Source organism: Antechinus flavipes, chromosome 1 (genome assembly GCF_016432865.1).
Source record: "Antechinus flavipes isolate AdamAnt ecotype Samford, QLD, Australia chromosome 1, AdamAnt_v2, whole genome shotgun sequence".
Taxonomy (NCBI): Eukaryota; Metazoa; Chordata; class Mammalia; order Dasyuromorphia; family Dasyuridae; genus Antechinus; species Antechinus flavipes.
The window spans coordinates 40,005,085-40,077,173 of NC_067398.1; positions in this window are offsets into that span (position 1 = coordinate 40,005,085).

Below are 72,089 nucleotides of genomic sequence, written 5' to 3' on the forward strand. Positions count from 1 at the left end.
GGTTGCTTTTGCCAAAACCTCTGAAGGAATATGCTGTACCATCTTATACAAACTTGGTAGCTTTTATGACTGTGGTACCATATTATAGAGAAAAGGAAAAATGGGAAAAAAGATTGAATTTAATGCTTTTGGTAAGTCATTTTCATATTTATATTCAGATCATCAATTTGGACTTTGGGATGTAATAATGAGAATCCTAATTCATGCTTTTGTAATATTAAATATATATATATATATATATATATATATATATATATATATATATATATATATATGTTATTTCAAAAGCTAGAAAGTTAGATCACTTTGCTGGAAATATTCTTAGGACTTTTAAATAATGTTTAGGGGACAGTGCTGCATAGGACAAATTCTCATTCATGTGATCCTCACTGCAATGGGATTTCTGATACTTGGTTTGGAGCTAGAAAAACTCAGAAGAAAGGAATGCTGAAATCAGTTGATAATAGAAAAAACAAATAAATTGTATATTGAAAAGAGGAAATGTGAACTTATTAATGAATTAACTTTTTATGCATTAGAATGGTAAGAGAATAGATTTAGAGACACAATGCATAAGACCCTGGACCCTGAGTCAGGAAAAGTTCAAAACTAGCATTAGATACTCAGTAGCCATGTGATACTGAGAAAGTCCCTTAACCTCTTTCAGTCTCAATTTATTCAACTGTAAAATGGGCATAATAATAGTACCTACCTTGTACAGTTGTTGTAAGAAATGAGATGATATTTGTAAAGTACTTAGTACTGTGCCTAATGCAATATAACATATATCATATATTGTTAAATGCTAGCTATTGTTTTTTATTATATTGATGTCTTCAGAGATCTTTGTGATGATGATGATGATGATTCATAAAAGAGTTAAAAGGCCTTCTATCCCAAACATCTCATTTTACAGATGAAAAAACTAAGGCCAGAAAAAATAACTCCAAAAATACCCTCAGTGATTGACAGGGTTAAAAAAAGTTTTTTAGTCACTGGAACTGATTCTCCACTGTATTCTTCTAACATAAAGAACAGTATCAGAATTTGATCCCAGGTTTTTTTTTTAATTTCAAGTCCATCATCAACTAATATTAATTGTATATTAGGGGATATTTCTGATACCTCTAAAATTGGCCATCATGGATATCTCTTTCTCCCATCATAGGGATAACAATATGGACTAAGTCTCTGATTACATAGGTAGAGAAATTCCAATAAAGAAATTCTTTCGGTTTGGGCAGATGAAGCCTTGATTCAAAACGAATGGTCACATTGTCCAAAAAATTGGGAAATGATTGAATAAATTAAGGTATATGAATGTGATATATTATTGCTCTATAAGAAGTGATGAGCAGGATGATTTCAATAAAGTTTGGAAAAACTTACATGAACTGGCACTAAGTGAAGTGAGCAGAGCCAGGAGAACATTGTACAAAGCAATAGCAATATTGTACAATGATCAGCTGTGATAGACTTAACTTTTCTCAGTGATACAATAATGCAAGATAATTACATTAGACTTGGGATACAAAATGCCATGCACATCTAGAGAGAGAACAATAAAGACTGAATGAAGATTGAGGTATACTATGCATTGTATTTTATTTGTTTCCTTTTTTATTATGATTTTCCCTTTTGTTTTGATTTTTCCTTCACAACATAATTAAGATGGAAATGTGTTTCAAATGATTACAGATATATAACCTATATTAGATTTCTTGTTGTCTTGGAGAGGAGAGAGGTAAGGAACAGAGGGAGAAAAAAATGGAACTCAAAATCTTACTGAAAGAAATGTTGAAAATGATCTTTACATTTAATTGAAAAAATAAAATGTTATTGATAGTTAAAAAATAACAGTCATAGATAGATAGATATGATAAGACATAAATGTGTTATCAGAGATAAGACATGAACTTGTATATTCCTGGTTTTCAGGCTACCAGTGTATCCACTACCACCAACAAACAGCTTTTAAAGTATACTGTGAGTAGGCTCAGTTTCCCTTGGAGTATTATTATATTGGATGAATGCATGAATAGATAAATGTGTGGATAGATGAATGAATGGATGAATTAGGGTCAAAGAGCAGAGTTTGCAAAGAGGCAAGTGCAGATATTATATAAGGAAAAAGTACTAAATAATTAGAGTTTTTCAAAATAATTACAGCCATTCAGAACTAGAAAGATTTATTTCAACAAGTTCTAAATATCTTGTCATTTCAAGTTTTCAAAGACTCCTTGTGTAGAATGTCATAGAATATTTTTCCAGGTAATGGGGATTCCGTTACTGTCTAACAGTTCTTTTAAAACATCTCTTCTATCTCAAGGGAATTAATGAAAAAAAATCAAATGAAGGTTGCCTAGCTGTACCTGATCTAAAATTATATTATAAAGCAGCAGTCACCAAAACCATTTGATATTGGCTAAGAAATAGATTAGTTGACCAGTGGAAAAGGTTAGGTTCACAAGACAGAATAGTCAACTATAGCAATCTAGTGTTTGACAAACCCAAAGATCCTAACTTTTGGGATAAGAATTCATTATTTGATAAAAATTGCTGGGATAACTGGAAATTAGTATGGCAGAAATTAGGCATGGACTCACACTTAACACCATATACAAGATAAGATCAAAATGGGTCCATGACCTAGGCATAAAGAACGAGATTATAAATAAATTAGAGGAACATAGAATAGTTTATCTCTCAGACTTGTGGAGGAGAAAGAAATTTGTGACCAAAGATGAACTAGAGACCATTACTGATCACAAAATAGACAATTTTGATTACATCAAATTAAAAAGCCTTTGTACAAATAAAACTAATGCAAACAAGATTAGAAGGGAAGCAACAAACTGGGAAAACATTTTCACAGTTAAAGGTTCTGATAAAGGCCTCATCTCCAAAATATAGAGAGAACTGACTCAAATTTATAAGAAATCAAGCCATTCTCCAATTGATAAATGGTCAAAGGATATGAACAGACAATTTTCAGAGGATGAAATTGAAACTATTACCACTCATATGAAAGAGTGTTCCAAATCATTATTGATCAGAGAAATGCAAATTAAGACAACTCTGAGATACCACTACACACCTGTCAGATTGGCTAAGATGACAGGAAAAAATAATGATGAATGTTGGAGGGGATGCGGGAAAACTGGGACACTGATGCATTGTTGGTGGAGTTGTGAACGAATCCAACCATTCTGGAGAGCAATCTGGAATTATGCCCAAAAAATTATCAAATTGTGCATACCCTTTGATCCAGCAGTGTTTCTATTGGGCTTATATCCCAAAGAAATACTAAAGAAGGGAAAGGGACCTGTATGTGCCAAAATGTTTGTAGCAGCCTTGTTTGTAGTGGCTAGAAACTGGAAAATGAATGGATGCCCATCAATTGGAGAATGGCTGGGTAAATTGTGGTATATGAATGTTATGGAATATTATTGTTCTGTAAGAAATGACCAGCAGGATGAATACAGAGAGGACTGGCGAGACTTACATGAACTGATGCTAAGTGAAATGAGCAGAACCAGGAGATCATTATACACTTCGACAACGATATTGTATGAGGACATATTTTGATGGAAGTGGATTTCTTTGACAAAGAGACCTGAGTTTCAATTGATAAATGACGGACAAAAGCAGCTACACCCAAAGAAAGAACACTGGGAAACCAATGTGAACTATTTGCATTTTTGTTTTTCTTCCCGGATTATTTTTACCTTCTGAATCCAATTCTCCCTGTGCAACAAGAGAACTGTTCTATTCTACAAACATATATTGTATCTAGGATATACTGCAATATATCTAACATATATAGGACTGCTTGCCATCTAGGGGAGGAGGTGGAGGGAAGGAGGGGAAAAATCAGAATAGAAGCGAGTGCAAGGGATAATGTTGTAAAAAATTACCCTGGCATGGATTCTGTCAATATAAAGTTATTATAAAATAAAATAAAATATTAAAAAAAAATAAAAAAATAAAACATCTCTTCTTATTCTTCAAAGTCTAATCTGGCTATGGCTCAAGAGATTCATCAACATTTTAGACATACTACCAAATATTTTTGCCCTGTGGTAATTCTGTTTTCAAGCTATTTGTGATCTGCATTGATCAAGGAGATCCTCAAACTGACAAAATGATAGCTGCTTGAAGGAAGACACTAGTACATCTAGAACAGATGAATAGTACATAGTATGCTCTTAGTGAATAATAATGAATGGTTAATTTAAAAATTTTTTAAAGAGAAGTTACAATAATAATAACATTCTCCAGGTAAAGTACATCAATTCTGTTCTAGATTATGCATATATGTTGCGAAATTAACTTTAAAAAAATCACATGGGAGACAAAAGGGAAAGGAAATAAATAATTTTAATTAAAAACATTAATTAAAAAATTACACTTTAAAATAAATAGATTAACATTGTATTTTACTCCCATTTCAACAATTAAGTTTAGTGTCTTGAGATCAGATCTGAGTTAAAGTCCACTCGAGACTAGCTATATGATCATGAACAACTCATTCAAATCACATTGTTCCACTTATCTTTTGAAGTTGACAGGTTGCAGAATAGTCACTGATCCACTGATCCATATTAATGGAGGGAATTTACACACTGGGTATTCTATTAAAGAAACCAAAGATTTAGAATGAAATGAAATCAAGGCAACCACCTAAAAGTATAATATTTCACTTGTGGTATATGAACTTTCATTTTAATTTTTTTGATAAGTTGGATTCCAAAATAAATTCCAAAATGCATTCAGATGTAAAATTCTTCTGCAACCTCTGTGTATTATTTTGTGTATTTAAAATCACCAATATGGGATGAATAGGCTTTATTAGGCTGCTAAAGTGGTCCATGACCCAGAATTCACCACAGAAATCTGATTTTTTCAGAGCAAAATTATAATTTACCAGATTGTGCCCGATACAAATTCTTTGAATTTGTTTCAAGCAATAGCTCTGCACTACTTGCATGGAGGGAAAGGCTGCTTGAAAAAAAACATATAAATTAGAAGGAAAGAAGAAAGGGAGGGAAGAAGGAAGGACACAACAAAAAATGAAAGAAGGAAGAACAAATGTAAGAAAAAAGAAAAAGAAGAAATAAAAGATTGAAGAAAATAAAAAAAAAATGAAGGAAATAAAGTAATCGAGGCAACTGTATGGGGAACAGCTAAATTGAGAGTAGTCTAGAGAACAGGACTGGTGTATGAGCTTTATAACCAAGGCAGGTCATTCTCTACCTTGTTACTTCTTTTCTCATTTGTTAAAAAAGGTAGAATTGTGTTTGCTTTGTCTACCTCAAGGGATTGTGATACACAAAAGCTTTTTACATTTTAAGTCCTTTAATACATGTAAGGTCTTATTAGTAGGACATCAACAAATTAACTTTTTTTTTTTAGGTTGGATTAACAGCATTATACAAAAATCAGTAAAAACATGCAATCAGCAGCCCATTTGGCATCTATCCATTAAAAAAGATTTTACATTTTAGCAGGTGTCTTAAAGTCACAAATCACAAAATCCCAGAAATGAAAGCTGCGTAAGGATGTAGGTTCAGAGAAGCAGAACTTGAAAGGGCCTTTGAAGTCATCCAGTTCAACCCTTTCATTTTAAAGATGAAGATCTAAGTCCCAGACAGTTTAAACGACTTCCCCAGAATCAAATAGCTAGTAAATATATGAGATAGAATTAAAATTTGTATCTTCCTGACCTCAAACTAGCCCTTTATCCTTTATGCAATATAACTTCTCCCTCAATGGTCATCTAGGAAATTTCATAACCGAATCAATCTCCTTTGTGATTTCTCTACAAAGTGGCTGTCTAGAGTCATTGGAGTATCTCCATTGAAAAGGAACCCATTCCTTTCCAAGTTGTCCATTCAGCTTCAGGATAGTTTTAATTGTAAGAATGTGTTTGTGTATTTCAGCATGTGGGTATTTCTGTTTTCCTTTCCCATAACAGGTAAAAAGCAGTGTGACATAGTGGAAAGTGTCAGGCTTGGAGACTATAGGACCTGGATTCATATTATACTATTAATAAATTGCATAAGTAGAAGACTTTAGGTTAGTCATTCCTACTCTCTATGTCCCAATGATTTTTCTGAGATTATAAAGCAGAGGAAAGTGGGAAATCAAAACTGGTAAAGAGTTTTGTTGTTTTTTTTTTTTAAGCAGAGAGTTCTCCAAATCAGGTAAATCACAGAGCCAGTACATAACCCTAAATAAAATGGAATGAACATGGGATAGAACAGCAGTAATCAAATAATTAAAACTTAATACTTTGAAGTTTTTAATGAGCATGCTTGACCCCCAAGGAAGTGATAGGAAAACATATCTCCTTTCACTTCTTTGCAAAGACAGGCGGATATGGGTATTGAATATAATCTAACAACATTGGATATAATATCCTGCTTTATTAAAATTTTTTTAAAAATTACATTTTTCTTACAGCATATTTTAGCCAGACCCCAGACATCAATAGGTTCATCCTTTTGTTTTTCATTCTCTTATCCCACAAAGAGTAGCACTATAAATTTGGGTGGATTTTTGGAACTTTTTTTTTTTAATCCTTCACTTCTTTAGGGCATATGTCAAGTAGTGGGATCTCTAGGCCAAAGGACATGGACAGGTTAGTCACTTTTCTTACATTTTTAAAATAGAAATCCAGAAGATTTGGTGAACATCATAACTCTAATAATTGTACACATTCAGAAGAAAGATGGAATGGGTCATCATTAGGAGACTCAAAAGCAGCTCCTAGAGGTGACAATTTTTATTTATTTATTTGTTTGGTTTTTGCTGAGGTAATTAGAGTTAAGTGACTTGCCCAGGGTCACACAGCTAGGAAGTATTAAGTGTCAAATTTGAACTCGGGTCCTCCTGACTTCAGTGTCTAGAAGACACAGTCTACCTACTGTGTCACCTAGCTGCCCCTTAGAGGTGACAATTTTAAAGAAAACGGAAATAAAGAGTCTTAAAACAATAAGGCTCACTGAGCTATTAGATTTGTCTTCAAATGTTTGGTAGAATTTTTTAGACTCAGCTTTAGATTTGTCCTATGTCATTCTAGAAGGCAAATCTAGGAACAATCAGATATCAGTTTCAGCTCAGTGTAATGAAGAGAATTCTAATAATTAGAATTGAAAGAAAACTGAATGGTTGGTCTGGTGAAGTCATGAGTTCTATAATTGTAGATGTGTTCAAACAGAAGCTACGTGATCACTTGTCAGTAACATTGGAGAAGAGATTCATTCTTCAATTGAGTCTTGGCTATGGTATCTTTGAGATTACTGATGATTGTAGGAACCTTATAATGAATAATAATAATCTCTAGGCTCACATCCTACCTTTTCCACAAAACCTTCCATGACCACTCCAGCATGAAATGATTGTTTTTCTTTCTAAGTTCCCAGCACATTTATTGCCTGTATCATTAATTTGGCAATTAATTGTAACCTGCCTTGTGACATCTATTGTTTTCTTGAACTGCTACTTTAATATTTTAGTTCCATTTCATGTTTTCTTAAATTTGTTTCCAATTTGTAGCTTTTTCCTACTTCTTTATTTCCACTTAAAACAATTAGAACCCAAGCTTTGTAAATAGTAGATGTCCTATATGTATATTTTGATTTCTGATAGTAAATTTATCACTTAACTTGGGAGTAGGGGGAAGATTTTAAGTTTGATTTTCCAGATCTTTATTTGTAGCAAATATATATATATATATATAAAGATACTATAGATTAAAAGAATTTCTGTAAGGGACTTAATAAACAGATTGGAACAGAACAACAATAGTCCAATAAATCTCAATTCAAATCCAGTAGAACACTTATTTTCCATGTAAACACGGGCAGAAATACCTTAACTGTCTAGACTGGAGTTCTTTAGCGAGAAAATGTATATATTACACTAGATGACTTCAAAAGCCTGTAACTAAATATAGGAGCCTAAGATACTAAATTGAGTGAGGTCAAGAGTAGCTAGTTTTCTTTATTTAATAAATAGAACTTTTTTGGCTTTTTAATCTCTTCAAAACTTGGTTCCAACTTCCTATTCTAACTTTATATATTATTATATTTATCCTTATGTTATTTGCATTACATCATTTGTTATTAATGTCATTATATTTATTATGTTATACCTCTTTCAAAGTTTAAAATTCAGCCAAATTGGATTTCTTGTTATTTTCACACAATGTTATTTCTATCACTGAACTATATGGTGGCTATGGCTCATTCCAGAGATAAACTCCTCATCTCCGCCTCTTAGAATCCCTTGTTTCTTTCACACTTCCTCAACAACCTTATTTTTCCTGAAGTCTTTCCAATTTCCTTCCCCCAAAAAAATACATAAATGAATGAACAAATGAACGAATGAATTCATCTGGTGTGAATTCTGGAAGATTTGTGTTCATGACTTTTCACATTCTGCCCATTTAAGGTAGACTTTGTGTCACTTTGACTATTTTGTATCCCTAGTGCCCAGCTGTGCCTGGCACATCACAGATACTTAATACATACTTCTTAATTGACTGATTATACAAATGAGAGGCAACAGGAGTATACAGAGATTCAAGTGTCATTTAAACAGTACCAGCTCTGAAATCCACTTGTGTGATTTGATTTTGAGTAAATTATTTTAGTTCTCGGTGCCTGTTACCTTTTTTTTTTTAATTAAAAGAGTTAAACTAAATCATGGAGAGAGAGAGAAAGAGCTGAAAGTAATTTTCAGAGGTCAATGAGTCCAATCCTTTCCTCTATAGATGAGAAGGCTAAAGTCTGGCTATGAAAATTGACTGGTCCAGACTTATGTAGACAGTAAACATGGGAGATAGAATTGCATCCTAGGACTTTCCCACTCCAATACCATATTTAATTTAGCAGTCTGGCTCTTAGAGGATCTCTAAGGTCTCTTTTAGCTCTTTCCTACTCAAATTTCATGACAAAGATTACAAAAGTAGGTAAAGCTGATTTGCATTTGGAATTTGCTCTTTGGGGTCAGAGATCCCACCTTTAATGATGAAAAATCATCACTCAAAGTGACAAAACAAGGATCCAAGGCTAAGGCTCTAATTGTGACTATTTCATATGGCCCCTTCCCCATTTGGGACCACAATAGAAACATGTTTCTGGCAACAGATCAATGAGCTCAGTGGTGAACAGAAAGAAAATCATTGAACAAAATGCCTCTTGTCTCTGTTTGTGAATATTAAGGGGATGTGTGATAAAGTAAAATCCAGTGATCAACTTCTGCATTGTCCCATCTGTTCCTCTCTTTTGGATATTTTCTCTGAAGCGGAAGCAATTGGAAAACACTGAAAGGGCTTGAGGATGCCTGCCAGCAGGCTCAATCTGAATATTGTAAAACATTCTTTCCTTCGCACCCTTCCAGCACCCTCCAGCTCTCAATTGTCTATTTTCTATCCCTCCACTCCTTGCCAATGGACACAGCTGGATGGTATTGTACACCTTTCAGGGACTTTATTTTGAATATTTGTATAGAGAGCAGCTAAATTCATAATTATTCATCTCCCCTTCCCAAGTCCCAACCTAGTCTCTCCTGTTAACAGTATTCTCCTTAAAGCTAGCATAGACAGTTCCTAGTTCCCTCCTCCCCTTGGTTTTTCCCTTTCTCACTTGGCAAATATCGATCTTTCTCCAGTGTAGGTAAGATGCACCTCCATGGTTCATTTCTTCTGGCTTCCTTGTTGTGGGAGACTCAGTGAGTTCAGCACAAGGCTACTTATTGAATTTATCTGTCAATTTCTCCTGCCTTGCATGGCTAACACTGAGGAATCAGTACAATCCTGGAGGCTCATGGGATAATGACTAAAAAAATCAACAGAAAATTGTAAATCAGAGATTTCATTTTTGAAAGTTAATCCCTTCAGAACAAACTTTTTTTAGAGTTGCTTATAACTGTCACTAACCAAAACCATAAATGTAAAGATATTTAAAGTGGCAACAGTAACATAATTTAATTAAACATTTGCATAATGATTTAATATTTGCAAAGCATTTTACAAAGATTCTCTCATTTTATCCTCATAGTTCTGTAAGAGAGAGAGCATTATCAAACCCCCTTTTTATCAGATGAGAAAAATGAGTCTGAAAGAAGTTGTCTTGCCCAAGATCACATGGTCAATTAGTGTCAGAGACAAGAATCACATCTTCCTGTATCCAACTCCTATACTCACTCCAATGCAACACCAAGCTTCCCTTAATAGTCATTTATATACAACTTTAATTTTTGTAAAACATTTTACATATATTAGCTCAATTAAGATGAAAAATAGTCTTGAGAAGTAGACACAATTTTTTTTCTGTTTTATACTGAGTAGACTGATTCAGACAGATTAGTGATATGCTTACTGTCATATAGCCACTACTGAGTGTGGGCAGGTAAATAGTGGGGAAAATAGATGGAAAGTGATCCAAATCTCTCTTTATTGGAAACTCAGAATACTTTCTAATAATATACCATTCTAATTGAAATCAGTATTAAAATTCAGGAACATAAAGAAGTACAAATTTGTGTGAATATTCCTAGAGTCTCCTATATGTTAATTTCTTTTTCCTCTTCCATGGCAGCCTTTCCTGTCCCTGCAAAATCTGCTTATAGGAAACAACCAGAGAAAGCAATTCCTACTATTATATAGAGACAAGGATGGCTGATCACAGAGTCAATTTGCATCCCATCTTAGACATTTATTATTTCTGTGACCCTAGGCAAATCATTTAGCAGCTTTGAACTTCAGTTTCCTTGTCTTAGAAGTGGTCATGACATCCTCTAATGCTTCATGGTATTACTGTGAGGATCTAATAAAATAATGTATATAAAAGCCTTAAATAATTCTTCTTCTTACCAATCCATACATATATAAACACCCAAAAATTAGCTGCCATGATTCTAGGTACTTTGTGAATCATACTTTTTTGCAAACCATAGCTTATAACCCCTTCTGACCAGCCTGATGTGTTTGTTTTTGCTAGTTAGCCAGATATATGTGATGATTCACAAAAAAACACATTTAATAAAATAGTAATGTAGTAAAAGAGCAAAATGTTCTCCCTACCAGAAACTTTGGATTTATTCTCCAACAAATAAACACAAACTTAGTAGGAAGAGTGAATTTACATAGGAGCCATGCGTCAGAATATATGTATGATCTACAAGGGAAAGCTCATGTGGCCAGAATATGTGCCCACATGAATGGTTATACACATGGAATATATGTGTAGGATACTTGCCCTGAGAGCCTTTTCAACTCTAGGTTTTTAAATCTATACTCCTGTAGGTGGAAATCAAGCTCATTCTACAAAGCAACCATTGTCTTCTAGATAGACCTGTTCCACTATGATTTATTATGGCTTTTCTCTACTGGTTGTCTTAACTACTCTGAGTAAAGTGTCATGTCTGCTCTTTAACTGATCTTCAGCAATATAGCTACTTTCAATCTTATTTTAAACCCTGGTCATGAGGGATGCTGTAGCTAAGAAAATTATGTCTTGTCAGCAAGCCTTGACTAGTTTTTCACATGCATCTCCATTAACTAATGAGGAGTTTTCTATTTAATAAGAACTATAATACTTACAGCCTACTCTTTCCTTGACTGGTTTTTCACATGCATCTCCATTAACTACTGAGGGGATTTCTATTTAATAAGAACTATAATACTTACAGCCTACTCTTTCAGTAACCTACTATTACTACTCTGTATTATGTATCTAATCTATTCCACTGATTCACCACTCTATTTTTTAGCCTTTACTAGATTGTTTTGATGACTAACACTTTGCAGTATGGTTTGAAATATGGGTTGCTTTCCTTCACAAATTTTTTCCATTGATTCCCTTGATATTCTTGATTTTTTTGTTTTTCCACATGAATTGTTATTATTTTTCCTAGCTTGGTTCTTTTATAGTTTGATTGGCATGACATTGAATAAGTAAAGTACCTTCAGTAGAATTTTTTATTATGATGGCTTATATATTACTATGATGATTCATATAATTATGAACAATTAATATTTCTCTAATTGTTTAGATATGTCTTTGTATGAAAAGTGTTTTGTGATTGTGTTCATATAATTACTGGGTTTGTCTTCGCAGATAGTCTCCCAAGTATTTTATATAGTCTGCCAACTATAGTTTGCCATCTTGCCTTGAGAAATACAAATTGTAAAAAAAGATCGTGATCTATTGATTCAATTTGATTTCTAGATTTAGGCTCTAAGCTTTCAGTTTCTATCTTTCCCCACTATATATCCATTAAGAATTTTATATTTAATAAATCCAAAAGACTTTTTGGCATCAGTGGAGAAAATTTTCATGGCAAACAAAAGCTATTTAATGTGTGTGTGTGTGTGTGTGTGTGTGTGTGTGTGTGTGTGGTTTATGGGAGGGAGAGAAGCAGGTATAAATTGAGACTTACATTGATGTCTTATTTATATATCATATAATTGATATATCATATAATTATTTTTGTGTAATTTTTGGAAACTATGCTTAGTTCTTTTCAGGAGAGTGTAAGGTTAGACAGAATGATAAAGGCTTTAGCAATCTTTCTGAGGGATGCTATATTTTCTTTCAGCTGTTTTGACATCACTGTGCTGGTGTCTTTTAAATAGAAAACCATTTTCTCCATGAGTATGAGCTCTTTTAGTGTCTTAGTTCCTTTTTCTCTCTTCTCTCACTTACCCCCTTTGTGCCCTATCTACCCCTTCTTTTCTCTATCTTCTTCTAAAAATAAATAAATACAATTTTTAATTGTGCAATTTTAGCCAGCAGCTAATTGGATTGGGATAGAGTAAAGGAAACTTTCTGCTAAACAGAAAATTATACTTTTTTGGTTGTCATCGAGTGGTGTATCTGTTCTTATGAGTTAACTATATTAAATCACACAAACTTGGCAGCCCCTTCTCAAAATGACAGAATGTCATGGTAGAAAGAAACTCAGAGGCCATTAAGTTCCACTTGTATCTAAGTAATAATTTCTTCTATAATATAGCTAACAGCTGGTTTCCTTGCCTTTATCTGAAAATTTCAAATAAGAGAAAAAATACAACTTTCTGACATGATTCATTCTATTTTTGAATAGCTCTCTTTGTTAGAAGGTTTTTCTTTTTATCATCTTGCATTTTCCTTCCACCCTGCCCAACTTCCAAATATTTGCCCTAGTTCTTTTCTTTTGGGTCAAACAGAACAGATCTGTTAACATTGTAACATGTCAGCCCTTTTGGCATTTCAAGAATGCTCTCATCTCCCCTCTAAGATTTGTCATTTCATAATGATCAATTCTGATGGATGTGGCTTTTTTCAACAATAACATGATTGAGGTCAGTTGCAATGATCTTGTGATGAAGAGAGCCATCTGCATACAAAGACATGACTGTAGAAACTGAGAATGGATCAAAACAGAATTTTCACTCTTTTTGTTGTTGTTTGCTTATATTTTATTTTCTTTTTCATTTTTTTTCCTTTTTGATCTGATTTTTCTTGTGCAGCAAGATAATTGTATGGATATGTATACATATATTGGATTTAACATATATTTAACATGATTAACATATATTGGATTACTTGCCATCTAAGGGAGGGGGTGAGGAGAAGGGGAGAAATTGGAACAAAAGATTTTACAAGAGTTAATGTTGAAAAATTATCCATGCATATGTTTTGAATATCAAAAAGCTTTAATAAAAATAAATAAATAACAAGAAAAAATAAGGCCATTCATTTCCAGATTAAACATTCATGGTTTCTTCAGATTATTTTGCTCTGGCAAAAATTTGAATTTTACCAGTTGTTTTCCTTTATGAATAGTTTTATAAATATTAGTCAAAATGGACACAATGCTAAAAGGAAAGAAGACAACCAAGACAATGCAGTAATTATAATCTCATTAATCCTAAACATTATAATTCTTCTTTTAGTTTGTTTAATTTATTTAGTTATTTTTTAATATACATTGTTTTATGAATCATATTGCAAGAGAAAAATCAGAATAAAAGGGAAAAACTATGGAAGAGAGAAAAAAAACAATAAAGAAGTGAACATAGCATGTGTTGATTTATATTAAGAATTCTTAGTTCTTTTTCTGGATACAGATGATGTTTTCTATCCAAAGTTTATTGGGATTTCCTTGGATTGCTGAACCACTCAGAAGAACTAAGTCTGTCATAGTTGATCATCACACATTCTTGCTGTTATTGTGTACAATGTATTCCTGGTTCTGCTTATTTCATTCAGCGACAGTTCAAGTAAATCTTTCCAGGCTTTTTCTAAAATGAGCTTGTTCATCATTTTTAATAGAACATTAATAGTCCATTACCTTCACATAGGACAACTTATTCACCAGTTCCCCAATTCATGAACTCATTTTCCAATTCTTTGTTACCACAAAAAGAGCTGCTACAAACACATGGGTCCTTTCCTCTCCTTTATGATTTTCTTGAGATACAGACCCAGTAGTGGCACTGTTGGGTCAAAGAATGCACAGTTTGGTAGCCTTTTGGCCATAGTTCCAAAGTGGTCTTCAGAATGTTTGGATCATTTCACAACTCCACCAGCAAGGGCATTATAATTCTTAAATGTAAATTGCACATTGCATCAACCTCTTTGTCCTTCATATTGTCTATTACCAGCCAATGCGCCCATCCATCTTGTTTTACTTTTTTTCTTCACACTGCTGTCTGACCATTTTTCTCATCTTTAATCACAAAATTGACTTTTAAATGCAAAATGAGACATCATATTTATCTTTTATTTATATCTTACATTTGATTTCATTATGTTAATCCCAAAGTTCTATTCAAGATCATTTGTATACTATTTTTGCTACCTAATATTTTTTACCATTCCTAATTTATATCAGGAGCAGATGTGACAAGCAAGACATCTTCTTTGCTCTTTTTCCAGTTCCTGACAAAAAGTATTAAATAGTGTAAGATCAAGCAGAGAAACCTGGGGTATCCAGGTTTCTGATATCTCCTTTTATCTAATACCAAGCAATGAATGACTACACTTTGGGCCTAGTTATCTAACTACTTTTGATTCTACATATTTATATCACTATCTAACTCATATCCCTCTATTTTTTTCCCCAAGAATAGAATGAGAGATTTTGCTGTTTGTTCTTATAATCTAGGGAATTATAATTAGATCATTTTTCTAATCATGCTGCTATTTCCAAAGTCGATTTGCATATTATAAGCTCCTATTAAATTTGTGAAATGCAGTGTTTGCTTTGGAGGCCAAAATCTATTATTTGGAGCAGGTAGGTAGATCATACACTGGACAGAACACCTGCCTTGTGGGACAGGAGGACCTGAATCCAAATCCAACCTTAGAAAATTATTAGTTGTGGGAAGTCACGTAAGCCGAGTTGACTAAAAAAAGAAAGAAAGAAAGAAAGGGAAAGAGAAAGGGAAAAAGAAAAAGGAGATTTTTTTTTTATTCAATAAGATAGGAAATTCTTAGTGTGTAATGTCTATCTACCAATATGAATCACCAGTTTGTCTGAGTGCTATGTAGAAGTCTAAGCATCTAATGACTTGTCTATCATCAAACAGCTAATATATGTCAAAGTGGTGTTGGGGGGGGGGGAACTTTATTGAATCTGAGCCTGGTTCTCTGCAAAATACTTTCAGATTAAAGTTCAACAATTCATGTAGAGTCTCAGCAAACATCTACATGAATATTCTAAAAGAAATTAGACAACAAATTAAACCACATAAGCCCACAATTCTGATCTAAAGAGATTTGGATGTTTTTTTTTTTCAAATTAACTTTATAATCAAATCTGAATGTTTGTTTAATTTTTTTGTTGTTTTATAATGAATTAGACAGTGGGCTTTCAAAGGAACACAATTTATAACAATGTAGTGTATTGAATATATATGATAACTAAAGCAGTTTTAAAATGTTTATACTACTCATTCTAATTTTTCTTGGCCCACCAAACTGCTATATATGCTGCCCTGGGCCAAACCATTTGTCTACTTAGTAACTCTGTTTATAAATGAGGCCATCCCAGAGGTGTTACTTTTAGGCTATAAGAAATACATTGAGTTTCCATTGATTTATGCATAGATAAAAAGAGGTAGAATGTAACTCTCCCCTCTAGATATTCCTGGGTTACCTGATAAGACTTCTCTGAGGATAAGATCAGGAGACAGAGATGAAAAGTATCTGTATATTGTTTGACTTGTTTCAGTATTGATGTACTTACTGATGATTCAATTGTATGTGTCTATGTATTTAATTGTGTTTAAGTATGTGCTTATGTTTAGTTTCAGGTCTAGCCTAGTTTTACTTGTAATTTAGTCTTTCTTTCGCATCTGGCTCTCTGTGACCCCATTTGGGATTTTCTTAGCAAAGATAGTGAAGTAGTTTGCCATTTCTTTCTCCATCTCGTTTTACAGATGAGAAATTGAGGCAAATGTCCGTAGTCACACAACTAGTAAGGTTTCAGACACTTGAACTGAACTCAGGAAAATAAGTGGTCCTGTCTCCGGCCGAAGTATTCTATGCACTATGGCATCACCTGGCTACCCTAGCTTTATTACTTTTCATTTAAAGTAATTGTGAGGATTATTTATTGCTGAAACTGATGGCAATAATAACTGGTTATGATTTTAAGAAAACGTGATTGTTTGAGAGAACAAGCCTGTCTTGATCTATTCTGACTCTTATGTTTTCCTCCAGGGTAAGACCACAAAAAGTCATTAGAAAGATGGACTCTGGGAATGTTAGCTATTTTCATGTGAAAAAAGAGAAAAAATCATGACTATATTTTGAATATACTCAATGGCAGACCAAGCCTATGTGTAAGATCTTCCTGTTGGATTTGTATCCTTTTTGTATTGTCAAAGTTTATAATTTACTTGTGTTGCTGATCTTGTCTTCATTATTTCTATTATTAGTACCACCATCCCTCCTCTCTCCCAGATTTATAATGCTGGCATTTTCTATGGCTCCTTATTCTCTTTCACCCCATATATCCAAATCAGTTGACAACATCTCTCTTAACTGACCCTGTCTCTCAACTCACATTTCTACAGCCTTAATTTAGCCCCTTATTACTTCTCATCTAGACTATGCCAACAATTCCCTAATTGGTCATCTTGCCTCAATTTTCTCATCACTACAATCTATTCTTCAAAAAGCTGTCAAAATGATTTTCTCCAACAAAGATCTGACCATGTCACAATTCCACTCAGCAATTCTCTGCTTTCTCAAAGATAAAATATAAATGCATTTGTTTAGCCTTTAAGGCCCTTTACAACCTGATCCCCAACAAGCCTATTAATTTGTCTCCATTGGACATGAATCCTACCATATTGGACAATCAAACCAAGCAGACCCTTTTCATATTACTCCCAAATATTAACATTCCATCTGCTTCATTATATTTTTGCACTGTCTCAACACCTGTAATAGTTTCCTTATCATAGAATCATGTAACCCCTCTCTTCTTTCAAGATATAAACTTAAACACTATCTTTTATATGAAACTTTTCTGATTCCTCCACTCTTTAAACACTAGTATCCTCCTTCCCTGACTACTTTATACAGAATATCCCAAATTTCTTAATTGAGTTTTAATTTTCATAGCTTAAAACTGAATTGACTTTCAGAACAATTTATATATAACTTTGCATTCATTTTGATTTATTACATATATGCATACATACAAAGAATATATACATTTTCTATAAGTGCTTAAATATGTACATGCTAACCCCCAATAAAATATAAGGACTCGATAAGTCAAGAGTTTTTGTACCTGAAATGAAGTAAGTGCTTAATAATTACTTCTTGGTTGATTGATTGATTGACTGATTAAATGTGTGACCATGGCCATAGAGGAAACTCTTATTGTCTGACATAAATAAGAGCAACAAAACTCAATTTTATTTTATTAAGGATAAATTTAGAATATTTATACATAGAAAAATGGAAACTCCTTCTACCTGCTTTAACTCTGCAACTTGAATAAATTGTATTCTTTGGGAGCTGTCCAGAGTACTGAAAGGTTATGTAACTTACTCTCAGATTATAGAATAATTGATAAAGAGTTGAAAAAAGATTTTAGAGACTACCCAGTTCAACTCCCCTTGTTTTTCAAATAAGGAAACTGAGACATGAAAAGAATGTGTGTTTAAAGACATACAGATTAACACACACTACACACAGAGACACACACAGACACACACACACCCACACACACACACATATACACAGACACACACACACTTCTAAGCCTTCCTGATTCCATCTACTAAGGGCATCGTTACAACATGCCATGACACCTCTCTCCTACTAAATATCTAGCATCTATTTCTCCTTGAAATTGCAATGTAAAGGCAGAGGAGTTAAATTCCAACTCTAACTAACCTATTCTAAAAGCTCCAAGCTTACCCATGAGTCTAAGATAGTGTATTGACAGATATAATCTGGAAGTACTTCAGAAATGCCATATGTAAGGTTCTTTTTTTGGAATCCCCAGGAGAAGGCAGGGTACAATGGCATCAACCACCCTCTGATTCTTGGAGTGACAGTGGATATATTCCAGAGGTGGCACCTTTGAGCTTTGTGAGTGAACAGCTGAGATCTTTTGGTGCATTTTCCATGCTTCTGACAGCCATCAAAATGCTGATGGAAATGAAAGAGAAAAGCAGAATTTGCAAAGTTTGCAATGACCTAATGAGCAAAGTTAGAGAAGTCATTCACTTTTGGTGACTTTGCAAATTTCAGGGCCATAGTTTTTAAAATCTTCTTTTTGATAATTTCTAATGATCTTGGTAATGCATCATTCAGACTTGTCATGAATTTTGTCTATTTTATCTTAAAGTTCTTTTCTTCATACTCATCATAATAACATGGGCCTTCCTTTGGTCTTAACTCTTCTTCCTTACAGGGCACTTCCATCTATTCTTTTCAGGCCACTCTCCTAAACACTTGCTCACTTTTCTGAAAAGAAAAATAATTCCTATTTCTCAATGGGCCTACTTATGAACTTCACTTCTCTCTAGCTAGCTAGTTATCATTTAACAGCATCAGATGGCAGCCAAGAAATCTAATGCATGTAGACCCTGTTAAGAGAGGGAAAGTGTCCAGGAATAAATAACATGATATAATTCTACAGAACTCTTCACTGATCTAATCACACAGAGGGATTTTTTTTTCTGTTTTGACCACTGTTTTAGAAAGTGTTTATCTTGGTATAGGGAATAAACATCCATTCAGATCCCAAAAGTCTAAGAAGTCTGCTTTTGATACTTGATAGCTAGATGACCCTGAACAAATAATGTATTAATCATTAAATAAATGCAGTTATAAAATAACTGAAGTTCTTACTGTACTAGGCAAATCTCTGATACTATAAGTAGCAGGAAATGTGTCAATCTGAACTTTGTTCATTATGAAAGCCTTTCACTAATGAAATTTCAAGTCCAGTTCCCTATCTTTAGCCCAATGAAAAGTTTGTAGGATATTCAGAGGAGTGAAACCATAAATTAATCCATAAATGTTTATACAGTCCTAGACTCAGTCTATGTTTTCCAGGGGTACAAAAAAGAGGCAAAAGATACCCTCTTTCCTCAAGGAGTTTTCAATATAATATATGCCAATTGGGAATCTTTTGAAGGAAATCTGGGTATTTAATCTGGATAATAGATTAGGCCAAAGGGAATGGGGAGGACAGGAATAGTCGTTTTCTATAAGTATTATAAGGAAGGGGGATTGTTCTTATTTCTCTTGGGCCCAGAAGGCAGAACTAGAAACAATAGATAGGAGACAAAAGGGAACAATTTTAGGTTTCAAGTCACTTGGCAAGTAGAGATAAGAGTAGATTTTGCTGCTTTATGAAGTAGTGAATTCTATATCTATCTTGGAGAGGCAGCATAGAATGATGAACAGAATATCAGATCTGGTTCAGGTCCTGGTTCAAGTCCTCACTCAGATGTTAACATTTCTGTGCTCATGAACATAAGACATTCTCTCTCCCTGCCTTTATTTTTTTCAGCTGCAAAAAGAGGAGAGAATTAGATTCCAAAATCCTTTGTATCCCACAACCAACTGGTTTAACAATGAATTCTGGAGAGTGGGGAGTGAATGTATGTACAATAACACTATTAAATCTAATCTGCACGAATAACATCTACATAATCAACAAAATAATAAAGCCTTTTATTTGTAGCATTTGCTGATTTCTAAGATATACATACTCACATCAAAAATTTAGCAATGAAAATTTAACTATGGGCTCTCACTCCTTTTGCCACTTGCTTTAGATCTAGAATTACCATTGTAAATGGCCACTAAGGCTAAGTGAACACTTGTTAGATATACAGTAGAAGAAATTCTCTTTCACGAACAAGTTGAATTAAACAGTCCCTGAGGTCCATTCCAATACCCGCAATAGTACTGGTACCATTGGCAACTTCCCACAGAACAGAGATATGGGGATGGATGCTATCTATATTAGTTTCTTCTGCAGGTAGGGTGTGCATTAGTTCTGGACCTCGAGTCACGAAGATCTAAGTCAAATCTGACCTCAGATATTAACTTTCTGAGTGGACTGGTCACTTAATCTATTTGCCTCAGTTTCTTCATCTGAAAAATGAACTGGAGAAGGAAATGGCAAAGCTCTCCAGTCTCTTTGACAAGAAAATCCTAAATGAGGTCATGGAGAGTCGGACATGACTGAAATGTGGAGCATCCAGCTTAGTTGTCATATGACACTTCATATTTGGTTAGTTCTCTGAAGCTAACAAAAGTACTTAAGTGGGAAATTGCACAATGATACTTGACAAGTGAATACTAGTCCATCCAGATGGGAGCTTTTTGCCTGGTTGGTCAGTCTATATGTAACCCTTTTTTGCTTATTTGTTCATTCTCTATTGTTATAGTGCTTTATCATTAGCCTTTACATGTTACACCACTTTTCTGCTTATCCAGTACTATCTTGTTTATAATGAAAATTTATAATGAAAAAATTAAAAGCCAATTGGCATCAAATTATAAACTGGTACCTTGATTTCAAAGTTTCCTTATTTGTGCTTGTGTGTGTGTGTGTGTGTGTGTGTGTGTGTGTTTCTCTGTTTTGGTCTTTCTTTCTCATTTTCTGTTTCTTTTTGTCTTTCTTTCTTTCTCTCTGTATGTCTCTGCCTCTGTCTCATCATTTTCTCTCTATCTCTCTGTCTCTGTTTTTGTCTCTCTCTCTGTTTCCATATCTGTGTATCTCTCTCTATCCATCTATCTATATGCTCTTCATGTCTTCATGAATTTTGTGATTTCCAAATCTTATATTTCATTTCACCAAAAATAGATACTCTTTTTCACATCTTTCCCTTTTATTCTAGGTAATATCATTGATCTTTTCCCCTTTTGGACATTTTAATATTTTCCGGGAGCTACCCATTAATAAATATTGATAACAAAAATGAGAATTCATATTGGTACTTGGAACTTGCTTTGCCTTAAAAAATCTATCTTTTAGTGTATTAGTTAATTTATTGTTTCAAGAGCTCAACCAATATATTTTAAATGTTAAAGTTATGAAGGCATTTTCCTAGGATCATAGATTTAGTATTGGAATTGATTTTAGAGATTACTTAGTTCAAACCTATCATATTATAGTGTGTGGGGAGTGTGGACTGACTAGTCTATGGTCAGAAAGCTAGAAAAAGTGAAAGAGTCAGGATTTGAACCTTAGGCTTCTTCCGCCTTTTTCACTGTTTTATATTTATCCAGCCTTTTGCTTGAGCTTTAGAAAAGGTTGAACTTAGGTCAGTGGTCATATGACACTTATTTGGTTAGTTCCCTTAAGCCAAAAAAAAAAGTCGTTAAATGGGAGATTACTCTTAATAGAAAGTCAACTACGTTTGCTATTCAATCAACTGGCAAATCATTTTAGGTTATGCACCTACTATGTGAGAGGCACTATCTTTGGCACTGGAAGTCTAAGTACACAGAATGAAACCAGCCCTATTCATAAATGAGTTTATAATCTTAAGAGAAGAAAAAATTGGTACATATGTAATTATATCAAGAACAAATAAAAAGTGCAAATATGTACAAAGTAGTTAAATATGAGATAATGTAGAATACAAACAAAGCTATTTGGTTAATATAGTTTAATTCTATCCCAAAACAATCATTACCATGTTATAATTCTGTTTAAAGGACATTATTCAAATATTTTTTTTATCTATTCAATGCCTCATTTCTCCTTATTTTTTTTGCTTTACTGACCTGGAAGCTACCTATTAAGTTCTCCAGCTCCTGCCATTTGCAGATACAACTGCCAGAAGGAAAACATGGGGATAGGGGGGAGAAGATAAGGCCACATTTACATACAACAGGAAGAAAGAATAAAAGCCCTCAAAAATAGGAAAAAGGTAAAATGGTGATAGATTGCTATTTGAAGATCAGATAGAAAGAATGAGGAGAAAATGAGGAAAGAGGTAGAAAGAAATTAGAATTATGACATTTGGCTGAAAGGAGAAAGAGCATCTCTGAGAGCAAAAGAAAAAAATAATTAAACATCCATCCTTTGTGTAATATGTTAACCTCTACATAAAGGGTAAGAAAGACTTTCATAGCTGCATTCAAATAAATCTTGTGCTTTTTAAAGGAGACTATAACTAAGTACATGTACTGTTGGGTACATATAAAGTGTTTTATTTTTTTCAAACCATTTTGCAATTGTGGTGTTTAAGAGTTTCAAGAGAAAGAATGTCTGGGTAATTTAATCATGTTCTTAATGATGCCAGAATGTTTATTAATAAAAAGATTGTCATTTGGCCATCTCTCTCTTACACCAAAGACAATCATGGTATTGGACTCATAGCTTATATGTCCATTGGAATCAACTCTGACTTGTTTACAGTTAATAAGAAGTGGGTTATACAAGGAGAAATGAGCTCATTCCAATGAGGGGCAGAGAGTGACATCATTTCACTCTTAGAAGAGACTATCCATTTACCCAGACTAAACAAGATGTTCTATCTCTATCCAAAGTTCATTTAATGGAATTCATCTTAGACTAGATATTTTACTCTTAAAGTTGGATGAGATTAGATAGAGGAGCAGGTTACCTTAACCTTCAGAAACTTAGGGCTTGAAATAAGGATAAAAGAAAAAGGGATAAATCAGATTCTTTCCAAATCATTGGTTATTATTAATCATTTTTCTCAATATTCATTAATGATCTATTTAATTCTCTTAAGTTCTCTGCCAAAAAGCCAGGATAAATCTTATCTTTATTGATCACATGAGGAGATTTGGCTACAATTAATCATTCAAAAAGAATTTATTATCCACCATAAACTAAACATATTTTAATTCATATCTCTACTTATTGATATCACCTTGGACTAGTTAATTCATTTATTCTCTAATTCATTATTGTCATATGACCATTAGTATTTTTGCCACAAAATACCAAGTAGTTGACTTGGTAAATTGAAAATATCCATTCTTTAAAAAAAAAAAATCTATTCCTAGCAATCTATAGACACACTGTTGGTAGACATGTAGATGGGTCTAATTAATTAATCTGGAAAAGAACAAGAAATAATACTAGAAAAGACATTAAATTGTTTATAAGGAATTTCAGGAAGTAGCAGAGAATTTGAAACAAAGCAGGTGTCAACTGATTTGAAGAAAGTATGAAAAAAAATTGTGGTCTGTAAACATAATGGAATATTATAGTCATCTAATAAGAAATGATGGGACTAAAGAATTTAGAGAAACACCAAAACAGTTTGCATTAATTGATGCAAGATAGAATAAAAAGAATCAGAGATACACATTGCACAATTACTATAGCAATTAAAAAAGAAAAAAAGATAAATCCCTTTCCCCTCAGTAGAGAGATAAGGGAGTGAGGAATACATTTTTTTAAGAGTATGCTTCAATCTCAATTCAGACACAATAAGTTTCTTCTCTAGATATGGATGGGATTTTTCACCATAAGTCTTCACAGTAGGAATGGATCATTGTATTCTTGAGAATAGCAGTCATTTACAGTTACTCATCCCAGAACATTGCTATTGCTTTATATACAATACATTTTACTTGGCTTTAGTTTATGGAGGAGTGTCCAGGTTTTGTTCTGAGAGAATTCTCCCTGTCATTTCCCACAGAACATTAATATTTCATGATAGTCACATATTACAATTTATTCAGCCATTCCCTAATTTATGGGTATCCCCTCAATCTTTAATTCTTTGCCCTGGGAAAAAAGCTACTACAAATATCCTGTACATATAAATCTCCTCCCCTACCTTTTAACAAAAATCTCTTTTGAGTATTACTGCCTACTATTGCTAGGTGAAAGGATATGCATGAATATATAGCCATTTGAGCAAAGTTTATGTCTTTTGATCATTTATCAAGTGGGAAATGACTTTTTGTATAAATTTAACTCAGTTCCCTCTATGTTTGCTAACCATATACCCCCCATTTATTCTATCCTCTCTCCTCTCACCCTATCCCTTCTTAAAAGTATTTTGCTACTGACCACTCCCTCCCCCAATATATGCCCTCTCTTTTATCCCTTCACCCCTTCTAATATCCCATTTCCCTCCTTTTTTTCTGCAGGTTAAGATTAATTTCTATATCCATAATGGGTGTGTATGTTATTTTCTCTTTGAATATGTTCTCATGAGAATAAGGTTCACTCACTCACTCACTTATTATTCCCTCATTTTCTTCTCCTCTGTAAAGACTTCTTCTTGTCTCTTTTTTAATGGCAGACAATTTACACCATTCCATTTCTCCCTTTCTCTTTCTTCTCTTATGTTTCTCTCTCACCCCTTAATTTCATTATTTTTTTTTAAAAAAAGTTATTCATATTCAACTCATACCTGTACCCTCTGTCTTTATATATCCTTTCAAACTGCCATAAGAAAAAGAAAGTCCAAAAGAGTGATACATTTTATCCTTCTATAATGGAATGTATACAGATAAATCTCATTAAGTCCCTTAAGATTTCACTTTCCTGATTACCTCCTTATGCTTCTCCTAAGCACTATATTTGAAAATAAGATTTTCTGTTCAGCTGTGGTCTTTTCATCACAAATACTTGAAAATCCTCTATTTCACTGAATGCTTACTTTTTCTTTGAAGGATTATACTCAGTTTTGCTGGGTAAGTAATTCTTGTTTGTAATCCTAACTCTACTGCTCTCTGGAATATCATTCACACACACACACACACACACACACACACACACACACACACACATTCCAAGCTCTCTGGTCCTTTAATAAGAAGCTGCTAAAACCTGACTATGGCTCCATTATACTTGGATTGTTTCTGGATGCTTGCAATATTTTCTCCTTGACCTGTGAGTTCCAGAATTTGGCTATAATATTCCTAAGAGTTTTCATTTGGGGATTTTTTTTCAGAAAGTGATTAGTGTCTTCTTTTTAAACCTCTGATTCTAGATTATCAGGACAGTTTTCTTTGATAATTTTTTGAAATATGATGTCCAATGTTCTTTTTGATCCTGACTTTCAGGTAGATCAATAATTGTTAAATTATCTCTCTTTGACCTATTTTCCAGATTTTTTTCCCATTGAGACATTTCACATTACTTTTTATTTTAGTCTTTTTTTTGGGGGGGGAGGGTGTTTTATTGTCTCTTGATTTATCCTAGTCATTAGTTTCCATTTGCTCAACTCTAATTTTTAAGGAATTATTTTCCTCAGTGAGCTTTTGTACCTCCTTTCCCAGTTTTTCAAGACATTCTTCTCATTAGCTTTTTCTATTTCCTTTTACACCACTCCCAATATTCTTTTGCTAATTTTTTCCTCTATTTCTCTTATTTGATTTCCAAAGTCTCTTTTGAACACTTCCATGGTCTGAGCCCACTTCCTATTTTTCCTATTTTTCTTGGAAGCTTTTTGGATATTTTTCTTTGGAAGCTTGTCACCATAAAAATTTTCTATGTTCAGACTCTTTTTCTGTTGTCTGCTCATCTGTCTACCTCTTTTTAAGTCTTTATTGAATTAGGGCTCTGTTTCCAGCATAGAGGGTGCACTGTCTCAAGCTTCAGGATTTTGTGCAGCTATTTTCAGAGATCCTTCTAGATACCTGCCCACCAGCACTATTTTCTTCCCTGGAGCTCTAAGGAGTAAACCTATCCCACTGTAGCTGTAAAATCTAGTGTGCTAAAGTAAGGGAATCCTGCTTTGCTATTGCTGGGGTCAAAGCTATGCTGGTGTGGTCTATGCTTAGATTGTGTGCTGGTCTCCCACCCTATTGCTATTGACCTTTTCTTCTGACTTAGGTCCTTTTTGTTGTCTCTGACTGGGAAGTCTGGAAGCCAGCAGTACCGCCACATTTAGAGGTCCTGTTTTGCCAAAGTTGGGACCAGGGCTGGGGCTGGGGTTCGAATGCACTTTTGTGGTCTGCACGGGGGCTGTATGTTGGGCTTCCACCTTTTCTGCTAATCTAAGTTATCTTCAGCTGGGAAATATTCTACTCAGTCTTTGGGGTGTTTGGATGCTCTAAAATTTGTTTAGCATCATTAAAGAAATTTGGAGTTGTATGTGGGAAAGTTTGGGTGAGTTATTGCCTTTACTCTGCCATCTTAAAGAATACACTCTTGGACAGTGACTAACTGTGCTTTTTTTTCATAATTTTTCTTTATAAGAAGAAAACATTAAATTCTCCTTATTCTTGAGGTAAGTGAGGGAAAAATAAATTCTTATGCAGAAATGATTCCATATAGTTGGTCTAGTGGCTAGAACATTGAATATACAGTCAGAAATATCTGAGCTCAAATGTAGTCTTAGATACTTACCAGCTGCATAACACTGGCAACTCACTAAACCTCTACCTGTCTCAATTTCCTCATCTGTTAAATGAAAATAATAACATCTATCTTGCAGGGTTGTTGTAAAGATAAAATGAAACAGTACTTGTAAAGTGCTTTGCAAATCTTAAAAAGCAATATTTAAATGCTGGTTATTATTAGTATTAAACATCAATAAAAACATTTTAAGGAAAAAATGGAAAAATAGCCTAAGCCACTATTTTCTTTAACGTATTTATTATGTAGAGTGGAATGATCTGTTTGTTTAAATAATGGTTGACATCTATTGAAAGTTTTGGTTTAATATATATATATATATATATATATATATACATATATACATATATATAAATCACACACCACACACACACACACACACACACACACACACACACACACACACACAATATCCTTTGAGACTGACAACAACCCCATGATGTAGGCAGTGCAAGTATTATCTGTATGTTACAGAGAACAAAACTGAGAAAAAGGTTAAATGGACTGTTAGTTACATAGCAAATAAACACTTGAGGTGGGAATCAAATCCAGGTTTCTTTACTCTTCATATTCAACATTCTTCTCATACAGTGTTTTGCCAAGTTGCTCTTCATGTTGTTACTAAAGTGAGTGTTGCCTTCAGTTTATGAATCAAAAATATTCAGTTCCGTTCCAACTGTATATACATACATAAAGCAACATAAATCATAGTATCTTTCCTCAAGAATTTTATTATCTAATATTGGGTGAGCTCAACAAGTTCTCTGTAACTTTCTCTCAGAGATGCTGGGGCTTGTTAAATGACTTTCCCATAGTCCCTGACCTCTGACCCTCTAGCAACCATACGATTCTTCCTCTAATTACATTAATATATAAAACTAGATGGAGCTATATATCTCTCATATATGTGTATATATACATATATGTGAATGTTTGTGAAACTTAGCTGCTCAGGGTTCCAAATAGTTTTTTTTTTAAGATTTCATTTTACTGACATTTAATTTTACAGGAAATAATGAACTTCTTGAAGAAAGGGGCTGTGATTTTATATTGCTTTCTGCATATTAGGCACTGAGATATATTTGTTAATTAATTGATCAATTATATGTGTACATTTATATATGACTACCAACATTGAATATATTAACTACATATATTGCATAATGTATATACATATACACATATAAATATATATAAACATATGTATTTATTCCTATATATGTGTGTATGGATTTGTGTGTGTATATGAATATATACACACACAAATCCATACACACATATATATAAAGTAAATATATATATTTATTTTATTTTAAATCATAAGAAGGACAGAAATACAGAACTATGAGGCAGCTTTGGAGAAGGAAAGGCCCCACTACACACAGTTAAAGGCAGGCTCATTGCTGGGAGTGTATGAATAGTGCCATAAGAACTAGAGAAAATATTAGGTGATGGAAAACTATGCACTGACTTAACTACACATAATTAAGGAGTTCTGAATCTACTAAAATTTTGAATGGGACCTGATTTGATAGATATGCTAGGTGACCCAAATGGTTTTTATTTGCTACAATTACTGTTGATAAATATGCTTAAATGGCATTACTACTGCTTATTACTCAGTCACACAGTAATTTTGTTACTGACACACATTTAAATTATTGATGTGAAAACACTTAGGGAAGTGTAGGAAAGATCTCTGTACTTCATAATATCCCATCTTTACTCTTTCTTCTTTTAGTTCTATTTTTTTAATTCACTACTATATAAAAATATTAGCTAACACAGGTAATCCTAAATCCTAGGGACAAAAACAACAACAAAACCTCCTTCATTCATTTCCTAAGTAAAAGGGGATGAAATAGGAACCCTGACTAATAATTCAGTCTCATTAATGAGATGCCATTTATCTGTAGGCAGAGACTGAAATGCTGAGAAACTGTGTCCTGTAGTACTTAAAGAGTCAGATTTGGCCTAGAAGCTTATGACACCTGAGTTCTGACCTTACCTTGGGTATATTCTGACTAATTCTGGGGAAGTCACTAAGTTTTCAGCGTTCCTGACAACTCTAATACCATTAGGAGGGGAAGTTTTCACTCCATGAATTCTCCACATTGATGATTCTATGGCATAGGAGGCAACTAGTGCTTTTCAAAGAATGAGTATTTCCGTGTAATAAGGCCATACTTTTTCAGTATTGGACCTGACTTTAAAAAGCTTTCCTGGTATCAGTTGTGTAGGACTAGCATAACTTACTGCAAACAAATTTTGACTTAAATGACTGATTAGGCTTTGGAAACATTGCTAGAGAGTTGGACTTGGAGACTGGATACTATGATTCCACTTCATCAAGTAGTTGTTTTAAGGTGAATTGAAGATTGTTAGAGTTCAAATGTTGGAGTTTGTTCTTCTCAATGCACAGCCGGTTTAGAGGCTTAGAGCCCTTCGGATGTCTCTAAATCCAAAGGTTCTGTCCTTCAGCCTCTGCCTCTGCTTTCTTCTGCCTCCAACCAAGACAGAGATGGAAGGTCTCTCTTATCTCCTTCTGGGGAGCCCAGCCACCAACTTGCTGCGGAGAGAGGGCTTCTGGCGTAGCTCCACTGAAATCCGTCAAAGTGTTCTCTGCACCAGAGTCGTTCCTCTCGAGTCCAGCGCGATCAGCCAGCCAAGAGGAAAAAATGTATTCTGCCATAGATCCCTCATCGCTGGCCTTTTATCTGCCTCTTCTGAGAGAATGGGATTATGGGTTTTCTCCCATAGTGCTCTCTGGCCCAATGAGCTTTTTAAGGGAGGTGTGGACTCCCTTGAAGTTAGAAAGTGTACTTTGTGAAGCTAGCATACTTGTGGACTCCAATGAGTAAAGGTGGGAACACAAGCCTTGTATTGATTAGTTCTACTTAGTACCTTGTTTCAGGTTCTGGCCAAAACATCTTCTTGTAAGATTAGATCAACTCTAATTAGTTAGCAGTTAGTAAGGATTCCAACAGAAGATAGGAAAGTCTATTTTTGTTTTTGGCAAGAAGAAGTGGAACACATCATTTTGATAGGGCAGTCTGGGGATGACTGAAAAATTGGGACAATTAAAGAGAATGTGAAAATGGGTTAAATTAAAAATCTAGACACTTTTATATGACTTATGCTGAATTGATACAGAGGAGCAGAGTACCTTCTAGAGACTAGAAAGGTTATAGATACTGAAGACAACCTAGATGACTTGATGGGGATTACATAGAGTGTGATGTTTGTCCCAAAGACATTTATCTATTAATATTGGCTTTGGAAAAAAGAAATCTAACAATAACTAGCAAAATGTAATAAAATGTAGAATTAATAACCATTTTTAATAAAAGATAGCTTTGTTACACAGCCTATTGATGTGCTATGTGTGTAAATGTGCTACTGTGCTCACTGAGCAAAGTTAATATGAGATCCACTGTGATTTCAGAGACAATTTCAATTATGTAGACAGGACAGTTTTGATAGCAGATAAATAAAAAGGGAAGATTCCAGAGGGTCTCTGAGAGAAAATAATTGGTCATCAGTATTAATAGAATAAAGGTCTTTTTCTTTTTTTTTCTTTTTAATTAAAGCATTCTATTTTCAAAATATGTGCATGGATAATTTTAAAAACATTCACTCTTGCAAAATCTTGTGATCCAATTTTTTCCCTCCCTTCCTTCATCACCTCCCTCAAATAGCAAGTAATCCAATATATGTTAAATATGTGCTATTCTTCTAAACTTATTTCCACTATTATACTGCTGCACAAGAAAAATCAGACCAAAAAGGAAGAAAAAAATGAGAAAGGAAACAAAAAGCAATCAAAAACAAAAAGAAAAATACACTATATTATGATTCAAACTCATTTTCCACAGTCCTTCTTTGGGTATAGATGGCTCTCTTCATCACTAAACAATTGGAAGTGACTTGAATCATCTCATTGTTGAAGAGAGCCACGTCCATCAGAATTGATTTTCATATAGTCTTGTTGTTGCTGTGTATAAAGATCTCCTGGTTCTGCTCATTGCACTTAGCATCAGTTCATGTAAGTCTCTCCAGCCTCTCTGAAATCAAACAATCTTTTCTTAAACACCTCCTATATGCCAGCCACAATGATGGGCACTAGGGATACAGAGGCATAAGTACAAATCCTTGGCCTCTAGAAATGTGTGTTCTACTTGAAGAAACAAAATATAGAGATAATTAACATGAAATATTTACAAAATAAATAAAAACTAATTTTTAAGTAGTGCTGTGGTTAGATCACCAAGTCTAACATCAGAAACACCTGAGTACAAATCCAGCCTCAGACACCAACTAGCTGTGTGACCTTCTGCATTTTTGTTTTTCTTCCCGGGTTATTTATACCTTCTGAATCCAATTCTCCCTATGCAACAAGAGAACTGTTTGGTTCTGCAAACATATATTGTATCTAGGATATACTGCAACATATCCAACATATAAAGGACTGCTTGCCATTTAGGGGAGGGGATGGAGGGAGGGAGGGAAAAAAAATCGGAACAGAAACGAGTGTCAATATAAAGTAATTATTAAATTAAAAATATATATATATATATATATAAAAGAAAGTATGTATATATGAAAAAAAATAAATAAAGTCTATTATTCTCTAAAAAACAAAAAAAAAAACAAAAAAAAAAACAAATCACTTAGCCCAGTTTTCCTCAGTTTCCTTATCTGCAAAATGAGTCAGTGGAGGAAATAACAAATCACTTCGGTATTTTTGTCAAGAAAATCCCAAAGGGTCACAAAGTGTGGAAATGTGACTGAAATGATCAAACAATCACAAACATCAGTGGCTGAGGGAAGGGACACAATTTATTTAGCAATCATTTTTCTCACTTGTAAAAGGAAGAGATTGGACACAGAAGCTGGCCTGGCCCAAATCCTTTGTTCTGTGATTCTCCAATCTCCAAAAGCTCTTCCGGCCCTAAACACCATGATCCTATAAAATCTTACTCAGGTAAAGTGAAAAGAAAGTGAAAAAATCTCTTGCCTATGATAATGAGAATTCTAAAAAGGCAAAACAAACAAACAAATAAGGCCATAATCTGTCACTGTGGATAAAGAGTATCTATTAGGAAGAAATGAGTCCAAGTCATTTCTGCTAATATTTATTGCATAATATGTCGCTTAATGCCTCATTTCTCTAAGGCAATCTTCTGGGCTTATCAGTTAAAGAAAAGTCACCATCTGCAGAAATGAAATAATATTTACACAGAGAATCCAACACAGATGAACTTTTAGATCAGGATCAAAAGACTTGCAGGATAGGATGGAAAAGAAAGAAATGTAAAGAATAGCATTTATTTTGTATGGACAAATTAATTAAATGACTTTTAATCCATAATGCCTATTCTCCTGTTTTTGCATCTACTTATATAAAATGGATACTTCTCCATTTCTTTTGAAATTATTTATTTTAGCTAATCTGAGAGGTATAAGGTGGTATCTCAGAATTGTTTTAATTTGCATTTCTCTAATCAATAGTGACAACTTTTTTTTTTTCATATAACTATAGATTGCTTTAATTTCATCTGAAAATTGTCTATTCATATTTTTTGACCATTTATCAATTGGGGAATGACTTGTATTCTTATAAATTTGACACAATTTATATATTTTAGAATGAGACCTTTATCAGAAACACTACTTATAAAGATTTTCCCCAGCTTTGTATATTGTTTCTGTGGGATTTGTTTGTGGAAAACATTTACAATTTAATGTAATCAAAGTTGTCCTTTTTGCCTTTCATAATATTCTCTAGTTCTTCTTTGATCTTAAATTCCTTCCTTCTCCAAAGATCTGAAGATAAATTATCTCTTGCTTTCCTATTTGCTTATGGTGTCATCCTTTATGCCCAAATCACATATCCCTTTTGATCTTATTTTGGTATTGAGTGTGAGATGTGCTGAGTTTCTGATATATTATTTTCCAGTGTTCCCAGCAACTTTTGTCAAATCCTGAGTCCTTATTCCAAAAGCTGGAGTTTGAGGGTTTATCAAATACTAGATTACCACAGGCTTTGATTATTGTGTCATGTGTATCTAATCTATTCCACTGATCCACTACTCTATTTTTTTTAGTGAGTATCAAATAGTTTTGATGATTGGACCTGAAATTTTAAAAGAATAATTTAAACATGTGTGTGTATGTGTGTGTGTGTGTGTGTGTGTGTGTGTGTGTGTGTGTGTATGTATTGAAAATAACACCAAATAGGTAGGAATGAAAATGGCAATGAACCTGTTATGATCTGAATACAATTATTATAACTCCCCACACACACACTTTTTCCTTGCCATCAAGACTGGGAGAATTGAGTCAGAAAAGAAGCCCTAAAATACCATTGAGTCATAAAACTCCAGCTGCCTTATCTCAGTTCTTGCTGGGACAATTCCCCCTCCTTTTGAGTATTGTCCCTCACTTTGCTGTCCCTTGCCCTCAACCTTCTTATCTTCATCCTTATCCTGTCAGGACTAAATTACATTCTTCTCCTGGAATTATCACTTGTCTACTCATCCAGTCTCCTCGCCCCCCTTTTCTTCCTTGTTTCCTTACAGAAATGTATACTCAGGTTATATATCCTGTTTAGCTAAAAACCCTATAAAAGGTCCCTGTCTCGGTTGCTCAGAGGCAGGAATGATTTTTGCAGATAAGTCCCATCCTCGTCCGCTAGCCTAAAGTCTCCACAATTAAAAGATTAAAGACCAATTTCTGTCTTGCCTCAGTTTCTCTGGCATTACAAACCAATCCCTACCTCTAAAAACAAAACAAAACACAAGAAGAACAAAAGAAAACAAACAAATGAACAACAAAAACAGGGAACTTAATGAAGAACATTGGGCTAAAATTCTAGTTATAATTTAACTAGTATTCTAGATTTAGATCTCTAAGGAGAACCCAGAAGTCACATAGTCAGTAGTGTCACATTCAAATAGAAACAAATCTCTGCAAGCCACATATTGATTTAGACAACTTAACATCTATTTCATATTGCATTTCATTTATTTTGCTAAACACTTCTCAATTATTCTTTTATCTGGTTCTGGCTACAAACTAGGCTGAGAGTTGGTCATCTCTGATTATTGTTTACCCTAATTATTGGTTTGTCAATGACTAAATTGAGTTAACTAACTTCTCTAAGGTGACAGAGGTAATAAATGGAAGAGTCAGGATTGCAGGGTAGATTTCTTGACTAATCCATCAGTCCTCCAACTATTTTAGGTATATTCTTAATTCTTGTCTTACTTTCTAAATGTCCCTTGAATTTCCAGTAGTTACTTACGAAAGAAAAAATGGAGAGAAGGTGGAGGGAAGGTTTCTGAACAACGGTTTATTATAAAGCCAACCAATAAGTATAATTGAGATTTAGTGAGTAGGTAGATAGTATTCTATTTTAAAAAAACATAACTTAGAGCTAGAATAATAATCTTGATTTTACAGTTCTCCTCTATTCTGTTACTTTCTTTTGGATTAAATATCATCACTGTGGGTAAGCAGCTCTTTAGCAATAAATTGGACACACTAACAAAAGGATTTTTTTTTTGCCTCCTTATTTTAGCAGATATTTTCAGGCTAAATGTTTTCTTGGAATTATGAAGTGGAAGTTCATGAAATTTCTCATTTGAAAGCATGGTAATAAGAATAATGGATAGAGTGCTAGCTTCAGAAAAGTTGGATTCAAATTATACCTCCAACATACATTGACTAAATGAGCCTGGACTCATTTAATCTTTGTGGTCTAAAAAGCTCTCTAACACTATTAATTGCAGAGGAAGGGTCAATTTGCATTGATAAAGGAATTTTTCTTACCAGAAGTTCCCTATATCATCAAAATCATAGGCCTACTCCCTATATTGACCCTATAAAGTATTGTACAACAGATTATTCTAGCTACCTTTTCTAACATTAGTTTAATGTTACAGACCATTTTTGTGATATCTATAAAAATATAATCACTTGTTGATAGAAGGTATTACATTAAAAATAGGACTGAATTTTGAATCAGGAGAACAGGGTAACAATCCTGTCTCTGCTATGTTGGCCAATTCTTTATATCCTTAAAGTTCAATTGCCCTATTTATAAAAGGGAGAGGATTATATTATATTATATCTAAGGTTCCCTTAAAATCCCAAATCCTATTATCTAATACCTACCTCCAGATGACTCTCATAAAGTTAAACTCCTACAACCAACCTATTCTGTCTTATATTGCCAGACTCTTAAGAAACTCTTTAAATACTGGACATTCAAAATTTGTTCTCTAGTTTTAAATGTGATTCTGGAAGGCATAGTATTTTATGTATAGTATAATCTCCAGATTATTACTTATGTATAAAATTAAAAAATATCTTTGCTCAAGAGATATATGGGGCTTTGTTAGCCTTTTGGTTCAATACTGTTTTCCATATGAAGAAACTAAGGAGAGATGATCTCATGCTCAGGATCACACATATTTAGTAAATAATGGAATATGGGTTTATAAAGGCCTTTACTGAGCTTATCAATGTGCAAAGGGTTTTTGTTTTAAAATTTGGATAGATTGTCATGTCTTGATCATGTGATTTTGTAGACTTAATTTCAATTTAATTCAACAATACTTATTAAGCACCTCCTGTATACAAAGGCACTGTGTAATTAGTGATGGAAAGGTCAAGTTCCTTAATGGAACTTAAAAATTAACCAGGAGAAAGGCAGCACCCCATAACCTTGGAGTGTGTCCCTAGCTAAATGTTAAAAGGGTTTTTAACACCCTAAAAGAATTAATCCTTTAATTTGCATTGGTAGAGGGATTTTTCTTACCAGAAGTTCCCTATATCATCAAAATTCAGTCCTATTTTTAATTTGCTTTGCAAAAAATACTTTAGCTATAAAGAGGGGAAAAGGAGGGGAAATGGAATCTGAGAAAAGAGACCATAAGGCATAGTGGATCTAGGAGAGACATTGAGTGATACAGGGGAGTTGGACAAGGGAAAAGACACCAAGAGACAGTGTCATGGCAGACTGATCCAAAGGAAGTTCAGCAAAGATGGCATGAACCATAAGCAGCTTTATAGGGCAAATTTAACCTCAGGAACATGACTAGGATTTCTGACAGGACATAGCTGAGCTGCTCAGGACCTCCACCAGGAGGAGCATGGTCCTCCAGGATTTGATATAACTTGGATTTATAATTGGAAGATCTCTACTGATGGTGGGACCACTAAGCTAAACTGATCTCTATCAGAGCCTTTTCCCTACCTGTCCCAGGGAACAGTTTCATCAATGTTCCAGTTTCTCTCAACCACACTTAGCTATCCAGGACCTTATCAATATTATGAGGATCAAATAGAAATATGAATAAAATATTTTTATAGCTCTGTTAAGAGCTATATTGATGGGCGCTGGATATTATGGGGTCTTGCCTCCCCTCCCCTTTCTTGCCATTAGAACTAGGAGAATTGAGTTTAAAAAGAGCCAGAAAAAAACCTTGGAGCTCCAATCACCTCTACTAACCATTGTGTCATAAACTCAGGTAATATTATCTCTATCCTTGCTAGGATAACCCCCCCCCCCCATTTGAGTATTGACCCTTGATCTTCTTATCTTGACCTCTATCCTATCAGGATTAAGTTATGATCCTTTCCTGGAATTATGGCTTATCCCTTTTCCCAGTATCCCTCTCTCTCCCTTATTTACCTTTGTTCCCTTATAAGATTCTATATTCAGATTATGTATTTTTAACCCTAGTTAGCTAAAACCCTATATAAATTCCCTGCCCTAAATGTTTTGGACAAGAATCCCATTCCATTGGCTTGCCTAAACTCTCCACATTTAAGTTTAAAAACCAGTACCTGTCTGCCTCAGTTTCTGGGATATTACAATATAAATATTGCCTTGTATTGTTTTATTGTGAGGAAGAGACACATTTCAGCCAGAGGAATGTACAAAAAGGCTAAAATCGAGAGCTTGTGGAAAGAGATTGCACTTTTGATCTCAGTGAAATAGGGATTCTCAGATAAAGAAATTCCTCATAAGATGATGGAAACCACCTTTTTGGCCTTTTATTGTCTAGGAAAGTTGCCTGGAGGTATTGAGAAATGAATTGACTTGCTCAAAATCAGGTGACCAGGAATTGTACGACACAAGGCTTGATCCCAGCTTTTCCTGAATCCCTGGCCAGTTTCTTGTCTAATGTAAGGAGCTGTCTTTCTGAGAAACTGATCAGGGGAAATAACATAAAATAAACCTAGAAAAGTAGACTTGATCTATATTGACGGACTTTAAAGTGCCAAATATTTTGCCCTAGAGGAAATAGGGAACCAGGATGGTTTTTGGAAGGGGATAGCATGATCAGAAACTTGTTTTAGGAAATTTATTTGAGCAGCTAAATGTAAGATGGTTTAGAGAGGAGAGAGATAGGAAGAGAATTATTAGAAGAATATTAAAAAGGGAAGTAGGTCATATATTTGGAAGAGAAGGGAGAATGATGCTGTAGAAATAGAATTCACAAGATTTATAGACTATATGATGGGATAAGAAAGAAGGAAGTCTTAGAGATAGATATGAGATCATGACAGCAGTTTAGAATTGTTCTTTTCTACATATACATTTCTTATCTACATAGATACCATCTACATATCTCATTTTTCCTCCTGGAATGTAAACTCCATGACTTGTATCACCCATAATGCTTAGTATGTGACCATGAACAATTACTCAAATATTTGTTAAATGAATTTAATAGACATTTTAGAGTCACACTAATGATAGAGTTTAAAATACTGATTCAATATCCTACCTTCCAAAAGAATACAAACAAAAGTTGTTTTATTTATTTGCTCACAAAGAGTCATGATAAAATGAAAACATGGGTAGATTTTGCTACTTAAGTTCTTAATATCTTTTTCATTGTTTTTGTTACTGTTTGTTTTGTTTTGTTTTGTTTTTTTAATCACATCTGACTCATTATTCCATTTGGGGTTGTCTTGGTCAAAATACTAGAATTGGAAAGGCATGTCATTTCCTTCTACAACTCATTTAACAGATGAGGAAACTAAAGAAAAGGAGTGAAATGATTTACATAGGGAAACACAGCTTTAGTCTGAGGTCTGATCTGGATTTAGGTGTTTCCTGTTTAACATATATTGGATTACTTGCTGCATAAGGGAGGAGGTAGGGCAAAGGGAGGGAGAAAAATTTGCAACAAAGTTTTGCAAGTGTGACTACTGAAAACTATCTTTGTATATATTTTGAAAATAAAAAGCTATTGTTTAAAAAAAAAAAAATCTTTCTTTAGCTTTCCTAGGGGAAAAAAAAAAAAAAAGAACTTTGGTGTTCTTGACTCCAGGCCCTGTACTCTATCTAACCATTGCACCACCTAGCTGTTCCTTGTTTAATCCACAGAAATAACATTTAACTGTTATAGAATTCAGTAAAGTGAAAGGGTTAGAATAGATGAGCTGTTAGATCCCACATAGTTCTGAAACTATGATTATGTGTTGCTCATTAATATTGAGGGATAATTTTGTGATTAAAATTCCTTCTACCTCAAAACTGTGTTTCTCAAGAGAACTATTGTTCCAAACATACCTTCCCTCCTAGGTGGGAGCAAACAAGGTTATGTTTTGTGTTACATATTACCCTTATGTTTTGTAGACATTGTTCTCAGAAAATGTATTGTCTGTATTTAATTGCAAGGTCATTCCTGTTAATTTCTAACAAATGACAAAATGCAACAAGAAGCGTTTTTGATCCTTCACTGGCCATTAATTTTCACATCTCGTTTTTGCAGAGCTGAGAAGTAAATCAGTACTGAAAAAGCACATTGAATAATTACTGAATTTATTGTTAATAGTACTGATTCTTATGCTTTAAAAAAAGAGAAATACACTATTCACTTTACTAAACATTGAAATTCAGCTTCAAAAATCCCTGAAAAACACTGGGTTCACATTTCACTGGAGAAAAGAAATATTTGTATTTCTCCTCTGTCAAATAGTGATCTAATGCCAGAGAAACTGAGCAAGATAGAGATTAGAGAGCAATTTAATAGTTTATTTAAAAGGAAGAGATTTACTGGGACCAAATAGATCTATGTTTGGTCCCAGGGCTGAATGAGACTATTGTCTCAAAGAATCCAGCAGTGAATGTCAGAGACAAGATTCTTTTGTAAGGTAATAAGAACAATCACATAATGGGGGAGGTACCTGAGATGGAGATGACCTAATGGGGGGAGGCACCTAGGATGACATAATGGGAGGTACTGGAGAGACTTCTAATATTTTAGTGATGTCTAAAATGGATAAAGACCTTTATCCTATCAAACTTTAAAAGGGAATGGTTATAACCTGAGGCAGAGTAACTAAATAGGGCAATTAGGGAAACTGGGTCAGGACATTAAAAGAGAACTGTGGCACAACAGTGACACATTAAAATATCTTTTATTATTTCCTAATTTTTTAATATATATGAGTTTCATTTCTCCATCAAGATTATAAATGACTGAAGCAGACTAGCTTACATTATATCTCTTGAGAAACAGCATAATGTAGAATAATGATTCTCAAAGTATAAATTCTGAACCCCTGTGGGTCCTCAAGATGCTTTCAGGGAATCTACAAATTCAAAACTACTTTCATAATAAATCTAATATATTTTAATTTCTAATGTGGTTTTATATATATAGTTGCATAAATAAAAATGTATATAAATAATAAAAGCATAAATATAATTTATATATAAATATATTATACATATATTATATAATATAGATAAAAGCTCTTTTTGGGAGTAGAGTGTTCACTTTTTTAAAATAATATTTTATTTTCCCCAATTACATGTTAAAATACTTTTAAACATTATTTTAAAGTTTTGAATTCCATATTCTATTCTTCCCTCCCTTCCCTCTCCCTTCCTGAGATGGAGCAATCTGATCTAGGTTATGTGTGTGCAATCATGAAAACATGACTATATTTTGTATAAAAAACCTCAAACATAACAAAAAAAGAATGAAAAATAGTATGCTGTAGTCTATATTGAGACAATATCAGTTCTTTCTCTAGAGTTAGCATGTTTTGTCATAAATCCTTTGAGAGTATCTTGGGTCAGTGTCTTGCCTCTCCTGGGAGCCCCACCCCCATCATAGGCCACCAATCAGCAAATGCTAACTAATTTTTAAAAGTATAAAGGAGTCCTGAGACAAAAAAGTCTGAGAACTATCCAGATAGGAAAAAAAATGGTTTGGGTTTTGCTCTACTCAAAAGTAGCCTATTTTAAATTTTGCTTGTGACCCTTTCTAACTAATTGACCACAAGCAAATCACCTCAGTGTTATGAGTCTGTTTTTTTTTTTTTTTCATTTGTAAAATGAGAAGAATAGCAAAAATAGTGCTGATCTCATGAGAATGCTCCAAGACCTAAATGGATGATGAATAACAAGTGCTTTGAAAACTTCAAAATATCTCAGTTATCTACCACAGTACCAATAATGATGAGTAACATGAAACAATTTTTATTGAGTGACTGAATGGAGAAATGAAAATATGATTAATGAAATGATGTGTTATCGACAAATATTGGTGGAAATGGAGTAATATATAGACAAGAAATATTGAGGGCTTTGAGTAACATAAGCAAAAAATTCTGGATCTATAATGTACAGAATTTATTTCCCATATTCCCATGTTATCTATCTATCCATGTATCTGTTTGTATATATACCTACTTGTCTGTCTCCCTTCATTCTTTTCTTCCTTTCTCTCCTTCCCTCCACCCCTCTTTTCCTTCCTCCCATCTTTTCTGCCTGCCTCTCTTCCTCCTTTTTTTTCCTCTCCTTCCCTTTCTCCCTCCCCCATCTCTTCCTTCCTTCTTTCCTTCTCTTTTTTCCTCCCTCTCTTCTTCTTTCCTTTCCTCCCTTCAGGAAAGTTGTGAACTTAAAGAATTCTGGGGGGTGGACAGGAAGAAAATAATATGACTCCATGAATGGAAAAAAATAAATGTTGATATTTTAACTGAGTTTAAGTGAATAGAAATAACAAAAGTTGCTCTAAGGTTCAAGAGGAGAATAAGAGCATGGGAAAACATAAAATGTTTCCCAAGATTACAGGTGACAAGTATTGTAGGTAAAGATATGTTTACTTAGTTTATCTTAACATTTTTTTTCCCCTTAAGAAAAACTATAATTCCATTGAAGGAGAAAATTGGACTTTAAGAAAAAAGTCACCTTTCAAATCTGCTTGGTGAATCTTCACTTAGGTATTCTATAAGGTTTGTGATTCCCAGTTGGATTCATGTTAAGATAAAATTTTCATAGTTTTTCTGAACAAAAGCATATAACAAAAAGGAAGAAAGTAGATGAAAGGGGAGACCAAGAGTTCTTCAATCAGGCATTGTATACAAATTACACAAGGGAGAGTTAAGGAAATTATTTGAGTAATTGATACCCTCCAAACAAATCGAAGAAAAATGGCAAGGAGCATAGCTTAGAACTTTCATCCCCTGGCCTGATTTTATCCATAGATGTAGTCTTTAACTGTGGAGTCATTTCAGGCCTGTATAGTAATGTCTTTCCTGTATGTCAAACTTAATATTTAGTAAATAATTTGAGACAGTTATTTTTAGTGAAATGTCAGTAAATTCATATCCATTTTCAGAAATGGATGAACAGATATGATTCTGTGTTATGTCTTAGAAAAAATGCTGACTAGATACTCTTTCTAGTTGCATTTTTCAATTCCCATTAGCATCAGATGGAATTTTGTCCACAGTTAGAGGGAATTATATTGAAATAAATTTAGTCTTCTAGATTATAATGCTGGCTTTAGTTTTGTGATGTTTATTATTTTATAATCCTTTAAAATTATTTTTTTGAAAAAATTAAGAAGTCAGAGACATTTTATAAGTAGGTTGGAATTTTTTTCATATCCTTTGGTTTTGCACATTTTCTTTTTTTTTCCCCCCACAAGATAAGAGTTGAGATATAGGTTATTGAAAAATTAGGGTTCAGAATAGAAAAGCCAGGAAAGACTTCACATGAACCGATATGCTAAGTGAAGTGAGCAGAAACAAGAGACTCTTGTGCACAACAACAAGATTATGTGATCATCAACTGTGATGGACTTGTCTCTTTTCGATAAGGTGGTGATTCAAGGCAATTCTAATAGAATTGTGATGAAAGTGCCACCCACATCCAGAGAAAGAACTATGGAGACTGAATTTGGATCAAAGCATAGTATTTTTACCTTTGTTTTTGTTTGCTTGCTTGTTTGTTTTGTTTTGTTTTTCTTTCTTGTGTCTTTGGATTTGCTGTTTCTTGTGCAGCATAACAATTATGGAAATATGTTTAAAAGAATTACATACATATTGGATTGCTTCTGTCTAGGGGAGGGGAAAAGGGAGAAAGGATAAAAACTTGAAACACAAGGTTTTTGTAAGGGTGAATGTTAAAAACTATCTTTGCATGTATTTGGAAAAACAAAAAAGGCATTTAAAAAGGGGGGAAGAAAGTTATCTGGGGCACTGAGAAGTTAACTGATTATTCCACTGACATGCAGGTAACATAGTAAATGTGAGTGATAAAACTTGAGTTATATCATTGAAGATGTTGTTAAGTCTTCCTAATCTAATTGACAGCCATCTATTTTACTGTACTGCCTCAAAATTTAAGGTTTACTTTTAATTTAATGACCTTGAACTCTAAGGGCATTTTGCTGCATTTTAAAAATAACTATAATAGCATGAAAATAGAACAAGTACTTAAGAAATTGAAGCTTTCATAGATTTATCTTCATCTGGGTGTCAAATAATTTCACCTTGTTTCAACTGAACTGCCACATTTTCAAACCTTTTCTCTGTCCTAGAACATACAATTCCTAAACTACAATTAGTACATTTGATTTCTTTTTTAACCTGCTGCACTTGTTCTTTTGTTCAACCCAACTAATTATCTAATTAACCCTGTATTTTGAAGAAACAGCTTCATAATTATGTTTTGTATGCACCAAAATGCCCTTGAAACTTAATGGAGTTTTAAAATCTGAACCTTCATTGGGGGAAGGGAGGAATAAAGGTTGATAGAGACTGAGTTTAAAGTACTCTGACTGACATCCAAATTAGAAGTGGGTAGCATGTTGATTCCATAGAAGAAAAAAAAATGCAGCTGAATTTAAATCAATTTGGATATAATATGCCTCTAAATTGCCTATATTCTATAGGTCCAATTGAAAGAATACTATGAATGGAAAATAGAAGATAAAAAGCCTGAAATCAGAACAAAGTTAAAAATCTCCCAATTACATATTGGGAAGCTTTTTTAAACTGAAATTACATTTTAGCACTTCCACAAATTATAATGTGCTTTTGAGCAACAGCAGATCATTAATCCAAATAATTCTTCATCTATTGAATATCATTGGTTAGTTATCTATTTTTAAGAAATTAAAAGTAAAAATCAGCATATCAAGTGTTGATTTTTAAAATTTTAGTTATGCCAGAGGGAAATGCTTCAAAAAAAGTTGTCAAACTAACTTTCACTCTTTCTTAGTGACTCAGGGGTAATCATACAAGCACAGAGGTGTGGAATGGAAGGGGATTAAACTTAGGATCTTTTTGATACTCCAAAAGAGAAAACTCTGTCATTGTAGATTGACAACTATATCTTTTAGTTTTCAAATTTCTCTATTTCATAATTGTTTAAAGTTTCCTGAGAAGACAGAGAAGTTAAATGATTCACCACAGCCAAAGTCATGTCTTAAACACTATCTTCCTCACTTTGACATTGAATCTCAGCAGAGTCATATGCTGAGCATTAATTATTGTATTGTACTGCATTGCATAGAACTGAAATAGCATCAAGGGATTAGGTTAGTACTAGAGATTTAAAATTAGATGGACCTTTGGAGTTACATAGCCTTAATCCCCTCTTTTTTTTTTTTTTTTTAAGAAAAAGAATGAGGAAATACAGTATTTAAATAATGTGCCCAGAGTTGGATGGTAATAAGTTTAGAAATTCTGAAACTCAAAGGAGAGATTAATAAAATTGAAACTAAGAAAACGATCAAACTAATAAACAAAACTAAGTTGGATTTATGGAAAAAAACAACAACAAAAACAAATAAACTCTGGGTAAACTTGATTAGAAAAAAGAAAGAAAAAATCCAAATAACCAGCATCAAAAATGAAAAGCGTAAACTTACCATCATTGACAAAGAAATTAAAGCAATAATTAGAAGCTACTTTGCCTAAAATGGATAAATATTTACAAAAAATATATAAATTGCCCTGATTAACAGAAGAGGAAATAAAGTATTTAAATAGTCCCATTCTAGAAAAAGAAATTGAACAAGTCATTAATAAACTCCCTAAGAAAAAAAATCTTCAGGGCCAGATGGATTCATAAGAGAATTCTACCAAACATTTAAAGAACAGTTAATTCTAATACTATATAAACTATTTAGAAAAATAGGTGAAGAAGGAGTACTGTCAAATTCCTTCTATGACATAAATATGGTACTGATACCTAAACCAGGAAGAACCAGAAGAAAGAAAGTTAAAGACTAATCTCCTCAATGAATATTGATGCAAATACTTTACATAAAATATTAGCAAAGAGATAATAACAACATATCAGTAGGATAATACACTATGACCAAGAGGGATTTATACCAGGAATGCAAGGCTGCATTAAATCTTAGGAAAACTATTACCACAATCAACCACATTAATAACAAAACTAACAAAACTAGTATGATAATCTCAATAGATGCAGAAAAAGCATTTGACAAAATACAGTACCCATTCCTCTTAAAAACACTAGAGAGCTGGAGGGGATGTGGGAAAACTGGGACACTGATACATTGTTGGTGGAATTGTCGACAAATCCAACCATTCTGGGGAGTAATTTGGAATTATGCTTAAAAAGTTATCAAAGTCTGCATACCCTTTGATCCAGCAGTGTTACTTATATCCCAAAGAAATCTTAAAGAAGGAAAAGGGACCCACATGTGCAAAAATGTTTGTGGCAGCCTTTTTTGTAAGTGGCAAGAAATTGGAAATTGAATGGATGTCCATCAGTTGGAAAATGGCTGAATAAATTGTGGTTTATGAATGTTATGGAATAGTATTGTTCTGTAAGAAATGACCAGCAGGATGATTTCAGAGAGGCCTGGAGAGACTTACATGAGCTGATGCTGAGTGAAATGAGCAGGACCAGGAGATCATTATACCCTTCAACAACAATACTATATGATGATCAATTCTGATGAACGTGGCTCTCTTCAACAATGAGATGATTCAAACCAGCTCCAATTGTTCAGTAAAGAAGAGAATCAGCTACATTCAGAGAGACAACAATGGGAAATGAGTCTGAACCACAACATAGCATTCTCACTCTTTGTTTTTGTTTGTTTGCATTTTTGTTTTCCTTCCCAGGTTTTTTTTTTTTTTTTACTTTCTTTCTAGATCCATTTTTCTTGTGCAACAAGAAAACTGTACAAATATGTACACATGTATTGTATTTAAATATGCTTTAACATATTTAACATGTATTGGTCTACCTGCCATTTAGGGGAGAGGGTGAGGGAAAGGAGGGGAAAGGTTGGAACAGAAGGTTTTACAGGGGTCGATGTTGAAAAATTACCCATGCATATGTTTTTTCGTAAATAAAAAGCAATAATAATTTTTAAAAATCACTAAAGAGCATAGGCATAAAGGGGGCTTTTAAAAATAATAAGCAGTATCTATATTAAAACCTACAGCAAGCATTATTTCTAATGGAGAAAAGCTGGACACATTCCCAGTAAGAGCAAGAGAGAAACAAGAATGCTCTCTATCACCACTATTATTCAATGTTATACTAGAAATCTTGGCTTTAGCAATAAGAAAAGAAAAAAGAAATGAAAGGAATTAGAATAGGCAATGAGGAAATAAAACTATCACTCTTTGCAGATGATATGATAATTTACTTAGAGAATCCTAGAAAATCATCCAAAAATCTACTGGAAACAATCCACAGTTTTAGGAAAGTTTTTAAGAAAGTTGCAGGATATAAAATAAATCCACAGAAATCATCAGCATATCTATAGAATACTGACAAAACCCAGCAGCAAGAGATAGAAAGAGAAATTCCATTTAAAATAACTGTAGACAAAATAAAATATCCGGGTGTCTACCTGCCAAGACAAAATCAGGAACTGTATAAATCAATTTACAAAACAATTTTCACACAAATAAACTCAGATCTGAACAGTTGGAAAAATATCAATTGCTCGTGGGTAGACTGAGCTAATATAATAAAAATGACAATTCTGCCAAATTAGTCTACTTGTTCAGTGCCATACCAATCAAACTACGAAAAAATATTTTATGTGATTAGAAATATAATAACAAACTTCTTCTGGAAGAGCAAAAGGTCAAGAATATCAATAGAATGAATGAAATAAAAATATAAAAGATGGTGGCTTAGCTGTACCAGACCTAAAACTATATTATAAAGCAGCAGTCATAAAAGCTCTTTGTAACTGACTAAGAAATAGAGCAGTGAATTAATGAAATAGGTTAGATACACATGACACATTAATCAATGCCTACAATAATCTAGTATTTGGCAAATCCTCAAACTCCAACTTCTGGAATAAGAACTCAGTATTTGACAAAAATTGATGGGAAAATTGGAAAATAATATGTCAGAAATTCAGCATAAACCTGTATCTTATATCCCATACCATGTCATACAGAAAAAGTACTATGAATGTAAATCAACACATACTATGTTCACTTCTTTTTTTTTTCTTTTTTTTTCTCTTCAGTGATTTTTTTTCCTTTTATTCTGATTTTTCTCTCCCAATATGATTCATAAGCAATGTATATTAAAAATAAATAAACAAATAAATAAAATAGTGAAAGAAAAAAAAAAGAATGTTCAAACCGACTAGAGTGACACTTTTCTATTTTAGAGCAGTGATATTATGTAGGAGTTATACTCTTCTTTTAATAGAAAGCCATTTTCATTGTCTTCAATTTCATGTATCAAATGAGAAGGTTGCAAAATGAGATTCCTTCTAAGATCTTTTCCAATCTATAATTCTATCAAAGGTTTCTTAGTTCCAGAATTCTGGAATTCCATCTGCTTATTATTTTCTCCAGTCACAATATTTGCAACAGAGGATCTTCTGTCTTTCTCTCTCTCTTTTTTTTTTTTTTTGATTAATCGTTAAATGCTACTCAGAATTCTTTTCATGTTTGTAATTTAAATATCTGAATTCCGTTTAAATTGGAGAGTTTACTAGAAGTTAAACCAGTAGATAAGAAAGTTACCATATCAAAGTTGGTGATGAGAAACATAGTATTTATCTAACACAAAAGAAGCTAGATAATTAACAAAGCTTAATTAAATGCTTTAACAATAATTAACACTAATTATACTTAATAACCAACTATAATTAATTGGCTATAATTAAGTATAGAATTTATAGTGGCAGAAAGAAATCTATCTTGCTTTGAAATCAGGAAGATCCATCTCTGCCTTATATTTACTCTGTTAAGAAAAATTAGATTATAAATTGCAGAGAGCATAAAGACATATTTTAGGAAATCAAAGATCTTTTATTAAAAAGATTTAAAAAATATAAGTTGGAATAATATGTGGAAAATGGATTCCGTGATTAACCAGTTAAATAAAACTATTTGTTAAATATTTAAAATTTATATTTCAAATAAAATCCTAGTCTTAAAAAAATTACTAAAAACAAAAGCAATTTTACAAGACAATATAAAAAGTAATTGCAAAGAATACTCAATGTAATGTTACTCTTATTTTCTGATAGTAAAATAGAAAATGGCCTAATAGGTAGATGGTGCAGTGGATAAAGTGCATATGCTATAGTCAAAAAGATCTGAGTTCAAATATAGCCTCAAATATTTACCTGAGATTAAATGTAAGCCTGGGAGGGTGGGGGAGACAGGTCTCTAAACCTTCTTTGACTCAATTTCCTCATCTATAAAGTACAGTAGAGTAGGAAATGATAAACTATTCTATCATTTTCAAGAAAATCTAAATGGTATCCCAAAGAGTCCAATGCAACTAATCAACTAAACAACAATAGTAAGAATCACAAAAATAGAAAAATGACAAAAAGAATTAAATTTTATAAATGAGGACCCAGTTTATTCATTGTAATTACTATGAATTTTTGCCAGAACTTGATGGCCTCATCCTTTAAAAAGTACTTATTTTATATTGCTCTTTTGTTTCTGCTTATTATTATATTTTCTATCTTTAAGTGACCTATTGTTTTTTAATGACAGTAAAATTTCAATTAAAAAGAATACTTAAAGACTATATTTCTATTAACCAGTTTCTAACTGACTAAAGTTTCCTGAGCAACCTTGATTTCTTTGTTTAAAAACTTGCTTCTTTGGACATCTTTCCCAAACATCAGTCTTTTTTTTTCTATCTTAGCGAATAATATTAAATCTATTTCAATACATAAAATATCACAACAAACTTAAATCCTTTAGGAGTCTTTCTTTTATCAACATTCCCTCTATTTTCCCCCACCCCTTCCATTTAACTTTCTCTACCTATTAGTTTTAAAAATTTGTGTGGGCAGGAGGTTCAGTGAGGAAACCACAAATAGAGATTTCCTTCATCAAACGAAAGTGTCTATTTTTCTAAAAAGTCTCTATAAATATATTGAAAAGAAGACAACTGATAGTTTTTAATAGAATAAATGAATAAATGAATGAAGGGGGAAACAAAAAAATACCCAGAATATATTTGACCCTATATTAAGTGTTAGAGAGAAACATTCAAGCAAAGGAGAAACATTCCCTGAAGCTTATAGTCTAATAGAGTACATGTAATATACTGTTTTTACTTTGAAAATCCTTGTTTTTATTTTATATTGTTTTGCTTTTACTCATTTTTTTTAAACATTTGAAATTTTAAAGACATGACTTGGGTGGATATTCAAACTTTAGTTGCAGTTGCCCTTTGTGGGTTGTTATTGTTATTATTCATTTACGTTTTTAAAAACTAAATCTTTATCAGTTTGATCAGCTCATTTCCTTGTAATAATCTTCATTCTTCTATAAGGGCAATGCAGAATTATTCTGGTCAATTGATATTGCTGGCTAATGGAGGTTTAATGATTGCTAGATAATTCAAACTAAAAGAGCTTCAGGTTTTTATTATGTAGATATTTTTAAATAAACCTTATCCAAACAGTTATTTTGTTTCTTAGTTATTCAGCTCACATTGTAGATTTAGTCTAAACATAGTTCTTCCTTTAAAACATATGGCCTTATAAGAATGTTTTGATAAAGTCTGACCCATGATTAGAGAAATAAAACACAACATATTTCTTTAAAACATTTCTTTAACTGTCAAGGGCAGCTTAGTTGGTCAGGATGAAAATGTCAAGGGCAAAATGAAACAAAAGAAAAAACTCAGAATTTTAATGTATGAATGACTACAGGCATAAATGTGATGGATTACTTGTCTTGTTTAAAAGTAAAGTCATTTATATGGTAGTGAGAAAAGGTAGATTATCTAGAGTTTTAAGGTGAAGTTAGTTGGAATAAGTTACAAGAAGTCATCCATTTTCCTCATATTTAAACATATACAAATATACATATCATACTTGTGTATAGGCCAATTATCAATAATAAACATTTATTAACATCCGTTTTATACCAGATATTATATGAAGTGCTGGGGACATGGAAAGAAACAAGAGAAAATTATTTTTTTCAAGATGTTTACAAGTTTTTTGTGTGTGTATAAAAAAAATCTTTATTAAACACCTATTATATACCAGCAATGTGCTGAGCACTGGGGATATGAATTATTTATATATATATATACACAGAGAGAGAGAGAGAGAGAGAGAGAGAGAGAGAGAGAGAGAGAGAGAGAGAGAGAGAGAGAGAACAACATACAAAAAGAATCTGAAAAGTAAGGAAGCAAGACCAGAAGGTAATCTAGATAGAGATTTTATGTTCTATGGACGCCAAATCAAGCAGAGCTGCTAATGAAAAGTAAGAAGTAATCTGGGAAGTTTGGATCCCAGCCCTCAGTTAAGAAAAACTTTTGAGAAGAGTTTACTTCTCCTTAATTAATTTCTACTTCAAAAGGAGGTTATATAAATATATTTAAATGTATTTGTGTATTTTGGAGGCAGCTGATTGGCTCAATAGAGTACTGGAGCTGGAGTTAGGAAAATTTAAATGTAAATCCAGTCTCACACATTTACTAGATAGCTGTGTGACCCTAGGCACTTAACTACTATTTACTGTAATTTGCTTAGAAAGAAATGACAAAACACTTTAATATCTTTGCCAATGTAATATGTGTTTATATATTATATATAAAAATAAAATATAGTTCACCTGATTATAAAGAGTCAGGCATGCCTGAATAACTGGAAAAAATATGAATGTGCATATACCTGCATGTATATGTTCATGTCTTTGTATAAAAATAGATGATAGAGACAGAAAAATACAAATAATAGAAAGGTGGATGATAGAAAGATAGGTAAATAGAAGATAGATCTGTATTGCAATGGCTTTTTAATGAATGACTTTTCCTAAGTATGCCTACAAAGTCATTTATTCATTCAAAACAAATTAGAAACATTGTAAGTATTTTATAGGGTATTAACTAGCTCCTCCCTTTACATCTTTTCCCATATATCTGTTACTCCATTTCTAGAATATAGACAAGTACATTGTATCTTTTTTAAGAAAGTTGATTTATTTTTCAAGTTTCTAGGATAAATGCCAGATGGAAACTCAAAAAAACATAAACTTTAGTGACAATCACACAGTCATATGGGAGACATACTTGGAATTAGAAATTAATCAAAATTTGCTGATTGTCTTTTCCCTTATGAACATTTCATTTTATCAAAGATTTACTGAGATTTAGGAGAACCAAAAGCATCACCATTATGATTTCTCATGCTCTCTCTTACTTTTTCTTCTTCCTTCCCTTCTTCCTTTCTTCCTTCCTTCCCTATCATATCTCTCTCTCTCTCTCTCTCTCTCTCTCTCTCTCTCTCTCTCTCTCTCTCTCTCTGTCTGTCTCTCAATAGTTTGCTTTGCTCTGTCTTCAGACTCCATCAATTCTTTCTCTGGTAGTGGATAACTTCTTTAAAAAAAATCATAAATTCTTTGGAATTGTCTTGGATCTTTGTTTTGCTGAGAATAACAAAGTCAGTCACAGCTGATGATCTTACAATGTGGCTATCACTGTATACATTCTTCCTTTTACATCAGTTAATGTAAATCTTTCCAGGTTTTCTATTGTCTATAAAGTGCCTTTGACCATATATCAGTTAGAACATGACTTGTATTCTTATAATTTTGAATCAGATCTCTATATATTTGAGAAAAGAGGCTTTTATCAGAGCCATGATACAATCCCCACCTATCCACCCAAGACAATTTTGTACTATATATTTCTCTCCATCCTATTTTTCTTTGATTTATCTTTCTCCTCTCTCTCCTTTCACACTGTTTTTCCTCAAAAGTGGTTTGCTTCTGACTACTATATTCTCCAATCTAGCCTCCCTTATCTCACTCCATCTGTTCCCTTTTTCTTCATATCCCTTTCTCCTCCTACTGATATGATAGAGAGTTCTAATTGCAATTGAATGTGTAATGTTCCTTTATCCTAGTTTTGGAAAAAAGTAAGGTTCAAGTATTATCTACCACCCTTCCATTTTCCTATCCATTGTAAAAGTTATTTCAGACTATTTTTTTTTAATTTTAGCTCTCCTATCTACTTTACCCCAATGGTTCCCTTTTTCTCAATCCTTAATTTATTTTATTTTTTATAATAATCACTTTATTTTCAAAATGCATGCAAAGATAGTTTTCAACATTTACCCATGGAAAACCTTGTCATAAAACATTAGAAAGAAAAAGAAAATATGGAAAGAAAAAAAAAAAGGAAGCAAAAAACAGCAACAACAATAACAACAAAGGTGAAAATACGATGTTGTGATCCACATTCAGTCCCCATGATCTTCTCTCTGGATGCTAATGACTCTCAATCACAAGACTAATAGAATTACCCTTAATCTATTCATTGTTGAAAAGAGCCAAATCCATCACAGTTAATCATCACATAATCTTGTTGTTGTGTATAATGTTCTTGTCAATCCTTAATTTTATTATCTTTTTTTTTTTACATATCCTTGTCAGTTTACACCCACACCCTCTCTCAATGTAGATTGCTTCTAATTGCCTTACTAAAGATAAAGTTTTTTAAAGTACCACCTTCTCTTATCAGAATATAAGCAGTTTAACTTTATAGAATCCCTTTTGATTTCTCTTTCCTGTTTACTTTTTATTTGAAAGTCATGTTTTCTATTCAATTGTCTTTTCATCAGAAATGTTTGAAGGGAAAAAAATAAACAATCTTTCTGCTTTCTAAAAAAAAAAAAAAAAAAAGAAAAAAAGAAATTCCAAGGAAAATAGAAAAGTCACTAGTAAGGGAGATCAAGAGGAAGGACAAGATTTTCAAGCATAGGTACCAATTTTTGCTGACTCTTGATAACTTGGAATTAATTAAAAGAAAATAAAACCAGAAAAAAATAAAAAGAAATGTTTGAATGTCTTCTATTGAATTTCTGCTGGCTTAGTGGAATATGAACTTACCTGGCTAGCTTCCTTTGAGTACTTCACTGTCACTCCAGTGAGATAGGTTAGAAAATTGTTTTCGCCTGTCCTTTCATTGGTTCTGTTGCTCCAGAATTCAACTTGAGGAATTACTTTAAAGTTGTTTGGAGAGGAATATGGACCAATTTAGAGAAATCCCTTCCTCTATTCTGCCATCTTGGTTCTGTCATGGGTGATATCTTTAAATATTTGTGTGACTATAGTAATCTAGTATTTGGTAAACACCCAGACTCCAGCTTCTGGAATAGTAACTAACTATTTGACAAAAATTGCTGGAAAAACTGGAAAATAATATCAAAAATGTGGTATAGATCAACATCTAACACATAACAAAATTAGGTCAAAATGGGTATATGATTTGGGAATAAAGGATGATACAATAAGACATTAGGAAAACAAGGGATAATTTACCTATCACATCTTTGGAGAAGGGACAAATTTATGACAAAGAATAACTAGAGAACATTATGAAAGACAAAATGGACAACTTTGATTACATTAAATTAAAAAGATTTTGCACAACAAAACCAATAGAAACAAGATTAAAAAGGAAGTACAAAGTTACCAAGAAAAAATCTTTACAACCATTGTTTCTGATCAAGGTCTTATTTTAAATTATATTTATATATTTAAATTATATATTTTAAATATATAAAGAACAGTGTCAAATTTAAAAGGATACAAGTCGTTCTTCAATTGATAAATGGTCAAAAGATAGGCAATTGATGAAATTAAAGCCAATTATAGTCTTATGAAAATATACTCTAAATCTCTATTGATTAGAGTAATGCAAATTAAAACCACAGTGTGTTATCACCTCACATTTCTCAGATTGGCTAAGATGATAGGAAAAGATAATGATGGATGTTGGAGGGAATGTGGGGAAACTGGGACTCTAATGCATTGTTGGTGGAGTTGTAAATTGATCCAACCATTCTAGAGAGTAATCTGGAATTATGTCCAAAGGGCTATAAAACTGTGAAGGGATCTTCACCTAGCAGTGCCACTACTGGGTCTGTATCCCAGGGAAATCTTAAAGGAGAAAAAAAGGATCCATATTTGGAAAAAAAAATTGTAGCAGCTCTTTTTCTGGTAGCAAAGAATTGGAAAATGAGTAGCTGCCCATCACTTGGAGAATGGCTGAATAAGCTATAGTATATGAAGATAATGGAATATTAATTTTCTATTTAAAAAATGATGAACAAGCTCATTTTAGAAAGGCCTGAAAAGATTTACACAAACTGATACTGTGTGAAACAAGTAGAATCAGAAATATATAGTATACAATAACAATAAAATTGTGCAATGATAAACTGTGAAAGACTTGGTTCTTCTCAGTGGTTCAGTGATCCAAACCTATCTCAATAGATTTTGGACAGAAAATGCCATCTGCATTCAAAAAAAAAAAAAAGGATTGTAGAAACTGAAAGTAAATCAATACATGCTATATTCACTTATTTTTTCTATTTTTATTTTTATTTTTTTGTCATCCCTGTGGTTTTTCTCTTTTGCTCTGATTTTTCTCTCCCAACATGATTCATAAATAATGTATGCTTAAATTAATTAATTAATATGAATAAATAAATATTTGTATATAAATATATGTGTGTATAGAAAGAATTAGATAAAGATATAAATATGTGTTAAATGTTTTCTAAGATGTAGAAATTTGTTATTTGCATCATGTTTGCATCACCACAAACCTGTCCATTTTCTTCTTAAATCCCAAGCTCAAGGGATTCTTCACTCTAAGGAAATCACAAGTCAGACAGGAACAGAAACTGACTACTGAGAACAAGGTGAAGCTCTTTAACAGTATGTTTTGTTCCTCAGAGAAATAGGAAACATAATCTGTAGTATTTTCTTACCCAAGTTTATAGCTAGAGCATCACATTCTTGGCAAGCTTCTTTCAATGAACTCATTTTAGTAATTCTCTTATTTACAATGAAATTGTTTCCTATTGTTGATTAAGAAGACCAAGAAAGCTATTCCGAATTTTGGCATTCACAAATTAAGGCTGACAGATTGTTGTGGTAGAAGGATCTCTGGGTTTGCATCAGTTGACCTCATTTCAAATCCTCAGTTTATTATTTACTGGTAATGACCTTAAACAAGTTTGTCTCTCTCCTTAGATGTCTGATTCTCCCCCTTAAAATTTCTGTTTTATTTTGTTTATTTCTTTTCTTAATATTTAATGATTCAGTCACAAAGTTTTAGATACTTGTTTTAGTAGCGCTATTCCTGAATTTTTTTTTCAAATACTCTTGAATGAATTTACTACAAGTTGAGTAAGGAGTGATAGAAAGGGACTTACTCTATTTCTATCTGTGTTATGATTTCTTCGATTGTGGAACGACTAATATAGAATCAACTTCTACCATGCTGATTATTGCATTGTATATTTTCTAGCAAATAGCCTTATAGAGATACCTGAAACACTGGAAATTTAAATGACTTGCCCTGAGTAATACAATTAATATGTATCAGGGTCAGGAAAGGCAACCACACTTCCCTTATTCTAATGTTGTCCTTCTAACTACTACCTTATGCTGCTGTGTTTTTTAATATGCACATATACATACTTTAATGTCTCCATGTTGAGCATCCTTAATGACCAAGGGACTGTAAGATGCATAAACCATGCCAATGGAATTTTTTATAAGCTATTGTAGAATTAAAAAAAAAAAAACTTAAAAGGAAACTAATTATTTCTACTTTAAGGAGAAAACAAAAATTCATATCAATTTAGAATATTAGTACCTACATTATGTCTCTTTGTGAATAATTTGTTTTTGCCGTTTATTAAGCTATAAATACATTTTTTATAAATTTAGTTGACATTTAGGTATTTTATTAAACACAATAAATGCCAGAGAAAATTGAATTAAGAAAGCTTGTAATCTGCTTTACTGCTAGTTTTAAATGTTTTTTTTCACATCTGTAAGTAGCTTTCCTCTGTATTAAAAATAAATCTATTCTAAGATCAAGAAGTCATTTTTTTCCCTCTCTGTCTTTGCCCGAGGCCTTGACCTTTTTGTTGGTAGATGGGTTCTAACAGCTCACCTTATGTTTTATTCCTTTTGATTCACAAGCAATTTGATTATCAGCCTTGAGCACTAGTCATAATCACAGCAAAAAGTGGCTAGTCATTTATGAAACTATTTGGAATATTTTGAACGCCAGTGTGAAGTCAGAGTTTAGGAGAACTGGAATCAAACTCTCATTTAATCATTACTGTTGTTGCTGCTGGTTAAAGTTTGGATGACTGACTACGTTTCCCCCTCAACAAGAACTTCTTGATGGACCTCATCATACTAAGACTTTAAACTTGCTCTAAGCATCTTAAGCAACTATAGGTTAAAAGGTCTTGATGATACTTAGCCCTGTATCCTAGGCTCCACAAATAAATTATCTACTAAAAAGATATCACGCAGAGCAAGGAGAAATTTTCCTCATATTGATAAGAAATGTATTTAGGAATGTGGGAGTGGGATATGGCAGGAAATCAGTCTAGTGCAAAACCATTTTTGACATTTCTGAATAGTCACTTACCATGATATGAAAATCAGTAAAAATTCCTAGAAAATTCATTAGAAACTTAAATTTTTGTATTGATTTCAGTCAGATACTAACCTTAGTCAAGTCATTCAATTTTGATTTTTTAATCTGCAAAATGATAATGTTAATGTCTTTTCTGCTTACCTAGGCAGTGGATAGAATTCCAGGCCTGGATTCAGAAATACCTGAGTTCAAATCCAGCCTCAGACTCTTATTCACTTTGTGACACTCTTTGATTTGATTTCCTCATCTGTAAAATTTAGATAATTATAACAACTAACTCCCAGCATGATTATGATTATCAAATGAGATGATAATCTTTAGATACTAGCACAATGCTGGTTCATACTAAGTGCTAATATATATGATAGCTACTACTTATGACTACAGCTATAACAACTATTATTAGAAATTATTAACTTTATTACTCAGACTCCTATCTAGCTCAGGAACTTGTTGAGTTTAGAAAAAGAGGGAAATGATTAGACTTTGACCTACAATGGATCACTTCAGGAATACTGAGAGCTTGTAAGTGTCAAACCTTGCCAACCTGAGTTATTCCTGAAATTATGGAGTAATACAGTATTTGATACAGTAAAACAATCAAGTGAACAAAACTCAGTCCAAAATTTTCTCTTAAAGGGCAAAGAGATTTTCCTAATATAAAGTAATAATATAATTATAAATACATATTTGTAAATATATCTATCTCTCTATATATGTATTTCTTAATATAAAGTCATAAATCAAGAAGAAGACTAGAAGAATGTGCTATCAAACAAAAATAATTTCTTGAAATAAGAACTACTCTGTTAAACCAAAAGAAGAAATTGATTTCAGAACAAATATAGACAAAGCATAAAAAACCAAACCAAACCAAACCAAAACAAAACAAAATAAACCAAAACAAACAACAACAAAAAAAAAACAAAAACAAAAACAAAACACTAGTTGGTACATATTCAATGACAGTACTTAGAATTGATGAAAAAAATGTTTTATTTCTTTTTTTCTTTTTTTAAATAGTAATTTATTTTTCCAAATATACATAAAGATAGCTTCCATCATTCAACTTTGCAAAACCTTGTGTTCCAAAATTTTCTCCCTATTTCCCTCCTTCCCCCTCTCCAAAACAACAAGTAATCTGATATAGGTTTGACATGTGCAATTCTTCTAAATATGTTTCTATATTCGTCATGCTTTGTAAGAAAAATCAGATCCAAAAAGGTTAAAATACTATGCTTTGATTTATATTCAGTCTCCATAATTCTCTCTCTGTTTGTAGATGACACTTTCCATCCCAAATCTGTTGAAATTGACTTGAATCTCTTCAATATTGAAAAGAGTCAGGTCCATCACAGTTGATCATCACATAATCTTGTTCTTTTGCTTCTGCTCACTTCACTAAGCATCATGTCAAAAAAACTGATGCAATTTTTCTAATTTTTTCAAAGCTTGAAGCAAATATCTTTAAAGTAGTTAAAAATTATTTTTAAAACAAAAATAAAAATATTAGAAGAAAACACTGGAAAAGAAATAAGAGCTACAGAAAAAAAATGGAAAGAGAATCAACAGCTTGGAACATGAGAAAGAAATGATACATGAGAAATTAAAATGCCCTCAAAATGAGAGTTGATTAAATGAAAGGTAATGATTTCATGATGCAACAAGAAATGTTATAACTAAGTCAAAACACCGTGGGAAAAAAGGTAAATCAAAACTATAACAAAAATAGTGAATCTGGAATAATAGATAATGAAGAAATACTTAAAAAAAACATAAAAGTGATGACTTCCTCATCCCGCAAAAAATAATTCTTAGACATTATATTTCAAGATATTCTGATTTGGTTTGGCATTTCTTTCTCCAGTGTACTAAGACTAAAAGAAATTAAATGACTGGGCCACAATTACATAGATATTCAGTGAATGATGCTAGAGTTAAATACAGATTTTCCTGACTCCAGAAGCAGCACTGTATCCCAAGCCCCTATTTGTACCAAATGTTTATGTATCAAATGTAATAACATCAACATTTTTAAGGAAAAGTTAGATAAATTATAGGGATATCTAGAAAAATCTAAGAAAAAATTAAAAGATAGAATCTTAATAGAATTTTAGAAATATTGAATATATTAGATTCTGAACTAAAGTTACAAATCAAAAACTCTGACACTAAATAGAAAATCTGAGAATCAAAAAAAAAAAAGAAATTAACATAATTGTAAACAAAATAAATAGATAAAATTATACTACTTAAAAATAATTATTTAATGGCTAAAAAAAAAAAAAAGAAGATAAATGAGAAGCATCAAAAATGAAAAAAAAAGATTCATTTACAGCCAAATTCCTCCCAAAATGAAAGAAATCATTTGGAACATTTCAATCAATTATACATCAATAAAATATAATTGATGGATAGGAAGTAGAGAACTTAAGTAGCTCACTCTTAGAAAAAAAAAATAAATTGTATAGTCATAAATGAATTTTCCTAGGAGGGGGAAAGAGCTTAAACATGTGGACCTCCAATAGTTACAAATTAAGACTAGCAAACATTTAAAAAAAAAATTCAGTACTATGACTAGCAAACATTTAAAGAAAAAAATTCAGTACTATATATCTAAAAATATAGCAGGAGTCCTACCAAATTTTATGAAATTAATTTAAACACCTAAACCATGAAAAAGCAAGACAGTAAAAATATTACAGATACATATTCTTAATGAATATCAATCAAAAAATTAAAGAAAATATTACCAAGGAGACTGCAACAAAATGTCACAAAGCATATACAGTGTGATCAGGCAGTATTCATGTCAGGAATGCAGGACAGGTTCATAATTCAGAAACTATAAATATAACTGACACATTAATTGTAAGAAAATCACAAGTCATATTGTAATTATATCAAAAGATGAAGAAAAATACTTTTAAAGAGATACAATACTCATTCTTGTTGAGAGATAGAGACAGAAAAATAAAGACAGAGCCATAAGTGGATCACACATTATTATGATGAATATTATTTCTTTAAAATCAACATTCAGCATAACTTGTGAAAGCAATAAACTGTAGGTCTTTCTGATGAAATCAGGGATAAAATAACCATGTTAATTATCACTTTTACTATTAAATATACTATTAGAAATAGTAGCTGTAGCAATGTCAAGACAAAGTAATTGAGGGTATAAAACAAGGAAGAAACAAAATCATCAACTTTCTGCAGATTATGTAATAGTTTATTTGACAAACCACAAAAAACCAGTTTTAAAAATTAAACAATTAATGACCTCAGAAAAACTGTAGGATAAAAACATTCATAAATCATCAACATGTATATGTGATAGTGAGTCAATATGATGAAATGGCAATACTACCTAAAATTATCTGATGTCATACTAATCAAACTTCAAAAGGATTACTTTTTTAGGACAAGATATAAGTAATAAAAAAAAAAAAGCCTTTGGTAGAAAAAAAGACCAAGAATATAAATTGATCAAAAGGTCAAGTAGACCAATTCATACAAAAATGGGAAGAAAAAAGTCCTAGCAAAACCAAATTTCAAACTGGATTACAAAGAAATAATCAGCAAACTACATGGTATTGATTAACAAATTAAAAGGTTGATTAGGGGAACAGATTAAATACATAATATAAGGAAACAAATGTTTCTTAAAGTGTTTCATTTTTATGATTTTTTTTTATTTTAATACACATTGCTTTATGAATCACATTGGGAGAGAACAATCAGAATTGAAGGGGAAAAGCATGGGAAAGGAAGAAAAAACAGAAAAAGGGAGTGAACATCGCATGTGTTGATTTGCATTCAATCTCTATAGTTCTTTTTCTGCATGCAGATGGCATTTTCTGTCCAAAGTCTGTTGGGATTGCTTTGGATCACTGAACTACTGAGAAGAATTAAGTCTTTCATAATCAATCATAACACATTCTTGTTATTATGATGTACATATTCTTGGTTCTTCTTGCTTGACTCGGCATCAGTTCATGTAAATCTTTGCAAGCTTTTCTAAAATCAATTTGTTCATCATTCTTTATAGAACAAAAATATTCCATTACTTTCATGTACCACAGCTTATTCAGCCATTACCCAAGTAATGGGCATCTACTCATTTTCCATTTTTTTACTACCACAAAAAGAGCTGGTACAAACATTTTTGCACGTGAGTCCTTTTCTCTCCTTTAAAATTCCTTTGGGATACTGACCTAATAAAGGCCCTGCTGGGTCAAAGGGTATGTACAGTTTGATAGCCCTTTAGGCATAGTTCCAGATTGCTATCCAGAATGGTCAGATCAGTTTACAACTCCACCAACAATGTAGTTATGTCCCAATTTTCCCACATCCTCTCCAACATTAATCATTATCTTTTCCTGTCATCTTAGTCAATCTGAGAGGTGTGCGGTGGTGACTCAGAGTTGTTTTAATTTGTTCTTCTCTAATCAATAGTGATTTAAAGCATTTTTTCCTATGACTATAGATGGCTTTAATTTCATCATCTGAAAATTGTGTGTTCGTATCATTTGACTGTTTATCAATTAGGGAATGACTAATTTTAACACGGTTCTTCATATATTTTAGAAATGAGACCTACATCAGAAACACTGATTATAAAGATTTTTTTTCTTCCTCAGCTTGGTACTTTCCTTTTAATTTTGTTTCTATTGGTCTTGTTTGTGCAAAAACTTTTTTGAACTTAATGTAATCAAAGTTGTCCAGTTTGTCTTTTATGATGTTCTCTAATTCCTCTTTGGTTATAAAGTCCTCCCTTCTCCTATATCTGATAGTTAATTATCCTTTGCTCTCCTAATTTATGATATCATCCTTCATGCCCAAGTCATGTACCCATTTTGACCTTATTTTGGTATGAGGTGTGCTAGGTAGGTTTATGCTGAGTCTCTGATACATTATTTTCCAGTTTCACCAGCAATTTTTATGAAATAGTGAGTTCTTATCCAGAAGTTGGAGTTTGAGGATTTTTTCAAATATTAAGTTACTATAGGCTTTCAATATTGTGTTATGTGTATTTAATCTATTCCACTGATCCACCACTCTATTTCTTAGTACCAATTGGTTTTGATGATTGCTGCTTTATAATATAATTTTAGATTTGTTACTGCTAAGCCACCATCCTTTTTTTTTTCTCCTTTAAATATCTTGATCTTTTGATCTTCCAGATGAATTTCAGTATTTTTTCTAGTTCAATAAAATATTTTTTGACAGATGATTGGCATGGCATTGAACAAGAACATCAATTTAGGCAGAATTGTCATTTTTATTATATTAGTTCAACTACCCATGAGCAACTGATATTTTTCCAATTGTTTACATCTTACTTTATTTGTGTGAGAAGTGTTTTGTAGTTGTGTTCATATAGTTCTTGGGTTTGTTTTGACAGGTAGATATCCAAATATTTTATTTTGTCTATTGTTATTTTAAATGAAATTTCTCTTTCTATTTCTTGCTGCTGGGCTTTGTCAGTAATATATAGAAATGCTGAAGATTTGTGTGGATTTATTTTATATTCTGTAACTCTGCTGGAGCTGTTAATTGTTTCTAGTTGGGTTTTGGATGGTTTTCTAGAATTCTCTAAGTATGTCATCATATTATCTGCAAAGAGTGATAGTTTTATTTCCTCATTGCCTATTTTAATTCCTCTAATTCCTTTTTCTTTTTTTTTTCTGGTTAAAGTCAACATTTTTAGTACGGTGTTGAATAATAGTGGTGATGATAGGCATCCTTGTTTCACCCCTGCTCTTACTGGAAATGCGTCCAGCTTTTTTCCATTAGAGATGTTTGCTGTTGGTTTTAGATAAATACTGCTTATTATTTTAAGAAAAGCTCCCTTTATCCATATGCTCTCTAGTGTTTTTAATAGGAAAGGGTGCTGTATTTTGTCACAAACTTTTTCTGTATCTATTGAGATTACAAAATCTGAACTATTGGAACAAAACCTCACCATTTCACCATACTATAAAAGAAGTAATGGGAACATTGGAAAATTGTCTGACAGAAACTAGACATACAATAATATTTCATGCCACACAAAGAAAAACAAGAAATATACATAAAGCTTAAATATAAAGAGTGATAACATAAAAAAATTAGAGGGTCAAAGAATAATAATATTAATAATAACAATGACAATAAACATTTACACAGTGCTAGGAACTATGATAAGCATTTTATATAAGTTTAATTATAAACCAACTTTCTAATTATTATCTCAATTATCTTGCAATATAGGTACTATTACTGACACCATTTTATTGATAAGGAAAATGAAACAAAGAGAGGCTACTTGACTTTTTCATATCTGAGGCTGAATTTGAATTTGGATTTTCCTGATTCTAGACCTGGAAGAAATTAGTTGTTATATGAGTGAATAATTGAAGAGTTATTGGCTAAAAGAACTAAATAGAGACTGTCACATAAAGTAAAATGTTGAATTTTAATTAAATTAATTAAAATGTTTTTGCACAAAAAAATGCAGTTAAAATTAGAAGGGAGGTAGTAATTTTGGCAATTTTCTCCCATAAAATTTTCATTTCTAAATATATAGGGAGCAGTTCAAATTTGTAATAAAGTTGTTAAATGGTCTACAGATATTTTTAGTTGTTAAAATAAATCCAAATGATCCATAACTAAAAAAAACTTAAATTACTAATAAATAGATAGATTTAAAATACAAAACTCTGTGTTTAATTTCTCACACCTAAAATAAGAATTGATAAAACTTGAAAATAATAAATGCTGGAGATACTGTCACAAAACAGGTATACTAATGCTCTATTGGTAGAAAAGTGAAATGGTCCAGTCAATCTGGAACTATGCTACAAAATCTATTTAACTGTTAATGTCTTTTGACCAAAAATATTACTACTAGGACTATAGATTAAACCGATCAATGAAAAAGAAATAATTCATGTGTGTAATAATATTTATAGCATTTTTTGGTAGTGGCAGAGTTGGGAACTAAAGGAGTGCTCCTCATTTGGGGAATGGTTAAACAAGTTATGGTGCTTGTATGTTATTGAATTATGTTGTACTCTAAGAAATGAAGAAGTCAAGGTATCAGAGAAATAAAGGAAGAATAGGAATTGTTGCAGAGGTGAGCAGAAACAGAAAACAATTTGAATAACAGTAATGTAAAGACAATTTTGAAGAGGGGGAAGGAAGAGAGGAATGGAGGGAGGCAGGGAAGGAGAGAGAGAGAGAGAAGAGAGAGAGAGAGAGAGAGAGAGAGAGAGAGAGAGAGAGAGAGAGAGAGAGATACTTTGAGATAGATATATAGACAGACAGATGGATAGATAGATTTTGTTGTAAAATATTTGTTAGAATATTAATCTTAAAATACAATTGTACCATGAAATGAAATATGTTTAGAACAAGAGTCTATTAGGAATTTCTTTCTTTTAATTGAATTGCACATAGTCCTTGACATTGATTAAGATCAAAGATAGGCCACAGGGAGGAAAGGGGAGTTCTCTCACTTATGAACAACACACTGAATATTTCCATGCTTCAGTTCACAATATAATTTAGACCCACTACTGCTGGCTTTGGTAATTAGGAAAATAATGAAGCAGAAAAGTCAGCTTTATCACATCATGTGATCTGACCCAGCAAATGATCTTTTAGAAAAAGCAATACATCACCAAGTGTGTGTATGTGTGTAAAAACAACAGCGTGTATGTACAACCTATGAACAAGCATGAGCAGGAATGAATAGAGATTCAAAACAATCATTCTTCATCATTGGAACAGAATGTTAAGTGTTTTAGAATCCTCAAGATTGTCAATAAATCAAAGGCTCATTTTTTTTCTCCTAACTTAAAAAATAATGAGTTAGGCTTCTGTTCTCTATTAATTCTAATTTTCATTCTCATTTATTAGCACTATCTCCCTCTTGAAATTACTTGCTATTATTTGGCAAATATTATTTGCTTATTACACACATGTTGCCTCCCCCACCCTCATCCCAATCAATTAACTATAACGTTTTTAAGTAGAAAAATGCTTGTCTTTATGCACAATGCCTTATTTACATAGATACTTCCCTAATTGAATTTAACAAGCATTTTTTGGAAGGGTGTTGGTGAAGAAAGAGTGTGTGAGGCGGTGTCTAATAAGGGGAGGATAGCATCATTTATTTTGTCAGAATGATCAGGAAACTAAAGATTAGCCAGAGAGCAGATAGGGAATATAGGAATCCCAAAAGCTGTCAGCTCTAGATTGAGGCTCCAGTCAGTGAGACAGCAAGCATTGTTGAAGGGCTTTCTATGGGCCAAGCTATGGTCATTACACTGACTCTCTTCTGCATTCAGGCTGTTCTGACTTGTAACTTTTCTCTTCTCTTGAATATATGAATTTGAGCCTATACAGTGAGCATTGCTCAAGGGGAAATACCCTAGTCATTTTCTGGTCTGTTCAGTTAGTACCGAAGCACAGTAGGATTTGTCCTTAGTATGTAATAGAGAACATGATCTGTTTAGGGAAGGCAGACATGAGTTTCACAGCTGAGCAAACCAACTGCTCCCAACTGGGAAGTAATTGACAGATTTTTGTAGCATATTTGCTTCAGGCAAGTCTACAGTTCCATGTAGTGAATTCTGTGGCAGTATTCTTTTTGTTGTTCTACGTATTTGTACTTATTGGCTTAATATTTACCAGTAGCTTGTTGATGATATGACTAAATAGTTTATTTGACCATCTGTTGGTCCTAAAATCCCTTTCTCTTTCAAGAGTACCATAATGTTCCCAATCGGATTAAAATGTTGATGCCCACTTTGATTTTTCACTTTCTTCTAAATTTCTCTCTACCTGTTGTCAGGTTCCAAGCTTTTATCACACCATTCCTGGACAGGTATAAAATCTTCTTTATTGATCTCTTAGATTCCAACTTCATATAATTTAACTCCATTATAGTCATTACACAATTTTAACTTGTTTGCAAATAGTTATTATAGGTTGTCTTGCCCATTAGACTAAGAAATCCTCGAAACAGGGACGAATTGTTGCTCTTTTTATCCCCACCTTTTGGCAAAGTTATTAGGCATTTATTTGTTTTGGAGGGGGACTTGATGACTTTTCAAGACTCTGTCCAATCTCACCAGTTGTAATGACTTTAACATTTGTTCTACTCATTACTGGGAGGCAGGGGCAAATCCTAGAGTGGCCATTGTGCCATTGCTGGCTATATCTTGCTTTAAAAAAAAAAATAATTCTGAACTTAAGAAATAAACAATCATTTCCATAATAGAATAGAATAGAAAAGTATATTATCCTATATGAAACTGCAGATTTGTTATGTATAACTTGCTATTCATTTTGAATAGAAAGTTATGTTACTTACTCCCACCCAATCCTAGAGATGGATACCAATAGACAAATTTTTGTGTGTGTATGTATGTATATGTGTGTATTTGTGTGTATGTATGTATTTATATATGTAAAACCATTCTATGCCTACTTTTATTCATCAGTTCTTTCTCTAGATGCAGACTACATCTTCTTTCATAGGTCTTTGCTTTAAAAAGCATAAAAAATCCAATTTCATTCTTCCATTCCAACCTCACTAATTCATAGAATTCAAGATAAAGAAATTACTTCAGTTACCAAATTCACTCTTCATATTTAAGAATTCCTTCTACTATACTACTAAGATGGTGAAGACCTTTAAGAACTTTTGAGAGGAGAGGGGGGGTCTCCTATATTATAGTATAGTCCACTGAGATTTGGATATCTCTAACTTGGGGAATGATTACCTAGTACCTAATTTAAATTTGATTCTTTGTAAAACCCCAGCTATTATTTCTGGTTATACTCCATTTTCTATTTACTTTTGAGTTCAAATGGATTGTACTTTCTCACTAATATTTGGATTTTGCTCCATTCTGTATGCTTTAGTTGATGTCTGTCTTCCCCCAAATGCTTGTCTTTTTGCCTTCTGCTTAATTAAATTCCACTCATCCTTCAAAATATGGCTTAAATTCTATCACTTTAGTCATATCTAAACAACTGTAAAAATATCAATTGCTCATTAGGCTGAGCTAATATAATAAGCATGATAATTTTACTTAAATTCAAGGAAACAAATGAAAAAAATAGACACTAGTCTAGCAGTACCAGATCTAAAACTCTATTATAAAGCAGCAGTTATCAAAACCATTTGGTTCTGGCTAAAAAATACAGTTGTAAATCAGAGGAATAGATTAAATACATACAACATAATAATCAATGGCTATAATAATCTAGTATTTGATAAACCCCAAATTCCAGCTTCTGGTAGAACTCACTGTTCACAAAACGTTGCCAGTAAAACTGGAAAATAATATATCAGAAACTCTTCATAGACATATCTCACACTCTATTCCAAAATAAGGTCAAAATGGTTATATGATTTGGGCATAAAGGGTAATAATATAAACAAATCAGGAAAGCAAAGGATAATTTATCCTATCAGGTCTTTGGAGAAGGGAGGACTTTATGACAAAGAACTAGAGAACATTATGAAATGCAAAATGGACAACTTTGATCACATTAATTAAAAAAGTTTTGCACAAATAGAACACAAAAAAAGATTTAAAGGGAAGTACAGAGCTGGAAAAAAAATCTTTACAGCCAATGTTTCTGATAAAAGCCTCATTTCTAAAATACATTAAAGAACTGTGTCAAATTTATAAAAATACAAGTCATTCCCCAATTGATAAATAGTCAAAAGATATGAACAATTTTCAAATGATGAAATTAAAGCCATCTCTATAGTCATATGAAAAATGCTCTAAATCACTATTGATTAGAGAAATATCGATTGAAATAACTCTGAGATACCATCTGTCACCTCTCAGATGGCTAAAATGATAGGAAAGGTAATGATAAATGTTGGAACACATTAGACTGGGACACTAATGCATTATTGGTGAAGTTGTGAATGGATCCAAACATTGTGGAGAACAATCTGGAACCATGTCCAGAGAGCTATAAAACTGTGCATACTCTTTCATCCAGCAGTGCTATTACTGGGTCTGTATCCCAAAGAAATCCTAAAGGAGGGGAAAAGGACCCACATGTGCAAAAGTGTTTGTAGTAGCTCTTGTTGTGATGGCAGAGAATTGGAAAATAAGTAGATGCCCACCTATTGGGGAATGGCTGAATAAGTTATGAAAGTGATGGGATATTATTGGTCTATTAAAAATGATGAACAATCTGATTTTAGAGAGACCCGAAGAGTTATACAATTTCATGCTGAGTAAAACAAGCAGAAGCAGAAATGCATTTTACACATTAACAGCAAGATTGTCTGATGATCAACTATGAGTGACTTGGTTCTCAGCATTTCAGTGATCCAAGGCAATTCCAATAAACTTTGGATAGAAAATATCATTTCCATCCAGACAGAGAACTATGGAGACTGAATGTAAATCAGCATATGCTATGTTCACTTTATTTTCTTTTTTTAACTGTTTTTTTTTCCTCTTATGGTTTTCCCTTTTGTTTTGATTTTTCTCTTCCAATATGATTCAAAAAGAAATATGTATTAAAAATTAGTGTACATGTATAACCAGAAAAAAAAATTAAAATATTCTATCCCTTTCCATTTCTGGAAACATAATGAAATCAGTAGCACTATAACTAACAGAAAGTATATGTTATTCTATTGCTCTAAGGCTGCAATCACTTTAAGTGTTCCAAATCAAAATCTTCAGGTCTTTCTACCCTATCTGAACTATGTCCTTTTTCAGTATTACCTCCTTGAGGACAGAAAATGACTTTGTTTCTTTAATCATATCCCCACAGTTTATAACTTTGAGAGACCTTAATAAGAGGAAACTCATTCATATATTCATACCTTCTCTAAAGTTATTCGTTGATCTCTTCCATTTCTCTTCTGCTTATTGTGATTGCTTTTTTCTTAGATAAGTATGAGAAGTATTCTTTTAAAAAAAAAAAAGAAAAAAGAAACAATACCCCACAATTAAAAGGGACAACAAAAGGAAACTAAATAATCAATCCAAATTCTTCCTTATCTATGTTGATTTTCTCCTTAAAGTGAAAGTAAAATAAATTTTAAAATGCGTATATTTGTTGGGCTTTTATCATATGAGCACCTTCAAAAAACAAAACCTCCTAGACTTTTAAAAATCTTTTTCTACTATCACAAATATAAGGTTGGATGGCCTCAAAATATGCTGAGTCATGGGCTGCATTCCCCTGCCTTAAAGAAGGATCATTCTCCAAATGTCTCAGATGTTTGTCTTTCCTTTCTGTTTAAGACAGAGTTACACTACTTTCCTATGGTAAACATTATTAAAGTTTCAGGGACCTTCAGAAGTCTTCATTCTGAGAGACTGAGTTTTTTTTTTTTTTTTTTTTTTATTTAAACCAGATCTTACTCATAATAATCCTTTAAATTATTTGAGGGTAGCTACCCATGTTCCCTTTAACTAGTTCATTCCAAAATCAGTTCTTCACTTTTTCCTCGTAAGCTAATCTGAAAATTTAGGAGAAATAAAAGAAATAATGTGATTTTTAAAATAAATAAGTCAATTATTGGATTTTGAAAATACCTACAAAATTAAAGTGAGTTGCTTGAGTTTAGAAATATAATTTATGAAAAAAAAACTCATATTTAAACTCAAAATTTCTGAGTTCCCATCCCAAGTTCTTTCAATCAAATCATGATGAGACTTTATATGTATACTTGATAACATACTAATTGCTTCTTAATGGCTCGGAGGGAGGGAGGGAATTTGAAACTCAAAATGAAAAAAGAAAGATTAAAAAAATAAATAAATTTAATGTTTTAAAATTATCTATGATTTGATGCCTCTTCAAATCCTCCAATCAGCCTTTTTTTTTTAATTAAAGCTTTTTATTTTTCACAATGTATGCATGGACAATTCTTCAACATTAATCCTTGCAAAACCTTATGTTGCAATTTTCCCTGCCTTCCCCCATCCCTCTCCTAAGTGGCAAGTAGTCCAATACATGTTAAAGATGGTAAAAATATGTATTAAGTCCAATATATGCACACATATTTATACAGTTATCATGCCACACAAGAAAAATCAAATCAAACCAATCAAAAAGTGAAGCAAAATAAAATGCAAGCAAACAACAATAAAAAGAGTGAAAATTCTGTGTTGTGAACAACACACATTACCAAGAGTTCTCTCTCTCTGGGTATAGATGACTCTCTTCATGAATGAACAATTGGAATTGGTTTGAATCATCTTATTGTTGAAGAGACCCACATCCATCAGAATTGAGCTTCATATAATCTTGTTGTTACTATGTACAGTGATCTCCTGTTTCTGCTTATTTCACTTGGCATCGGTTCATGTAAATCTCTCTAGAGCTCTTTGAAATCATCTTGAATCAGCCTAATTTTCAAAGAAATTATAAAAAGATAGATAGATAGTTTTTTTTTTTTTTGGGGGGGGAGGGCTTTTAATTATTCTTCAAAAGGATTCTCCAGATTATCACTGGATTTTAAAAATTAAATTAACTGTGCTAAATTCAGTAAAAACTTTCCTTTCAAATTTGTAGCACGAAATAATTTACAATTATGGAAATGTTCTTTTTTGTAGAACACAATATTCTTTTTCCAATGTGTAGATTCTGTGCTGCTGGTTCACTTCCCAATGCATTTGCTTTTTATGTCTGTCTGTCTATCTATCTACCTATCTATCATCCATTACAAAAATATCTATATCATGGAAATACATATATCTATGTGTACATATCCATCTGTATGCAACGTGTCTGAAAAGTCAGTACAGGAAGAAGATATTAAGGTTTAAAACTATATTAAGACTTAAGAACACTATGTGTATATCTTGGGTCTGGGAAGAATTTGTCAAAGTGACAATTTACAGAGTTTATATCCTTAACATAATTTCTGTTTTACAAAAGTATATACATCAAAGAATAAAGGCTGCCTTAGTAAATGTGAAATACAATGGGATTCACAGCCCCCCATAAAAGACATATCTCACCTTATAATTAAAAGTATAATGTGCCAAGCTATAAATAAATACACTGTACACATTTTAAAATAAATAAACTCAATAATCACAATTTATGGGTTTACTACTCAAAGAAATGAACATTAGTAAAGCAAAATGGAAGATCCCAAGTTTGTTCCTATTTTCTTACTTCTGTTCTCTAGGATATATTCTGCTATATAAATAACCCTAACTTAAGTACTTGCTAAATTATTATTTTTCTAAAATGAATCACAAAATAATAGCACCTCTCCCCCATCAAAAAAAAAAAAAAAAAAAAAAGAGAGAGAGAGAAAATAAATAAATAAATGAATTACTCAAATGTTAGTGCTTTATATGTCTTATAGTTATTTTGTATTGAGATTTTATATATAATTATTGTACTTGATATCAAACTGTAATCCCACTGGTGTCAGTAAGCTGGCTTTTTTGTTTATTTGGTTTCTGGAGGGTTTTTTTTTTTTTTTTTAATGGTATGTATGTACCCAACACAGTGAAATGTACTAGATATATAAGAGGTGTTTAATGTTTGTTGAATTTAGTTTATTAAAAAAATGCCTAGTATTTTACCTTTTTTTGACATTGCAATCTCCATAAATAAGATACAATTGTGAATCTATGTGTTTGTGTGTGTGTGCATAATGAATTTATGTATATGTATGTGTATATATAATATCTATCTAAAGATATAGATGTTTGTATAGATGTGTATGTGTTTATGTGCTTGACTTATTCTATAATAGCCTGTTCAGCTGAAGAATGAGCTTACTTTCTATCATAATAGGAAATGTCTATCATTCACTATTCTTAAAAGTATTATCTTCAGTGATTTAAGAAGTTCCCCTTGTGACATTTATCTCATAGGCAGAGAGTCTCTTGGACCATTTGGTAAGCTTCTTGCATCATATATTAGTTCATAAGCCATTTGTTTCTCATTTTTTGTGCTTTGCAGTTTACACTAGATCTCATTAGTGTGAAACTCTCCATGTAAGCTGTTTCTTATTGCCTTTCTTTTCCCCCCTAAAATATCCCATATACCTCCCTCGTGATAAATGATAAATGGATGCCAGGTCTCCTTGTGTCCGTTGGCATTTTAAGTACAGTAGATCTCTGTACATGTGAAAATGTTTGAACCCTTCTGGACTTCACAACTCAACTGTTTCTTTGCCATCATGTGGCTGCTTTTATTGCATCAAGAAGGAAGAAATACAATTGAAAAATTCAAAATGCTTTTGCTTCCAGTGCTCAAGAGCTCACAACCTGGTTAACTCTGTAATCTTTACTACTCAAACAGACTTTGAAAGTGGTAGATGAGTGGGAAGTTATTTGATTTTGAAATAGTCACCACCAACATCTCCCTTGACTTTATCTGACTGTTTTTCACATTTATTTAAAGGAAAAATAACACCCAAGGAACAGAACCTACAATAAAAATTTCAGGAATAGAGACAGACAGAATAAAAAATATACTCACCATTCTCCTTCAAAAGAACATTAATGTCTTATTGGATCTGACAAAATCCAATGAATTCCTAATTGAAGGCCTTGTCCTCATCCTTAATTCAACCTGTCCCAGCTAACTTCAATGGCAGAAATGAAGTATAAGCATTTCGGGGAATCAGGCACTATGAATTGAATTAATGATGATCTTTTTTTCTTTTTGTCCTGGCTTGAAATACTCAGGTTTTCTGTCTTTCTGTCAGGCACCAAATAGTATTTTGATTTGTAATTTTATATTGATTTTAATTTACTCCATTATTTTCCTAGAACTCTTGAAAAAGTGTATCAAATGGGTGTACATTTGACATGAAGTAAATAAGTGACATTTCCCTGAAACAAGAGCCACCAGACTTTCTTCCTTCTAAAAATGTTAAACTTTGGTCATCTGCCTGCTGTAAGAATAGCACATATGAAACCTTCTTTGAAACCACCTGAGTAAATAGAAGAGCAGTGCACTGATGAAGAGAGATTACTGA